The 72,089-nt window shown below is 29.9% G+C and overlaps 4 protein-coding genes across 8 annotated transcripts; 2 read left to right on the top strand and 2 right to left on the bottom strand.

Annotated features, from left to right (window-relative positions):
• Positions 1 to 16,767: 16,767 nt before the first annotated feature.
• LOC133789268 (glucan endo-1,3-beta-glucosidase 14) lies at positions 16,768 to 23,627 on the top strand. Of its 2 annotated transcripts, XM_062227042.1 has the most exons (4): positions 16,768 to 16,961; positions 17,246 to 18,309; positions 19,187 to 19,276; positions 23,323 to 23,627. In XM_062227042.1, the coding sequence occupies exons 1-3, from the start codon at positions 16,901 to 16,903 to the stop codon at positions 19,244 to 19,246; spliced, it is 1,185 nt and encodes a 394-aa protein (XP_062083026.1). In that variant the 5' UTR covers positions 16,768 to 16,900; the 3' UTR covers positions 19,247 to 19,276; positions 23,323 to 23,627. The 2 variants fall into 2 exon arrangements, with proteins under 2 accessions (XP_062083026.1, XP_062083025.1); XM_062227041.1 differs by lacking the exons at positions 19,187 to 19,276; positions 23,323 to 23,627 and having other exon boundaries at positions 17,246 to 18,458.
• An 18,912-nt stretch (positions 23,628 to 42,539) lies between these two features.
• Positions 42,540 to 45,303, bottom strand: LOC133789267 (probable calcium-binding protein CML48). The gene is made up of 5 exons (XM_062227039.1): positions 44,616 to 45,303; positions 44,228 to 44,274; positions 43,433 to 43,608; positions 42,994 to 43,012; positions 42,540 to 42,849 (listed from the first exon to the last, which is right to left on the bottom strand). Exons 1-5 carry the CDS (start codon positions 45,088 to 45,090, stop codon positions 42,742 to 42,744), a joined length of 825 nt encoding a protein of 274 aa, XP_062083023.1. The 5' UTR covers positions 45,091 to 45,303; the 3' UTR covers positions 42,540 to 42,741.
• A 12,795-nt stretch (positions 45,304 to 58,098) lies between these two features.
• Positions 58,099 to 60,889, top strand: LOC133789266 (DNA polymerase II subunit B4-like). The gene is made up of 3 exons (XM_062227038.1): positions 58,099 to 58,323; positions 58,458 to 58,576; positions 60,518 to 60,889. The coding sequence occupies exons 1-3, from the start codon at positions 58,154 to 58,156 to the stop codon at positions 60,673 to 60,675; spliced, it is 447 nt and encodes a 148-aa protein (XP_062083022.1). The 5' UTR covers positions 58,099 to 58,153; the 3' UTR covers positions 60,676 to 60,889.
• A 3,717-nt stretch (positions 60,890 to 64,606) lies between these two features.
• LOC133789264 (heterogeneous nuclear ribonucleoprotein Q-like) lies at positions 64,607 to 69,752 on the bottom strand. Of its 4 annotated transcripts, none has more exons than XM_062227034.1 (9): positions 69,593 to 69,752; positions 67,733 to 68,198; positions 67,532 to 67,648; positions 67,229 to 67,369; positions 66,858 to 67,031; positions 66,263 to 66,470; positions 65,996 to 66,171; positions 65,428 to 65,513; positions 64,607 to 64,976 (listed from the first exon to the last, which is right to left on the bottom strand). In XM_062227034.1, the coding sequence occupies exons 2-9, from the start codon at positions 68,162 to 68,164 to the stop codon at positions 64,784 to 64,786; spliced, it is 1,527 nt and encodes a 508-aa protein (XP_062083018.1). In that variant the 5' UTR covers positions 68,165 to 68,198; positions 69,593 to 69,752; the 3' UTR covers positions 64,607 to 64,783. The 4 variants fall into 4 exon arrangements, with proteins under 4 accessions (XP_062083018.1, XP_062083019.1, XP_062083021.1 ...); XM_062227035.1 differs by having other exon boundaries at positions 67,733 to 68,511; positions 69,593 to 69,745; XM_062227037.1 differs by having other exon boundaries at positions 67,733 to 68,173; positions 69,593 to 69,745.
• Positions 69,753 to 72,089: the final 2,337 nt, after the last annotated feature.

The following is a 72,089-nucleotide window of genomic DNA, read 5'->3' as shown; positions in this document are numbered from 1 at the left end:
TTATATTTAGTAGGGTCAAATTAATGTTTTGAGTGAGAGAGAGCTTATAGGGTTGTTTCATTTCTCACAAGCCAATCTATTTTCAAAAAATTATAGTGTTCAATGCATTGGTTAGGTATGAACTTGGAAGTAAGAAATTTCTCAAAATTTTCACTTTTAATTGTGTAATATGATTTTGGAGGGGTTAGTTTATTGATAACATATCAACTCTAAAACTTATTAATATGTGGTACACTATCCAAATAAGTAGGGCAATATCTAGTCTAATAAAGTTTATGATACAATAAGTAAAAGTACATATACATTTGAAAAATTGTTTTGGATTGGATATGATTGGATTAAAAAATAAAAGAAAAAAATATAGAAGAAAGAGGGGGTTTGATATAATTAAGGGTAAATGTTGTTTTAGACTCTAGGTTATGCAAAAGTTACTGATTGGATCATATATTTTGTTAAATAATAATTCGGCCTCTAAGTTTTGCAAAATTGATCAAAATAGCTCCATGAACCCAATTTTAGTCAAAAAAATTTTAATATGACCAAAATACCATTTGATTTTATTAATTAATTAATTAGACGATTAAAAATATAATTTTAAATAAAAAATAATTAAACTAAAATGGTTATAATTTTTAAATAGTTACAATAAATAAAAACTAAAACTAAACAAAAACTTTAAATCAAACCCAAATATCATCAACAAAATCTTCAAAAACAATAAAACTAAACACAAATCATTAAAAATTAACAATCTCATTGGTAAAAAAAACCAATAGTATTAATCTTTAATATCTTTATCAAACCCAAATAAGTAAATTCTTGAACAATAAGAACATACTTTTTCCTCTTTGCTCCATAACCAAATCTGCAAACAAAAAAGAAAAGAAGAAAACAACACAAACTAGAGACACACATCCACTGCTCGGAGACAATGCTAATGCCTAGATCGAGCCCATTTTCCATGTCACTCAGATCGACGCTCCATCCTTCGTCCCAATCCCATTAAATCTAGCCAGTCGTTCGCCCTTCCTCCCAGCCCCATTAGATTCATCGCCCGTGGTTGCCCCAGTCTCCGTCTCAAGTCCGTCCAGCACCTAGGCAACCAAGTTTGAACAAAAGAAGAAGAAGAAGAAGAAAAAAAGGATTTTGAAAATTTTCAGTATACGTTTCAATTTAATTTAATTCATTTTAGTTGTAGTTAAGTTTTAGTTAAACTTTTTGTTTAAGATTTATTCTAATTTTATTTAAGATTTTAATTATGTTGTGTTTAATTTTTATTTTTATTTCTTTTCACAATAAAATGTTATATTTTTTAATTTTAGTTTAATTTTTTAATAAAATATGAGGGTATTGTAGTCATATTTTAAAAAATGTTTGACCAAAATTGAGATTAGGGTATTCTTTTGTTTCATTTTGCAAAATATATGGTCCAAATTATCATGTAACAAAATAAAGGCTCTGATTGATAACTTTTGCACAACACAATAATTAAAATGGTATTTACCCTATAAAGAATAACAAAAATATATATTTTTATTATTTATGATATATACTTATATTAAAAATTAAGTATATAACTACAACAATTTATATTATTATATTAATTCTATTATTTTGTTTAAATTTTTTATATTGAATTTTAATAAAATATGATATAAGTGAGGTTTTTTTTTCTTAAATAAAGTAGGGTAGGGTAGGGTAGGGTAATATGTATAATTTATGTGAATTTCCATGTTGCACGTGTGCAGTGGCAAAAGAAGGCTTAGGCCCAATACAAGAGCCCATTAACTAAACATGTACAAGTTAGTCTATAAAGTCGAACAAATCAGTTAAGTAAAGCCCATAGAAAGCATTCATAAGCCCATAACCATTATGCTCATTGAATCATGTGAAAATTATATATTATATGGGAATTTTAATAGATTGTGCAAAAATATGGCTTTTTTCAAGAAAAGTTAATCTATGGCTTTTTTGTTTTAATTTCACTTTTATGGGTTTAGTTTCCCATATTTTTGCAATAAAAGTTTGTTTATGCCATATTTTCACTCTTAATCAAGTTTTATGAATTTGGAAGGGTATGTTTGTAATTTGATTATTTTTTTATATTAATTTTATATAACTATTTTTATATTAAATTTTTCCATGGTTGTTTTGCAAATTTTTTTTTTTTTTGTGATATGAATTGTGTTTATTATTATTTTTGTTTATTGTAAATATTTTTTTTCCTTTTTTTTAGGTTGTACATTTTTTTTTTCAAATTCTGGGTAGGGTAACCAGTTACTTGATTAATCTTAAAAAAAAATCTTAGAGCTAGGTTAAATAACATGCACTAGGAGGGGTAACCAGTTATTCTGAGATGGGTAACTTTCTGCCATAAGAGAGGTAACCAGTTACCTAAGAGGGGTGACGAGTTACTTATATTAAATATGAAAAGAAACATCAAATTTGACGGAAAAAAAATGAAAGAACACTTCATTAAAAAATGAAGAATAAATAACTATGATTTTAGTAACATAAGTAACTAGATACTATAAAGAAACCATAAATATACACACACAAGAACGTGAAAGTAACCAGTTACCCTCATAACTATACACACAAAGAATGTGAAGGTAACCAATTACCCATTCACGTTTTCAGATTTTTATTAGTTTTCTTTCCAAATTTTGGTATTCCTATAAGTGTTACAGTAAAAAGAAAATGCTGAAAAAATTGATTTGAATTTTTTTTACATATAGTGGAAAAACTATAAAAAAAAATTACAATAATAAAAGATAATAAATAAAAAAAATAGTAGAATAATTATGTAATGTTAAATAATGTGTGTGAAAAAAAAGAAAAAAAAAAGAAATAGAATGAGAAAAGAATAAGTACACAAATGAAAAAAAAATATGAAAAAAAACAAAAGAAATGATGAATGAAAAAAAATAGATGAATAAATAAGAATGAAAAGAAGAAGAAGAAAAATAATGGAAAAATGAAAAGAAAAAAAATATGAATGAAAAAATTAGTAGAAAAAAATGAAAAAAAAATGGAAGAAGAAAAAAAAGCTCATATGTGTGAAAAAAGAAAAAAAAATTAAAGGAGAAAATAATAAATACAAAAATAAAGAAAAAATAAAATAAAAAAAACTGAAAAAATATGAAAAAAAAACAAAACAATACAAATGAAAGAAAAAAAATAGATAAATGAATAAAAATGAAAAAAAAATAGTACCCCTCCTTTTGCTCATTTGTTTTGATTAATTTTGATTTCTAAGATGGGATTAGTTTTCCCATAAACTAAGTTTTCTTAATTAAATTTTCCCATACAAATTAAAGAAAGTTAAACTCCCATATTTTTGCACATTGATAGCTAAAAAGCCATATTTTTTAAAAATCCCCTTGAATCATGCAACTTGGGTCAAGGACCAAATCCAAAATATAGCATGCAAGTTTTTGGTTTGCCTATAATTTTAGTGTTCTAAAAAGTATATAAATTTAGTACATGTTCGAAATTATGCAAAATTTAACACAAAATATAGCATGAGCTAAATTTGGCATATTAATAAATACTATTTTTTTATTTATTATATTGCTACTAACTATTATAATTGAGTAGTTGACAATTAAAGACCAACCATATATCATTTTTATTTTATTTTTTTAATGAAATTTTTTTGGAGTACATAATTTGGATAATAAAAAATTAAAAAAAAAATTGTATGTTCTCAATAAATATTAAATGAATTATTAACTTTTTTGTGTTAATTTACATCTTGTGTATTGAAGTACAATTGTAAATATTGAGCAAAATATAATATTAACTCATTTTTAGTACTAAATTCGATACAAAATTTACATATTGCATTGAAGATTGTGTTAATCATTAAGATACGAATATTTTACTTATGGTTTATCTCTTCTTTTTTACTTTACAACGCAAGTATATTGACTTGATTGTCGAATTGCCTTTCACCAGCACCACCTCCGTGTCCCAAGATTTCTCGATTACTTTTCTCTTTGTTATATAAATTTTTAATGCCCATGAATGATTATTGTGAGTTATTGTAGATTTAGATAATCCATGGTTACCTTGATTTTATAAGTTCTCTCTCTAATCTCCTTTTTTTTTTCACCTCAATGTAGAAAGTTGAGAAAGAAAAGAAAAATTATTGTTACCATGAGTTGATTTTTTCCAACATTCTTATAAAGTTTGCCAAAACCAGAAGTGGTTGATTGAATAAACATCTCAATAGAAACTAAGCTAAAAAAAAATAGATATGATGCCAAATTTTTTTGCCAATTAACAAAACTGCTTATAATAAAATAATGGGCTCTAATTTTTTACTATTTTGAAAATAATTTTAGGTTAGCCAAACCTTATAATAAATAATTTATATCCACCAACCAATTGGCAATTAATGGTGATGAGGAAACATTAGTACTTTGGTCTAATTTTTTATTTATTTTTTTCTAAGGTTGAGTCACAAATAAGTTTTGGTGCCTATTTTTTTTTTTTTTTTGTGCAACTATATATATAAAATAATTATGACCAACTTATATTATAATTATAGTACTTGATGATGATTCTTCACGCAAAAACCAATGATAGAAAATTGATTAGAATGGAAGGAAATTGAAATATATCATATCAAGGTAAAAGTGATTTGATTCCTTTATATAAATATAATATATAAAAAATATATATTTATAAGATAATGAATTATACTAAAACCAAACAGAGAAATGCTAGTGAGTGTGAGTGCCTTTTCATACTTGATATGAAATTTATCATCAACATATTAATTTATTAGCATTTCGTTTAAGATGCTATAATCAACAAGAAAATTGCTTGTCTAATTTTGATTATCTAATTTTGAATATATATATATATATATATCAGATTATGTAATAAGAATATCATTTGTTTTTAATAATTAACTAAATCATAGTTTTGTTTACGTAATCTATTGATAATCGTTCTTTTATTATAAAGATGGAAAACATATTAGGTTTATCAACTGAGAAATTGGTGAAAATTATATTTTTTTAAGTGATTTTGCATTCTCGCTTACTTTTGATAATTTTTTATAAAATGACATATATTTAAAATTCGACCAGTTGTCTAAATTTTTCAATCGGTTGTCTAATATTTTCGACTGATTGTTTGAATTTTTCAACCACCTGTCTATATTTTCGACTAGCTGTCTAAATTACAGGAGATCATTTTGCAAATAATTATTAAAATGAAACCAGAGTGTAAAATGACTCTAAATTACAGTTATAAAAAAAATTGTGCCGAAAACTATTTATAGGTCGAGAAACACTGAAAGAGCCCCACCAATAAGACTTAAAGTTAAATCCCTATAAAAAAAATTCTCATGTATATATATATTGAGGCCAAAAAATATATAAATAGATAGATTTTGAAAGGGCCAAAATGTACACAGTCAGCACCAAGAAAAAAGAAAGAGAAAACATGTCACCAACGTGGAACATGCATCACTCAAAAATTTATATATACATTAGACAATTTTTGTATTGAGGTTTCACTTTAAGCCTTATTGGTAGGACTTTCAGTGTTTCTCGACCCATAAATAGTTTTTGGCACAATTTTTTATGACCATGTATATTGTAGCTATTTAGAGTATCCTGCAAATTTTCAGAAAATTCTGAATAGTTTACAATACCGAAAACTTGGTTCAAACATGTTGTTTTTCACGCACATAAAAAAAAATTAGTCACGCGTGCAACAACATGTTTGAACTTAGTTTTCGGTACTGTAAACTATTTGAAAGTTTCTGAAAATTTGCAGGATACTCTAAATAGCTACAATATACACGGTCATAAAAAAAAATTGTGCCGAAAACTGTTTATGGGTCGAGAAACACTGAAAGCCATACCGATAAGGCTTAAAGTGAAACTCCTATAGAAGAATTGTCATATATATATATATAACAGAATTGCTAATTATACCATACCACAAGAAAGTGACGTATTGATAGAATATTGTTAACCAATCATAAGGTGTCATGTCAAATAACAACACTCATATGTATAGACTATGTTAATGTCAGGTTTTAGCTCTTGCTGTTTGTTGTCAAAAATTATGCATCTTGTTCTGTCTGGGTTACGATCTGTTTTATCTTAATTTTATAAAGTGTTAACATTGATTTGACAGGCTAGTGGTTAGTTAAACTAACAGTGATCTTTTCCGGCTGACAGTCCACGTGACAGTGTGATATCACATGGTCCTGTCTTTCTTTCTATATATAAATCATTGAGCAAATCAGAATGAACTAACTCTGTGAGAAAAACCCTAGATCTTGGGTCTTGTTCTTGACTTTGTGTTGCAGGGACAAGCAAAAGGTTGAAGAAGAAGCTGGTGATCTGTTCAGGGTTTTTGAAGAGGAGAAGCAAAAGCTTGGATCAGAAAAATAGCTGAAGGGATTTCAGTCAAGAAGGGAGTTCAAAGAATGTGCTCTGCCGAAGTTTTGCTTTTGATATTATTCTTTTACTAATTGTTGTATGTTACTTGATTGGGTTATATAATTAGTTTATATTCTGCACTTCAGATTATATGAAATTTTTGTAAACATTGCTTGAATATTTTAGTTTAATGTTTACTTTCATAGTGTACAAAGTTCTTTGATTTCAACAAGTAATTTGAAATAGTGATTAGAGTAGCAAAATCCACTCTCAGACTATATAGTGTGAAGATATTAAAAGTTAATGTGAGGTGTACTAGAGTAGATTTAGGAGAGACACGTAGGCAAGACGTGGAAAGTTCCATATAAAGTAGCATAAAAGCAATTTTAACATTAAAAAATAAAAATAATAAAACCTCAACTTGGTACTAAGAATAATTAATTAAATAAAATGTGCCTCAAAACTTTTACCTTTGAAGGTTATTTAATTAGTTAATGTGCTCAATGCGTAAGGATATATGTGGATTAAGGTACTATACATGTGGATAATGTGTTTCTTCTTTTTCATTTTTTTTCCTTTTAAATTTTAACTCATTGCATAAAGATTGAATTAAATAAATGATTCTTAAACTTTTTACATATACTTTTGGAGAAGACAAAGAGTAGTTCCACTGGCTGTTTGGAAATATATAAAACAAAATAGCTAACACTAATAAATAAGAAAAGTTGAGAACTATCTATTTTTAGGAGTAGTTAACTAAAATTAGATACTAAATATATTTAATTAAATTTTACTCATTATTATCATGAGACTTCCTAAATTAACCTTATTTCAGCACATGGTTCTAAGTGTTATTGTAGTGTGTATTATATGTATATCATATACATATAATAGTTATATCATATGAAATAGTATATCATATATATGTATATAAGTGTTGAAAAACCTTAATGAGTTCTGTTTTAGAGGGTATAGTAGGTATATCATATGATATAGTGGGCATTGTAATGAAAGTTTAAAGTTGTGGGTATAAAGGAAAATACTTAATTAAAAACGGGTAGTGTATATAATTTTTTCAATAAATAACTATAATACATAGACTCTAACACTAATAAATTTTTCACCAATTGTAGTTAAGCTTTTAGCTTCATTAAATATTTTTTAAATATGTTTTTTTATCTTTTTTTTTCGTTTCTCTCTCCCATTAGTTATTTTTTATTAATATTTTTTTTGTTTTTTTAATTTTTTTCTTTGACTTTAATTAATAAATAATATTTATAAATATAATATTTAAATTATATAAAAAAAATTATAAAGAATATGATGTATGGTATATTGTAAAAGTATGAGAAAAAATAGGATTTTAATTAAGTATTTTGAAAAATAGAGTAGAACACCTATTAGAAGTGTTTTTTATACAATTAACTAATTATTAGTGATTTTGATGAAGTATTATAATTAAGCTTTTTATACAATTAACTAATTATTAGTTGACATAAGTATTTCATGACATAAATCTTATCAATCTTGCACCAACATTTTATCAAATTTAGGTCAAATTTTCGCACATTATAATATTAATATGAACTAGGCTAACATAATGCCTAACACATGGGAATTCAAAATTTACACAAAAAAATTACACATAAAATTGTTTAAAGTTGTTTTGTATTAGTGTTTATAATTTTTTGATATATATCACATGTAATGTATTAAATTGTTTTGTGCTTAATTTTCTCAAGAAAGTAATTTATATATATTTTTTCTTATTTAATGCTTACAGTGTAATAGAGTTGAATGGATTATGAGTGTTTTAAATATATATCCATTTGTTTAGATTCTAAAAAGGGATCATTACGGCATAAGTACTCAATGTTTGAGTTTTGTATGCGGCATAGATCAAATGTTTATTTTTAATAGTAATAGTACTCAAAGTCAGTAAAAATGTAATTCCGTCAGTCTCCTCCGTTAGGTCTGTTAATGAACTGATTAGGCAGACATGTGTCACGTTTTTATTGGTCCAAATCATAATTATTTTTAAATTATTATTAAGTTGGACCAATCACGGAGTGACACGTGTTAGTCCAGTCATCACGAAACGGAGACCTAACGGAAGAGGCTGACGTAATTACACTTTTACTGACTTTGGGTACTATTGCCACTAAAAATAAACATTGGGTTTATGTCGCGTACAAAACTCAAATATTGGGTACTTATGCCGCAAATATCCCTTCTAAAAATAATAATAAAGAAAAACTATGAATCATCAATGCAATTTTGGATATAAAAAATAACAAAAACTTGAAGCAAATATACATAATTTTCAACAAACACATATTTTATAACAAATATTGTGAAAATTTGACAAGAAAAATATGTCCTCTTTCTTAATTTTTTACATTAATTGTAATCATTATTATCCCAAATTAAGGATGGAGAACTATTTATACTTTATAAATATGTGAATACTACACCTTATATATTTCTTATATTAAGCTTGAATTGTACATTTCTTTTATATAAATAAACTAAAACTATGTATCATTTATACAAAAATTTAAAATTAGAATTTTTAATTTATAAATTTATATTTTTCTTAATTAAATAAATTATAAAAAAATATTAATATTTAATATAAACTTTGAAAGATTAATTAAAAAGTACAATAAACTTACTTTTATATTATATAACCTTAGCAAACTGACATATTTTTTAAAGTCATTTTGCACTCTAGCTTAGTATTAATAATTCTTTTGCAAAATGATCTCTCATAATTTAGACAGCTAGTCACAAATTTAGACAGATAGTTGAAAAATTCAAACAGCCGGTCGAAAATTTTAGACAACTAGTCAAAAAATTTAGACAACTGGTCGAATTTTAGACAGAGGTCATTTTGCAAAAAATTATCAAAAGTAGGTCAAAGTGCAAAATCACTCAAAAAAAGAAGTAATTTTCACCAATTTTTTTTTTTCTAATGAGTTTATTATTATTATTTATTTATTTATTTATTAGATATTAGAAATATAAAATATAAATGGAAAAAATAGAGTTTTCATTTTATTAGAAATGCATAGTACTAACTAAACTTAAAATTTTATAAATAGAACTAAAAATGTAAAATTGTAGCTTTTAGTTATTTTACTTGATAATAATTGTTTTTAACAAAAAAAAAATGGGTATATTTATATATTTATACCGTGTGAATATAACTCGAATAATGTTAAGAGGCACAATAATTGTGCTTAACACCATAATAATACAAATGTGTTGCATATAGTGTCTCATAGTATTACTCTAATAAAAATATTAACAAATACATCCATATCTTTTTCATATAATAAAGTTTTAGGGTGCGACCCGAGAATACTCAGAAGGTTGTCTATCTTAGTACTACTCTCGCCCAAATTTGCTTAATTATGATAGAATACCATACATTAGTGTTGGTATATGATCGCACCCTACCAACTAAGAAGGAAAAAAAACTAGTTCGCAATTTCCTTTGCAGAAATCGATTAAATATTAAGATAAACTTAAAAGGGCTCTGTAAGTGCTTTGACTACCAAAAATTTAATAAGATGACACAAAATCAATCATGGAATGAATAATTTTAGTTTGACTAATCAGTCTTTTTATATCTTTTCTATGTTTTGATAATGAATTGTTAAGGCACAACAAAAGGACTTCCTAAATGAGAGGTCACCCAACCTAGTATATTATTGTTGCCCTAATACGCTTAACTACGAAGGAGTATTGATAAGATTTGATGCATTAGTGCTGGTATGATCGCACTCTAACTAGGGTTGTGCAAAAAAAATTGCAACCCGCCCAACCCAAATAACCCTTTCAAACCAACCCGAAAAAACTGACAAAAAATGCAACAAGAAAAATCTGACTTTCATTTCAAACCACCCAATTATTATATTGGGCAGGTTTAAATTTTTTGCAACCCGCCTAATTAAGGATTTGTCTACTTTTTTTAATTTTATATTTATTTAATTATTAATTATACATATATAAAACTATATTAAAAAAAATATTATAAAAATACCCTATATTTTAAAGTAACAATTATTTTAGTTACAAATACAAACTAAAAATAAAGAAAATAATAAAATAAATTAGTGAAAAATGACTTTTTTAGAAATTTTTCTAAAAAAAAAAGTTTTGGCGGTTTGGGCGGGGTTGAACTTCAATTTTTTTTAATTTGGTGTGTTACGGGTTGAAAAGTACCAACCTGATTATAAGTTTGAGTTTGTCTAAAATCCATCAAACCTGCCTAAACCGACCAATGAACACTCCTAACCCTAACAGCTAAAGTAGAAGAAAACTAGATCGGCAATCTCCTTTGCGCAAACTTGATTTTTTTTCAATCTTTTGTTCAATTGAGTGACATGGTGATTGACTAAATTTTATTAAGAGAAATTGAGAAAAGGGTGCTTACGCAAGTGCTTTGGTTACCATAAATATAATGAGATGACACACAAACAATAATCGATGAATAATTTGACTAATCTGTCTTTTTATTTTGTCACTTTGCCTCTTTTTATGTTCATATAGTTTTTAATGGGCCTAAAACCCATGTCGACATGGATTATGACTAGATGCTTCACCAAATTTCCACATAGCTTCAAAAGATTAAAGCTAATAATGACCCAATTTGAAAGTGACCTAATCCATTAATCGTCTAAATTAAAATTACCATTATTTGAAACTTCTTCAAACTGTGTTTTAATCATCAAAGAACTCTCTATATATTAGTTTGTCAAAGAATTTCAATACCTTGAAAAGTTTGGGGAGGGAGAGTCCTTTGCGTAGAATTATGAAACTCTTGAAATATCTAAATAATAAGATTAGTACCCATACTCTTGTATGTGTTCATACTTCATACTCTATGTTCATGCAATGTTAGTGTACATACAAGATCTAGTTTTCTTGAGGGTTCGGTCTTATTCAGGGATGCATACAAGTCAGTTAATTGGATTTCGGGTTTGAATTTTTCGGGTTTAGGTAGGGGTGTGTACGGTGTGGTTTGGGCGGTTTGAACACTTTTTAATACACCACGCTACAAGTGAGATGTAGTAGCTAGAACACACCATGCAGTGTGATTTGGTTGCACCAAACCGACCAAACCAGACCATTTTTTGCGGTGTGGTTTGAGTGGTTTTCCACGGTGTAAGTGTGTTAAAAAATATGTGTGAGATAGAGATGGTAATAGGGAGGAGGCGCAAATGAGATGAGAGTGGAAGAAGTTGTTGTCATGTATGATGTGTTAGAGAATAAGGTTATATCCTAATGTAAGTGAGCTCCTAGTTTCAGATTAGATTACTAAAAAATGGTATATATGTAAAGTTTAAATTTTTTTAATATATTTGTAAGTACGCGGTGCAGTGTGGTGCAAACCAAAATTTCACACCGCCAAACCGCGCACTGTACCGCACCGCACAGTTTAACTAAGATACAAACCATACCGAACTATTATGCTTTTGACACCGTAGTTTGCGGTGTAGTGTGGTGCGGTGCAGTCGGTCGCCGCGATTTGCCGGTTTAGATGCTCACCCCTAGGTTTAGGTATAGGTTTGAGAGAGCTCTTGAAACTCATATGTTTGGAAATGACTCGTATCATCTCGGATTCAAGTTTCGAGTTTTGGGCGGGTTATGTCGAGTTCGAATTTGGATTGGGATACATAAAAGAGGTCAAACAAAGTATGCTTAACTCACAAAATATATCCAAACCTAAAAACAATATACATGAAATACTAAAATATATATATATATATACACATTCAATTCATTTCCATAAATAATTAAATATATATTTGTGAAATTTTGAAGACTCCTTAATTGAAATTTTTTAAGGGGTGAATTGTTAGATTTTGGATTAATAGTTTTTTTTTTTTTACATTAATATTGTAGAATTTGTAATTATTTGACTAAGGGTGACTTATATTTAATATTTTAAAAATATGTATGTATGCATCTTACTTATAATTAATAAACTAAATTACTTATTAATTTAGAAATTCTCTTTATTATTTTTTCTTTCTCAAGTCTTTAAATTCCTCTAAAACAATATTAAATATATAAATTTTATTATTTTTGTCTTCACATTTTTATATACATTATTTTTATCCTTGAAAAAAAAGTATAATTTTAGAATATGAAAGATAAGAAAAGGGTGAATATAAGGTTTTTTTTTTTTCTTTACTAACATTCAATATAAGCAATTTGGAAATTTTTTACGGTAGGGGTTTCAAAAATGGCTTTTTTGTATTCTCAATTCGTGAACAGTTTTCGACGTGATTTTTTTTTATAATCGTGTATATTCTAGTTATTTAGAGCAACCTGTAAATTTTTAGAAAATTTCAAATAATTTGCCGTTCCGAAAATTAGTTTAAAAACAAGTTGTTGTACGTGTGATTAATTATTTTATGCGCGTGGAAAACGACATGTTCGAACCTAATTTTTGGCAATATAAATTATTCAAAATTCTAAAAATTTACAGAATAGTCTAAATAACTACAATATACATAATTATAAAAAATATTGTGCCAATATGAGAAATACGAAAGAAGCCCCTCCAATTTTTTCTTTTTTTAAATTTGTACTTTTAGGAGAATAATTGGGTATTTTTGGTATGTTATTTTACATTAAAAAATGTGATATCACAAAGGGGACAAGACATGACACGTGCGATAGTGAAGTCTGTACTATGTGCAACCGAAGAACCCGCCTTAGGGCGGTGACTAACACGTGCGCTCAGCTAAGATTCCCGTCAGCATTACCTTCCCTCTCTTTTATTTATTATTAATTTATATATATTTTTAAAATTAATAATTAATTATTTTATCATTTTTTCGGTATTTAATTTCAATTTGTCATAATAAATAATTAATATATCTTTTTCCTCATAAATATTTTCAGATCCTCTTGGGACCTTCCAAAAAAGCTAATGAAAACATTTTTTGTTTTAGTTTTTTTTGGCTTTTCAGCCAATGAAAGATTCTCCTGCCGACACCTGTCTATGGAGTTGCCACGTGTAAAATTCATTCATCACTCGTTATATAAAATGACATGAAAAAATATAATCCGTTGCTTTACTTTATTCTTCGACCTTATTATTATTTTTTCAATATTAGTTTTAATTTGTATTTTAAATATTTTATTATGGTAATTTTCTCTTGACTAGATATACAGTCCTTATTCACCAACAAATAACTTTTATATGAGATTTGAACAAGGGATTATATTTTTTTGGATATTATATTTTATCAAATTATTTGGTTGTACTATGTGTATTGAACTCGATTTTGGTCAAAGTTTTCTGAGCTAAGATTACAAATAATTCACCAAACTAAAATTTTTTAAAAAATGTCTAACAATTATACTGTTATATTTAATTTTTTCTTCATCAAAATTGGACTTAAGGGTCTATTTGAATTATTTTACAAAATACAGAGTCTAAAAAGAAATTTGTCAAAATATAGAGTCTAAACAAATAATTGGATAAAACATAGGGTCCCAAAAAATATAAACTCAATCATAATTATACAAAGAATAACGATGATAAAAAAAAAAAAATCAAGGCATGATCTTCTTTCTTACCCTTAAATTTTGTTTTTCTTTTTTTTTAAAAAAAAATTTGAAGAGTTTTTTTTTCAAAAAAATAATAATAAAAATATATTCATTAGCCAAAAATCTCGTTATATCATATTCATTTATATTTATACTTCCAAAAACAAAAATGTAAAATCTATAAACAACTAAATCTAAAATATCGTTGTGATATATATTTTTTTAAAAAATAATAATAATTATTATTGAGGCTCCTCAGTAATTACATAATAAATAGTGGAGGGAAAAAAAAAGTAGATCATGAATAAACGGAGTGATATCTTCCATAATAAAAAGAAAATTTAAAATCCATCTATTTGGATGAGTTTTACATTAGCCACTCAAAATAAATTGAATTCCTTTATAATAAATATGTGAATATTTAGAGTTATCTGTCATATGATAAGCAAGGACAAAGTCACATGTTATATCATAAGGGTCTTGGCCCCCTCATAATTTTAATAATTTTTACATGCATTTTTTAAAAAATTATATATATGGTCCCTCTCAAATATATATATATATATTTTACATTTTACATTTTTAGCCTTCCAAAATAATATTATGAAAGATGCAAATATTTAAGAGATATTATTTTATTTTTAAAATAAGTATAGTTTATGTTGACACAATTTTTCGTCAACTTAAAATAGAATAACACTAAATACAGAATTAGGAAAATCAATAAAAAATACACGATATTTTATGTGGTTCAGCAGTTAAAATGTGCATAGTACACGAGTCAATATTATTGAATGATAAAAATCTCTCAAAGCTTTTAGAAAATAATTTTTAGCAGAGTATTCCTAGTACCAATTTCAGTGTATCTACAAATGAATTTCTCCAATCTATTTATAGATTGGTTTACAAAATATCTTCCTTCTTATTTCTAGAAGTTATAATTCAAATTTCAAATAAATACAAATAAATGCATTCATTACATAATATGTCACCACCATTATCAAATTACAACAAATCTCAAAGAAATAGGGATTTTCAAACAGTAACCGTATTCAAACTAGATTATCAATCTCGCGATTACCGATCTCGAACATATAACGTACATACTTTCGAGGCTGACCAACATCACGAGCTCGTCATTTTAATTAACCTTGCAATGCTTAGGCTCGAACCTTCCCGATTGATACTCAATCATCAATAAGAACAAATCAGAAATTTATACAAGTGTTGAACCCTTTGTGATTGTATCTTCAGGCTTGATATGTAACCTCGAAACATCTTCGAGATTGCACACAGTTCTGAGCTTACCAATTCCATCGTTGTCGTCTTAATACCGAGCGAGACTGTCAAACCTATTCCACACAACGCTGATGACGTGGCGCTTTTGCTTATTTCGAGCTTACATTTTATGAGCCTATCTTTCCAAACCATAATTCCTATTCTAAATTTTGGGTGTAACAATTTACATCAACTTAGACAATGCTATGGTAGTTAAAAAAAATAGTTACAATAATTAAATATGTAATAAGAAGAAAAGAAAAAAAAGTACCAAACTAGTTAAGAGAGAAAATGGCAAGTGAATAAACCAACGAGGACAATTACACTGAGCAATTGTACTGTTCTTGAGATATAAATTACAAAGTAAACGCTCTTAAGGGTGGCAGGATTTCATAACCTTTTACATTGTATACATTTCAATATTTATAGTAGAGGAGATGAGTGGAGCTAACGGTGACACTCTGTTTCCCAAACATGCTAATTCCTGCGATATATAGATTGTTTCAGGCTTCTGTGTCTCTAAAAAATAGTAATGTAGTCGGTTGCTTCAATAAGTTATTCATTGTTGATTTTTGGGCGAGTGTGTTGAAAGTGACGCTGGTATCTCTTTCACGACTTCATCCAACGAACATCTCATCTTAGTGATGCCCTTGCTTGGGGATATTAGGGCGTTCATGAGTGGGTTGGGTGGAGGCTATGAGCAGTGACAGAGCCAGACTTTGGCCAGAAGTGAGACTTTTAATAAATTTAGAGTATTAGTAAGGGCTTTTATTCTTATTTTCTTCAATTATGTTAAAATATTTAATTAAATTTTCAAATAATTTGTTTTTTGAGGTGGGGCTTGAGCCCTCACAATTCAATTTAACATATATTGAATGTGTTTAACCATATCACTAGTTGCATCATCATGCTAAAAATTTAGTACAACAAAAAGATATTATTTTATTTTACATCAACTTAGATAATCCTATGATTGTTAAAAAAATAACAATAATTAAAGAGGTAACAAGAATAAGAGAAGAAAAAAAGTACCAAACTAGTTAAGATAGAAAATGAGTAAGTGAACAATATGAATATGATACAACTTGGGATATCCACATAGGTATTATAAAATAGAAATGGCAACTCAATACGACACAAATAGAATTTTATTTTCACAAATATAAAATGTAAAAAACATGGAAAATTAAAATAGAAAGAAACAGACGAATGGTTTGACTTTGACCCCTCTTTCCCTTTTTCAGGTTTTACTCATAAAATTTCAAGTAAATAAGAAACAATTAAAATAATATTAAAAAAACAAATAATACGTCGGTAAAATAAGCACATGTTGACTAATAATTCAACAAGACACGTGTAAGCAAAGAATTGGCCAATAGAAACAAAGCGAGTGAAGGCCCACCGTAATGTGAAAAAATCCCGAGTACACAAAATCAAAACCCATACGCATACTCGTCGTGAGAATACCCGTTTCGTTTTCGCTTGCGTGTATATAAATATATATATATATAGATTTATATTTTCATAACTTTAAATCGTAACGAGGTAGGTTTAGCTGGCAAGAGTGGAAAAACGTCGTCGTTGGGAGTTGGGTTTGGCTGGCTCCAGTGGCGGTGGTTGTTCTCTCTCTCCGATCAGTAATGGCCAGCTCTTCTTCTATCTTCTTGGGCCCGATTATTCTGCTCCTTCTCACTTTCTCAGGTATGTTATTACCACTTTCTTTCTTATGTTTGGTTTCCGAGAATGTGTAAGAAAAGTTGATTTATGTCTTGTGTGAAGTGTGTGATTGAGTTGATGTCAAAAAGACTCTCTTTTTGGAAAAAGTTTCGAGTTTGTTAAATTGGGTCTTTCGTGTTTTTGAAAAAGAAGAACCGAAAATCACTCAACTAACCGAGTTTCTTACTTTGCTCTGTTTTCTCAGTAACCAAACAGAGCATTGTGTTACGTTTTTTAACCAGAACTTTCTTTTCTGTGTATTTTCTCAGATTCCGCAGTACACGTGGCGAGCATAGGTGTGGGAATAAACTACGGCCAAATCGCGAACAACCTCCCGTCGCCGTCGCGAGTAGCGGTCCTCCTCCAATCTCTGAACATCAGCAGAGTAAAGCTCTACGACGCCGATCCGAACGTGCTCAAAGCCTTCTCAAACACCCAAGTGGACTTCATAATCGGTCTCGGCAACGAGAATCTCCAAAACATGGGTGACCCAATCAAAGCCCAAGCTTGGATCGAATCCCACGTCTCACCTCACCTTCCTCAGACCCAAATCACATCCATCGTCGTCGGAAACGAAGTCTTCAACCTAAACGACACCCAACTAATGTCGTTTCTATTCCCGGCCATGCAAACCGTCTACAACACACTCGTCAATTTGGGTCTCGAAAAGAGAGTCAGCGTAACGACGGCTCATTCCCTCACCATTCTAGCCAGCTCCTACCCACCTTCCGCCGGAACATTCCGGCAAGATCTGGCGGAGTATCTCAACCCGATTCTCAACTTCCACGCCCAAACCAAGACACCATTTTTAATCAACGCCTACCCTTACTTCGCTTACAAAGACAGCCCAAACGAAGTCCCGTTAGACTACGTTCTCTTCCGGCCAAACCAGGGGATGACCGATCCCAACACGAATCTCCACTACGACAACATGTTGTACGCTCAGATTGACGCCGTTTACGCCGCCATTAAAGCTTTGGGCCACTCCGGCGTCGAGGTGAGAATCTCCGAGACTGGTTGGCCCTCTAAGGGGGATGCCAACGAGGCCGGAGCAACGCCGGAAAATGCAGAGGTTTATAATGGAAACCTCTTGAAGAGAATCCAGCAGAACCAGGGTACTCCGGCGAATCCAACGGTGCCGGTGGATATTTACGTTTTTGCCCTTTTCAATGAGAATATGAAGCCTGGTCCGGCGTCGGAAAGGAACTATGGACTGTACTATCCTGATGGGACTCCGGTCTATAATATTGGGTTGCAGGGTTATCTACCGGAGCTGGCTCTGGAAAATTCTTCTTCTTCATTTTTTTCTTCAGCTTCTTCTTCTGTTATTCATGTAAGAAATCTGGTCTTTCTTGGTTTCTCTTCTTTTTTCATTTTTCTATTTTTTATTTATTTAGAATAGTTTAAAATATATTTAAACTCAATTTTTTGGTCGATTTGTTGTATTAATATAATTTAATAATATTTAGTTAGTTTTTGTAATTTACATTTTACTCCCTAAATTATGTATTTATTTATAAAGCTTCAACATTTAATTAAGTTGTTCTAGCTAAATCTATAATAAAATTTTATGTTTTTTTATTGATAGTTTTGGTATTTTTTTTTTTTTTAGGAAATTACATTTTATATAAAATTTGCAAAAATATGCATTTTTTTTCAACAAAAAAAAAAAACTTATTCTATGACTTTTTCTAATAATTTTCACATTTTTATAAAAATTAGTTTATAGCATAATTTTACTCTTAATTAAGTTTTTTCATATTTAGGTAGTTAACAATTGTGTTTCTCATATTTTTTTTCTTTAATAAATTTTCTCATACAAATTAAAAAAATATATAATAATCATATTTTTTTTTTACAGTAATGACATAAAATCCATAATTATAAAAAATACTCATTTTTTTATATACATAAATATATATACCAAAATATTACAACAACTAAACTAACGATAGCACTGTTTTAAAATAATATATCCCACCTAAAATGAATTTATTTTGTTAAATAAAATTATCACGGCAGTTTGGTATAATATTTTAGTACCTACTACATAAATAATAACTCAAACTTAAAATCAAGATCATACTTTTAATATTTATTTAATGAATAGATTTTTGAATGGGAATTATTTAATAAGAGCATGAAACTAAATAGGAAATAATAATAATAATAGTTGAGAAATGATCTGATTTAATTTTTGGTTTTGGCAGGTGTTGTCCATATTTAATTTTCTAATATTTCTTACAACCTACTTAATAACCATTGATTAAAATTGAAGAAGACAGAGAGAGTTTTAACAGGTAACAAACATGATCAACTTTATTTCCTTTTTTTTCCTCACTATTTTTATTATTTAGACACTTTCATTTTCCATTTCTATAACTAGGCAAGCATTAAGAATATTATTACAAATATAGTTTACAAATTTGTATTAATACACCCAATAAAATTTAAATTTTTGGTAGTGTAATATGAATATATATATGAGTGTATTCTTAATGGTTACTACTCATGGATGATTACTTTAATATTAATAATTGGATTAAGATCAATTATCTATATTTATAATTGTTACGTAATATTTCTAAAAATAAATTTTGATTTTTTAAAATTTTTTGATGGGTTACCTGATGAAAAACGTTTATTTATATTTTATTTTTCAAATGCATATCAATTTCTAAATATAACTAGTGCTTCTTATTGGTTGAAAACAACATTAATTATGGCAAAAAGAAAAACTAAATTCGAAATTAATATAAAAATATATATATTTACCTGTTGGTAACTTGTTATATCAAGTCACTATGTTGCCACCTCATCATAATTATTAGTACATATCTATGGGTAGTAATCATCTTCCGTGTGTGTATATATATATTTAGATGTATAGTTCAATTTTTAGATTGATATTTTTCTAACAACATGAATACTAAAAGTTACTAAGATCCTTTTCACCTTGATTTTGATTGCAATTTTTCCCTTTGTTTCATTTTCAAAAAATTCCAAAAGTAGTTTAGAATATTAAGCTTTTTAGATCATAGTGATCATGATATTTGAGAAAGAAAAGCTCAGGAATCACTCGGTGGAAAGTAGTTTCTTATGAAAAAAAATGGTATCTATGACATATATATATATATATATAAATAGGCAGGTAACCATTTGATACCTGTATTTTTGCAAAGTATCATTTTGGTACTCTGTATTTTGAAATCGTACATATTTAGTACCCTGTATTTTAAAATCGTACATAATTAGTACCTGTATTTTGAAATTGTACATATTTGGTACCCTAAATTCAATTTTAATTAATAAAATTGTACCAATTTAATTAAATTACTCTCAATCATACGATCTACAAATTATATATAACTGCTGACAATTTGGTTATTTTGACAAAATTTTATCAATTAGGATACCAAATATCTATGTTTTCAAAATACAGGGTATCATATGAGCATTATTGAAAACAAAATGTGTCAGAATGATACTTTGCAAAAACAAAGGGTACCAAATGAATAAATTTCCATATATATAATTATAGTTATACACACACATGTCATTGTATACAAAATTATAATATAATGTTAGGGTTTACATGTATTTATGTTCTTAAGAGCTGTACCAAGCTCATCATTTTATGAACTTAATCCTACTTTTTTTTTTTTCTCTAATAGTTTTTTCCACTTGCAATCGTGCATGTGAATCTTTTTTTTCTTCTTTTTGTTAACAAAATTCTTGTTGTCTTAAGCCTTACAAAAGTCCAAATTAGGTTCCCATCAAAGAAAGAAAAAAGAAACCTTTTCTTCTCTTATATTCCACTTGGAATGTTTTGAAAAATACCAATTTTTTTTTTGTTCATTCAAAGTTAAATTTATTTTTACAAGAACCCCATTTGTTGTTGTTGTTGTTAAATATACATGTCACTATCTGTCTCAATCCTAGATTCTTTTAAGTTTTTAGGCTTCACTAACTCAATCTTTTATATTGGTGAATTGACATTTATCATAATTTATGATATTAAGGTCAATATGCCACCTTATTAGATTGATATTTTTCAACAATGGCGATTAGCAGCCTAGTTAATTAATTAGGGTAGCACTTCGGTGCAGCTAAGGCATTGATTCGACACTTAATTTTTTTTTTTTTATGACAGTGTACATTGTTGTCATTTAAGACATCCAACAAATTTTTAAAATTTTTTGAATGATTTATGGTGCCGAAAACAAAGTTGTTGCACGCGTGTCTATTTTTTGTATGCGCTTGTAAAATTCAACTGTTTGAACCTTGTTTTCTGCACTGTAAACTATTCATAATTTTTTGAAAATTTGCATGATGTCTTAAATGACAACAATGTACACTCAAAAAGAAATTGAGAAAAAAAAATTATTTGAGTGACGAAATGTAGTTTGGCTGCACCGAAATGCTGCCATATATATATATATAATAATAATAATGACTAGGATTGATTCTTCAAAATTTGTTGGGTGGTCAAAAACAGATAACTAACACTATTTTTATATTATGATATATTGATAGATAATTTTCCCACTCATTTATACACAACTCTTTTTCATATATATATGAGAAAAATCAACATACGAATCATTTTTTTTTTTAATTATTTGAGAAAAAAATAATAATAGGAATACCATTATATAATGTTTGGTGGCTTTCAACATCATGGACCATATAAGTATCAAAAACAAGGGATAAGATTTACAGATGGCCGAATCCACTTCATTATATATTCATGTGTGAATGTTTAGATAATATATATACACATTATTGCTATATATATATATTTAGTTTTGTAAATTAGAAAACATATTAACAAAAAAAATGTTTATATATTATGAGAGAGTGGACTTTTTTTTGTTAGTGAATGCATTATGCTTTTAGAATCGTTAATTAATAATTAAATTGATCAAACGGTTGTTAATCATTATAAACAAATATGTCTGGCATAAAATATGAGTTTTGATTTTTTTTTTAATAGAAAACAAAATTCACTGCCTATATTATTAATGATGCAAATATTCATCTCATTTTACATAATTTATCATTATTTTATTTATATAATCTTATGTTAACTTGTCAATTTTACCCAAACAAGATGATAAAGGAACATTTATAATTGAAAATTACATTGGAAAACACTTGCTCTCTGTTTGGAAGATATTTTTAGATTTAAATAGCAATAATAGTAAAATATTTTTTTCTTGAAAATTTAAGAGTTAAATTCAATATAAGTTAAACACTTATAGATAAATTCAAAAAGAGAATTTATATTTTTTTAAAATCTTTTATTAAATTTAGAAAAATATTTTTCAATGGCAAAATTAATATCTATTGATTTAATATTTATATATGTATTTGTATATATTTGTTTTTTCATTTGTAGCCACATAGATTTTTTCTTCTTTTCTTTTTGGAGGTGATAGCCACATATAGATTCTATTAAAAATATCTAATATAGTAGCCACATTAGATAATTGACAAAAATAGTAAAATTTGATTGGAGGTTAGAAACACCACTTTTATTTTTTTCTTTTGGGTAAGCATGAGTTTCACCTCTAAATAATGAAAAAGATATATAATAAGCTTTTAAAAAGTGTATGAAAATATAATAGTGACACTCTTTGTCTTTGGTCCCATTGTCCCTTTCATTTTCATCACCTAATTTTTCATATAAACATTTTTCTCAAAACTTTGGGACCATTTTTGCTACAATTTATATTTGCATTATACATATATAATATCTGTGTACAGGCTATTTATGTTGAAAAGGTTGGTCTGTGTTGATTTATTGCATATATATATATAAATTTATATATATATATATATATATATATGAGTGTACTTTTTAATGGTTACTAACTATGGATGGTTACTTTAATATTAGTCATTATATTAAGATCAATAATTCATATTTATAGTTGTTAATTAATATTTCTAAAATTAAATTTTGATTTTTTCAAATTTTAGGTTATCTGATGAAAAACGTGTATTTATTATGAAAATATAATATTGTAAAATTTTATTTTTCAAATGCATGTCAATTTCTAAATATAGCTAGTGTTTTTCATTGGTTAGAAACAACATTAATTATGACAAAAAAATAATAACTAAATTCGAAATTAATGTAGAAAAAAAATATTAGGAAGTCTTCCTTATATATATATATATATATATTTTTTAAATAATAATTTTAACATCATTGGCCATTTTTGATAGCACTAAAATTGTCAAGTATGCATGCATTTTATTTTCATATAATAATTAACTTTTTATTTACTAATTTTATTCCTCAAAGAATCCACTGAATTATTCTCTTCATTCTTTGTAGGGAGGTTTCTTGAACAGCTTCAAATTTTGCAGCATCCAATGGCAGAATATGTGGATTTTTTTTTTGCTGACACATTTAGAGACCTTAAGGAGTGAATATATTTTTCATCTCAAAAAAAAAAAAAAAAAAAGTAAAGTGAAGTAATAAGGGTGAGAATATACACTTGTAGTCAATTCTTTGAGAAAATTTAAATAATTGAGGTCACTAGCTTGGTGGGTAATTTCATTAGATTTATAGGAGTTGACATTTAAGTCATATATATTGTATATGGATTGTCACTATTCAATTTAAATATAATTGACCAAGGATTTTTTTTTAAATATATAATTATATATTGCTTAATAGTTACTCCTCTCATTATTGTTACTTTAATATTAATTATTGGATTAAGATCAATGATCTATATTCATAGTTGTTAATTAATATTTCTAAAAATAAATTTTGATTTTTTAAAATTTTTGGAAGGGTTATTTGATGAAAAATGTGTATTTATTATAAAAATATAATATTGTAAACTTTTTATTTTTCAAATGCATGTCAATTTCTAAATATAATTAGTGTTTCTCATTAGTTAGAAACAACATTAATTATTGCAAGAAAATAATAACTAAGTTCAAAATTAATGTAGAAAAAAAAATATTTACTTGTTAGTAACTTGCTATACCATATCACTATATTAGCACATCATCATAATTATTAATGCATTTATGGGTGGTAACATTGAAATTCAACCATATATATACTTTTTTTCTTTTGAAAAATTATATTTATATACTTTTGATCTACTCACAGTCAATGTTGTTCCCAAATTTTCTTTTGAATTTATTAATGAGTGGTCACAATCTATCATATTGTATAAACCATTGATGTTGATCAAGACTATCAGCAATCATTTACTGTTTTTCATTGATGTGATATAAAATATTAGGGGAACAAACCCTTTGGCTTTGCTAAAGAACACTTTTAATGGATAAAGTAAAATATTTTATTAAAAAAAAATATAAAGAAAAAAATGGTAAAAGTAATTTTATAATGAATGAGGTAAGCTTGAATTATTTTAGATTTTTTTTCCTTAATGAATAAATGAATATCCATTCTTCGTATTTATTAAGTTATAAATATTTTATTAATTTTTTATGTGTATAATATTATTATATTTAATTATTTTATAATTTAAAATAAATAAAAATTATGAAAAAATATAGTATTTAAATGATGAACAAACTTAGCTTTGCTAACTAAAGATATGTATATGCAAATAGTAAAATAATTAATTAAAAAATAAGTTTGGTATAGCATTACACGTATTGAAAGTAAGTTTGTTGTCTAAAAGCAAAAAGTAATTTTTTTTAAAAATCTTTTGACTATTTGGATTCACCTAATATTTGAACTCATTAGTTTACCGCCATCTATTTGAATGATTGGTCTTAACTCGGGAAGAAGAACTGGTAATAGACATAAAATCATCCGTTCTAGTTCTATATTTGTTCGAATAAAATGTTTAGCTAATTCTATGCGTCTAACCAAAAAATCATTTCTTCTTCCAACTTTTCGATCTTCCCATTCATTACCCGTGGGCCCTTCTTCTCCTAATTATTTCCATTCTGCTAACGAAGAATCTATAATAATCCCAAAATCCAGATCGGCTAATTGTTCTCGGATAGCACCTGCTCCAGTAGAAATTTTTTGATTTCGAAATGCATCGAAGCCGTGAGTAGTAAAAAAAAAGGGATGCTATATTTCCAGGATTGGATTTCATATTCGAATGAAACTCGTAATCGTAAGAAAATAGGTTTTTTAACTATGGGCCTAGCAAAAGAAAATTTTGGATGGAAAAGATCATAAAAAATTATTTTCAAAATTTTAACTATATCAATCTTCTTATTATAATTTCAACTCCTCCAAATGTATATTAAAATTTTGTTCTAGGTTACCTAATTTTTTAAATCTCTTTTAGAGGGCATGCAACTGGTCATTAATGGAGGGAGTCATCAACTTGGGAGGGTAATAAGCAATAACACGCCCTTTGATATTTTTATATAATTCATTTTTTTTAAATAATATTAAAGACTAAAATATTGAAGAAAATTATAATAAAACCCCTAAAGAATTTAAAAAACTATTCATCCCCAAATGTTAAATCTTGGCTCCTAACTAACATTATTTTTTATTATTAAAATAATTTTTGATTGGAGTGATTCCATTCAAATTAACCAGATATACTCATTGTCTATTACAATTCAGGTGAAAAGTGAACTGCCAAGTACCTTTAAATTTGTATTTTTTTTAAATGAAAAATAATTTTAATAATAAAAAATAATGTCAAATAATATTTAGTACTCATAATTAAAAATAAATTATATAAATATTTAATAACACATATTTTATTTATTAAAAATTAAATTAAATAATTTTTAGTAATAATACATTTAAAAATAATATAGTATTTAATAAAAAAATGATAACATAAATTTATTATTTAAAAAATTAAAAAATTATTATATTTAAAATTTAATGTGATTAATATATATACATAAAAAAAATAATAATAGAAAAAGAGAAAAATACAAAACATTGTGATATACATAAATTAATATATTTAAAATATTTATATGTTATATACTATAAAAAAAAAAGATAAGGACTATATTAACCCATCTTCTTGGTGGGTTAAAATAGTTCACATTCTATAGAACAAAATTAGTGAATGGTAAAGGAATAATGATATGTGCATCCAAAATATGTACCAAAACATTACACACAGTGATGTGTCACTGCTATTTAAAATAGTGGGTCCCTATTTTTATAAACGTGATTAATTAGGCTAAACTGTCATATCACTGTGTGTAATGTTTGAGTGTATATTTTGGGTGCACAGATCATTACTCTTAATTTATACCCGGTTTAATAGTGATATTTCCTACACTACCCTTACTCAAATACACCTAATTAGCTATTCTCAACATAAGTTTTCTCCCTCTCTCATCGATTTTCCACCACCACCACCATCTCCACTGCACAACCACCTCTATCTTTGCCATTATCACTGATCCTTCACTATTGCACTTCTGTTCCTCCGCCACTGCCACCCTTATTATTTGTTTGGTGAGTTCTTCATTCTTTTGAGACTGAATTTCTCTCTTCCTCGCTCCTCAATTTTATTTTTATTTTTTTTATTTTTTGAAGTGTATGTGTTTGTTGCGATCATACATATAAATGAACATACATGTGTGTATAAAAATTTAGTGTAGTTATATGAAATTGAATATTCCATACTATACATAATTTAAAATGCCTTCTAAGTGTTTGTTAAAATTACTCAAAAAATCTGTGAAGATGTTATTACAAAACTCATGCATCATTTAATCATTGTTTGGTGTATGATTTTATTTCTGGTTAATGGATTGGTGGACTCCTTGTTTAAGGAGTTGCATGTTAAAAAAAATTAAGATTTAAATAGTATTTGGATCGTGAAAGAGGAATAGAAGAGAAAAATAAATAGAATAACATTAATTAATTATTTCACCATGATCAACTCCATTCCCTATGTCATTGACACCCCAACTTTGTCATCCAATTGGTGAGTTCTTCAAATTTCTAAATTGTTGTCTATGCTATTGTCACTACACCTCCCTACACAGAACATTCATCCGTCAGCCACTGCCACTGGGATCATTATCATTATCATGGAGAGTTTTTCTTCATTTTCATAAATTTATAGTGCTAGGTGTTTCATAAATTGCCTCTATGTAAATTAATAATTTCTGGTATAGCTAAGTGTTGGGCACTATGTTTGTTGACCTTTGTTTATATGACTTTTGGATTTATATGTTTTGATTTTAATGCTATATTTGGCTCTTTGATTTGGAATTAGATATACTGTAATGAATTCTTAAACCTCTATGATGTCTGACATGTGTGCTGGCCATTTCTGGGATCATTATTCTTGTACCTTTTTGTCCAAAATTGTTGGTTTAATTGATTTTATATTTTCGGTAGGTTTGTGCATGTGAGTTTTGCAGGAATTACTCAACCTGACAGACCAGGTCTTGATCTAAGTAAACAACCTCCTGCCGTCCGCTTGAACAAGGAATTAGATTTAAGTTGAAGGTCTGTAGCTTGAACTCAATGAAAGCTTTCGTTGTTTGGGGTGATTGTGTTAGGTATTATACTTAGGTTTTGTTAAATTAATTTAGAGTTTGTTTCTATGTAACTGTTTAGCTAAATGAACAACTGTGTTTGGTTACAACTGTTAAATATTGTTTTGGTGTATTAGTGAAACTCTATAAATACAAAGCTCAGTAGCTCAATCCATTACTTGATCAGAGCTTTTATCAAACACTTTCTATTCTTTACATGGTATCAGCCAAAACATCGATCCTCTTCTTCAACTTTCCCTTGTTTCTTTTACTTTCTTGATTCTTCAATGGCTTCCGACACATCTCACAGTAATGCTCCAGTGGTACAATCTCCCGCTCCTCCAATGAAAACTCCTTTGTCTGGCTTCTCTGCCCTCACTGCTCAGCTATTGTAGAATACAGTAGGTTTTGCTTCTCTTGACTAGCTTTGGCATATGTGATTGCACATTGTAGCGGAAGATCGGACTCTCTTAACTGCCTCTCAAGGGAATCAACCTTGTTAGAGGCACCAGCACCACTCTTAAGAAGGCCCAGCTCTTCATTAAGCTCCATATTGGTCACTTGGTTTCAGCATTTTCAGCCCTACTTTCTGCTTTACATATCCTCACTTCAGAATATGCAATAAAATTTTCCATTTCATTGATTCTACAACATAGAGCATTAAGCTCTTCCTGACTACAATCTGCAGAAGACTTTGCATTCAACAGCAGAAACTCAGATTCTTTCAGCTCTTTCTCAAGCAAGCTGACCTTTTCACCCAAAGTAAAAGGCTTCTGAATTGGCAAGAATTAATTTATCTTCAGCATCTCTCAAGTTAGATTTTAGTTCGTTTGTCTGTGCAACAAGCAAGTCATTAAATTTTGCATTGCTGCTTTCCAGCTTGCTCAAAGAATTTTCTTTAGCCTTCAGCTCTTCCTCAAAACCTTCAAGCTTTGATCTTAGCTGAGTCTCTTGTTGAGCTGAACTATTCAAACTTAGCTGGAGTATCTGCAATTGACCCAATAGCTCTTTTGAAATTCTCATAGAAACCACAGCCATATTATCCGCCTCAAACAATCTTTCCCAAACATCTTCTGTTTCATCTCCCATGCAGTATACTTCTTGTTCTGAGGAGACCAACCTTTGATTTAGCTCGTCTTCAACTTGTCTTAATTCTGTCATTTTCTTTTCGAGATCCATTTCTCTTGCCAAAGATTTCTCCAGCATCCTCAAAACATGTCTTTGTTGTTCAACAGATTGCATCCTAATTTTAAGACCAATGGTGTAAATTATGAAAGTATTAGTTTAACTTTTTAGCCATTAAATTTAAACCCCTAAGCTTTAAATTTGAACAACTTGCCTAAAAATTTAAACCACAAACCAAATGGCATCAAATTTTGAACCATAATTTATAAATTTTTATCCATTATGCTCTAGTTAATAATCCAAGTCTCTTTAAACCACAATGTTTTAAATTTAAACCCCTAAGCTGTAAATTTAAACCATGTGCAAGCATGAGTTTTTCTTTGCCCTTACATCTCCATGTGTAAGGAAGTAAGTGAATCCTGAATCTATTGCTTCTCTGACGGCTGAGAGTTCATACTCTATGTAACGCCCTGGTTACCCCAGAACAGTTACGGTGAACGGTGAACCGGAAATTTGACCTGCTACCCGAGTCCTTTGGTTAAAAACGTGATCTAAGTGTCATTAACAGGTTAAGGTATAAAACCAGTAAAAAGGAAAGGGCACTTTTCATTAAGTAAATACACTGCTCATGAGCCTTTTTAAAACGTTTACAAGTAGTTCATGTTACAAAAGAGTTGCTACAGTTCATATATACAATCCCCGCCGGCCTAAGCGGCAAAAATAGGGTAAACCCCTAGTCCCTCTGAGAACTCCTTGACCGTGGCGATCAAGCGGCCCTGTATGTACATTACATCGCCCAAGCTCTCCACTCAAGGCTGGCCAAGCTTTTCCTTTCCTTTACGTGCACCACATAGCACCCATGAGCCAAGGCCCAGCAAGAAAACACAATAAAGCATGATATAATATCAACAACGATCATAATAACCATTCAGGACTGTCAGTCCAACAAATAGGTGACAATAGCCAAAAGTCACAATGATGAGCATCGCTCCCTCTAGCCATGTGACGATAGGGTCACCAGGGTTTAACTAATAGGTGATTTCTTTCATAAGCTTGATCAGGACAAGTGCATGGTGATTGGTCACCAACATAACCTTCCTCACGACTCTAGAGTCGAAACTATGGACAACGTCCCTTAGCCTTGTGACAGGCAGTCACCGGGGTCATATACCTTGGCTATAATCATCTGGTCGTAGACCAGGCAAGCGCTTGTAAGTTTCTCGACCCTAGGGTCGGTCTGGCATTAATGCTATAGAGCCATTCAATGTATGATTCTCGACTTTAGAGTCGGTCCCTGACTAGTCAGTGTCTCAAGCAGGTACTCAGCATTCAATAGCATTTAATATGCAATCCATGTCCACATATATCAACCAACATGCCTTAATATCAAACCATGCATGTCATATACCTATACAGGGTGCAACTGTATTCATACACTGTTTTCTTACCTCTGGTTCGAGTGAGGATTATAATATGAACGACCCCTGAGAACGATCAACCTTTAAAAACCTTGACGGTCACCTGGTCATAACCAAATTATAGCATTTATTAATAAAAAATGATAACTGAGGGTTCCCAAACCAAATCCCAGCCCCCGAGACCTCAAATACTACCCAACCGGGTACTAGGTCCAACCCCGAGGCCTATGGTTTGAATCCCTAAGCTAAAAACCACTTTTTAGCAAAATTGGCCTTAAGGGCCGCGACCCTCCCCTAATGCGCCGCGACGCGCCCTTCAGACAGAAGGGCTCCCTCCTGACAGACTCCAAGGGCCGCGGCGCTCCCCTGCTGCGCCGCGGCGCTCAGCCCAGAATGGCTAAGTCGGCCACACGAACCAGTTTTTCTCCCTGTGCAATTCCCTCTCAAACCAGACCTTTAAACCCTCATAGAACCTCTTCCTAACACATAATTGAACCCCCAAACAACACCCTTAGCTTACTTACATCAAACCCCAATCAAACTAACACTAAAACTCCCTTTAATCCTCACTTCCCACATCAAAAACCATGAACTAAATACCAAAGATAAAACAGAGCACCAGCTGTGTTAATGGCCAAAACTCACCTTGAAACTTGTCTTGAACCTTCCACACAAGCTAACACAAGTCTCCAATCCAGCCCTTAAGTTTTTCCCTAGCTTGAACTATCACCAAGAACACAAAACCATCAAAGGAGCAATGGAAAAGATGAAGAAGGTGATGTACGGGTATGGAGGAAGCAAACCCCTATTTTGCTCTGTTTATTCTACAGCTTTCTAAGTCACTTAAGTCATATATATCCACCCCTAAAATGACCAAAATGCCCCTATGTCATCTCAAGCCTCCAAAGCCACCCCAAGGGCAAAATTGGTACATTCCGCTAAACCCGTTAATTATAATTAACGCTTCTCAATTCCCGCTAATCTCAATATCCTCAAACACCAATATTTCATAACCCGTTACCCTAAAATCCCCGGTAATGCTATAACCACCAATATCACCCCGAGACTCACCCCGAGCCCCGAGCTCAAACCTGTTATGACCAAACCGATAAATCATGTTTAAAGATCGTCTCATGTCGAAATACTCGAACCAATCCACATTATAATGTGGTCTCACCATATATCATTATCGCACATACAAATATTCAAATATACCCTCAACGGGCCAAATTACCATAACACCCCTGTAAGCAAATGTGGACTCACATGCGTGCATTTAACATCATATTATAATATAATTCTCATAAACATGCATAAACACATTTAATGACATAATTAAACAGTTATGGCCCTCCCGGCCTACTAAACCAGCCATTAACCATAATAGGGAATCCGGGGCATTACACTCTAAACTTGGGTCTTCACCTGATGACGTGACAATAGAAGGAATTAATGTGGCATTGTCTTCTGTAAAAGAAGTTCTTGCTTCAACTGATTTTCTGTCCTGCATCAAGGGGATCCTAAGCACCTCATACCCTTCTCTGGTTGGGATTCTAGAATCCCTTGATGTAATAGAAATGCTATCATAATCAAATTCATTTAAGGAACTCTCCAAGGCAAGATCTTGAGCTTTCCTTCTTGGAAACATTTCTAGGCTTTCGACCAAGAGTTGCTTAAATGCATGGCGGTCTTCCTTCCGGACATCTTTGTTACCATACCCAATAAAAAGCAGTAAATTGAATTTGGCATCTCATATTTCTCATCAGTTACATTGGCTATGAATTGAACTTTGCGATAATAGAGTATGATATGCAAGAAGGGCTTCAATGCTACCAAATCATTACTTAGTAGTACAACATGAAGCCTTATATATGGTGTATGTGCATAACAAACACTGTACCAATAAAAGAGAACTAGTTCTGTATCCAGAGGAAAACACACATCAAAACATATAGATCAAAGGTCTATACTAGCAATAAAACTTGCATCAGCCCTAGACAATAAAGCAGCAACCCGTCTCTCTATTGTCATACTTTAATCACTGTAAAAAGAATAAGTAGAAGCGATCCTACTAAAGATGATTTTAAAGTTGCACCAGTATTACATGCAATCTTTAAATGTCATGTCATCAAATGAAACACAAAATTACCTTCCAAGAAGCATCATGGAGAGCCTGGTATTTTTGCCTAACTTTATTATGAAATTCCAGCTGCTCATACCGAAATAGATTGAACACCGAAATAGACTGGATCTCAACAAGGTATAAGAAGCTCAACGCTATAATATATGAACTTTAAATAGACTGGACACCAAAAGTAAAAAAGGGAATCAAAATGCGAGACCCATTAAGCTAAGTTGAAGTGAGATCCATTTTCGCATCAAATTTCAACAAAATTGAGACTTACCGCACCCAATTAGAAGCGGCACAATCAGATTCACCAACATAATCACATCCGTTCGTTCCGCCGCAAACATTCACCTCCGTTCCAACGTTATCTTAGTGATGAGAATCGTTATTCCCCTAAGAAATGCAAAACTGGTCAGCTTCTTTTATTTATTTCATTTTTGCCTGAGAAAAAAAAAATCTTTTACAGAGAATAAATATAAGCCAGAGGTGGAAAAACATAAATAGGAAACTATTTGTTTACTATTGTATGTCTTTTTACTCGCATTAACAGTTTCTATAAATATAATACTCTGTCATTTCTGATCAAATACCTCTTAATATATCGTCCATCCTCTCTCTCTTCTCATCATCCCTTTCTCCTCTGCCACCCTCACTCTCTCATCAGCGTCTCAAACTATCTACTCCACCATTACCTCATCTAAAGTTATGATCAGACACTTCTTCGTATATCGTCCTTATTCTGCTCATGGACATTAAGTCATTTGTACGATCAAACATCACTACTACAAATATAGGCTTTCTCTGCGCTTTTTTTCTAGTATTAAATTAAAAACGCAGAGAAAATGTTCAAATGAGTCTGAAACACGAAGTGAAAAAAAAAATAGACTTTTCTCCGTGGTTCCATAAAGAAAACCGCAGAGAAAAGTGGAGTGGAACACTTTTCTCTGGGGTTTTCTATACAAAATCGCAGAGAAAAGGGTACATTTTCTCTGCGATTTTCTTTATGGAACCGCGGAGAAAGTCCTTTCCCTACATAAAACCCTTGACTCACAGCTTTTACTCATTCTTCTAATTTCTTCTACTTTGGTAGACCCGAGAGGAACGACGCAACCCTTCTTCCCCAGCCACGGTTAGTGCTCTTTTCATTTTTTTCTAGCATTAAATTAAAAACGCAGAGAAAATGTTCAAATGAGTTTGAAACACGAAGTGGGAAAAAAAATAGACTTTTATCAGCGGTTCCATATAGAAAACCACTTTTCTCCGCGATTTTCTATACAAAACCGCAGAGAAAAGGGTACCTTTCTTTGCGGTTCTGTTTATGTAACCGCGGAGAAAGCCCTTACCCTACATTCACCTCCGTTCGTACCCCTGCAAACATTCACCTCCATTCCGACGATCAGCTTCTTTATTCCCCTTAGAAATGCCCAATTGGTCAACTTCTTTTATTTATTTCATTTTTTCCTGAGAAAAAAAAAAATCTTTTACACAGAATAAAAATAAGCCAGAGGCGCGGAAACATAAATAGGAAACTATTTGTTTACTATTGTATGCCTTTTTACTCGCATTAACAGTTTCTATAAATATAATACTCTGTCAGTTCTGATCAAATACCTCTTAATATATCATCCATCCTCTCTCTGCCACCCTCACTTTCTCATCAGCGTCTCGGACTCTCTACTCCACCATTACCTGATCTAAAGTTCTGATCAAACACTTCTTCGTATATCGTCCTTGTTCTGATCATGGAGATTAAGTCATTTGTACAATCAAACATCACTACTACAAATATAGGTTTCATCTGCGCTTTTTTTCTAGCATTAAATTAAAAACGCAGAGAAAAGGTTCAAATGAGTCTGAAACACGAAGTGAGAAAAAAATAGACTTTTCCCACTTTTCTCCGCGGTTTTCTATACAAAACCGCGGAGAAAAAGGTACCTTTCTCTGCGGTTTTGTTTATAGAACCGTGGAGAAAGCCCTTACCCTACATAAAACCCTCGACTCGCAGCTTTTTCTAATTCTTCTAATTTCTTCTACTTTGGGAGACCAGAGAGGAACGGCGCAAACCTTTTTCCCCAGCCACGATTAGTGCGCTTTTCATTTTTTTCTAGCATTAAATTAAAAACGTAGAGAAAATGTTCAAATGAGTTTGAAACACGAAGTGGGAAAAAAAATAGACTTTTCTCCGCGGTTTTCTATACAAAACCGCAGAGAAAAGGGTTTACTTTTCTCTGCGGTTTTGTATAGAAAAACCGCGGAGAAAGCCCTTACCCTACATTCACATCCGTTCCGACAATCAGCTTCTTTATTCCCCTTAGAAATGCCCAACTGGTCAGCTTCTTTTATTTATTTTGTTTTTTCCTGAGAAAAATAAAATAAAAAATATTTTACAGAGAATAAAAATAAGCCAGAGGCGGGAAAACATAAATAGGAAACTATTTGTTTACTATTGTATGTCTTTTTACTCGCATTAACAATTTCTATAAATATAATACTCTGTCAGTTCTAATCAAATAACTCTTAATATATCTCTCTCATCTGATCATCATTTTCTCCTCTGCCACCCTCACTTTCTCATCAGCGTCTCAGACTCTCTACTCCACCATTAACTGATCTAAAGTTATGATCAAACACTTCTTCGTATATCGCCTTGTTCAGATCATGGAGATTAAGTCATTCGTACAATCAAACATCATTACTGCAAATATAGGCTTTCTCTGCGCTTTTTTTCTAGCATTAAATTAAAAACGCAGAGAAAATGTTCAAATGAGTCTGAAACACGAAGTGGGAAAAAAATAGATTTTTCCCACTTTTCTCCGCGATTTTCTATACAAAACCGCGGAGAAAAGGGTACCTTTCTCTGCGGTTTTTTTATGGAACCGTGGAGAAAGCCCTTACCCTACATAAAACCCTCGACTCACAGCTTTTTCTCATTCTTCTAATTTCTTCTACTTTGGGAGACCAGAGAGGAACGGCGCAAACCTTTTTCCCCAGCCACGATTAGTGCGCTTTTCATTTTTTTCTAGCATTAAATTAAAAACGCAGAGAAAATGTTCAAATGGGTTTGAAACACGAAGTGGGAAAAAAATATACTTTTCTCCGTGGTTTTCTATACAAAACCGCAGAGAAAAGGGTACCTTTCTCTGCGGTTTTGTTTATGGAACCGCGGAGAAAGCCCTTACCCTACATTCACCTCCGTTCGTTCCACCGCAAACATTAACCTCTGTTCTGACAATCAGCTTCTTTATTCTCCTTAGAAATGCCCAACTGGTCAGCTTCTTTTATTTATTTCGTTTTTGCGTGAGGAAAAGAAAATCTTTTACAGAGAATAAAAATAAGCGAGAGGTGGGAAAACATAAATAGGAAACTATTTGTTTACTATTGTATGTCTTTTTACACACATTAACATTTTCTTTAAATATAATACTTTGTCAGTTCTGATCAAATACCTCTTAATATATCGTCCATCCTCTCTCTCTCTTCTGATCATCCCTTTCTCCGTCACCCGCACTCTCTCATCAGCGTCTCGAACTCTCTACTCCACCATTACCTGATCTAAATTTCTGATCAAACACTTCTTCGTATATCGTCCCTGTTCTGATCATGGAGATTAAGTCATTCGTACAATCAAACATCACTACTACAAATATAGGCTTTCTCTGCGCTTTTTTTCACGCATTAAATTAAAAACGCAGAGAAAATGTTCAAATGAGTCTGAAACACGAAGTGGGAAAAAAAATAAACTTTTCCCACTTTTCTCCGCGGTTTTCTATACAAAACGGCAAAGAAAAGGGTACATTTCTTTGCGGTTTATTTTATGGTACCGCGGAGAAAGCCCTTACCCTACATAAAACCCTCGACTCACAGCATTTTCTCCACCCACGACTATTGCGCTTATCATTTTTTTCTAGCATTAAATTAAAAACGCAGAGAAAAGGTTCAAATGAGTTTGAAACACGAAGTGGGAAAAAAAATAGACTTTTATCCGCAGTTCCATATAGAAAACCACTTTTCTCCGCGGTTTTCTATACAAAACCGCAGAGAAATTTCTCCGGGGTTTTGTTTATGGAACAGTGGAGAAAACCCTTACCCTACATTCACCTCTGTTCGTTCCCCCGCAAACATTCACCTACGTTCCGACGATCAACTTCTTTATTCCCCTTAGAAATACCCAACTAGAGGGCTTCTTCTATTTATTTCGTTTTTTCTTGAAAAAAAAAATAAAAAATATTTTACAGAGAATAAAAATAAGCCAGAGGTGCGAAAACATAACTAGGAAACTATTTGTTTACTATTGTATGTCTTTTTACTCGCATTAACATTTTCTTTAAATATAATACTCTGACAGTTCTGATCAAATACCTCTTAATATATCGTCCATCCTCTCTCTCTCTCTTCTAATCATCCCTTTCTCCTCTGCCACCCTCACTCTCTCATCAGCGTCTCGAACTCTCTACTCCACCATTACCTGATCTAAAGTTCAAATCAAACACTTCTTCGTATATCGTCCTTGTTCTGATCATGGAGATTAAGTCATTCGTACAATCAAACATCACTACTACAAATATAGGCTTTCTCTGCGCTTTTTTTCTAGCATTAAATTAAAAACACAGAGAAAATGTTCAAATGAGTTTGAAACACGAAGTGGGAAAAAAAATAGACTTTTCCCACTTTTCTCTGCGGTTTTCTATACAAAACCGCATAGAAAATGGTACCTTTCTTTGCGGTTTTTTTTATGGAACCGCAGAGAAAGCCCTTACCCTACATAAAACCCTCGACTCACAGCCTTTTCTCATTCTTCTAATTTTTTCTACTTTGGCAGACTCGAGAGGAACGATGCAACCCTTTTCCCCACCCACGATTAGTGCGCTTTTCATTTTTTTCTAGCATTAATTAAAAACGCAGAGAAAAGGTTCAAATGAGTTTGAAACAGGAAGTGAAAAAAAAAATAGACTTTTATCCGCAGTTCCATATAGAAAACCACTTTTCTCTGCGGTTTTCTATACAAAACCGCAGAGAAAAGGGTACCTTTCTCTGCGGTTTTGTTTATGGAACCGCGGAGAAAGCCCTTACCCTACATTCACCTCCGTTCGTTCCCCCACAAACATTCACCTCCGTTCCGACGATCAGCTTCTTTATTCCCCTTAGAAATGCCCAACTGGTCAGCTTTTTTTATTTATTTCGTTTTTTCCTGAGAAAAAAAAATAAAAAATCTTTTACACAGAATAAAAATAAGCCAGAGGCGCGGAAACATAAATAGGAAACTATTTGTTTACTATTGTATGCCTTTTTACTCGCATTAACAGTTTCTATAAATATAATACTCTGTCAGTTCTGATCAAATACCTCTTAATATATCATCCATCCTCTCTCTCTCTCTTCTGATCATCATTTTCTCCTCTGCCACCCTCACTTTCTCATCAGCGTCTCGGACTCTCTACTCCACCATTACCTGATCTAAAGTTCTGATCAAACACTTCTTCGTATATCGTCCTTGTTCTGATCATGGAGATTAAGTCATTCGTACAATCAAACATCACTACTACAAATATAGGCTTTCTCTGCGCTTTTTTTCTAGCATTAAATTAAAAACGCATAGAAAATGTTCAAATGAGTCTGAAACACGAAGTGGGAAAAAAATAGACTTTTCCCACTTTTCTCCGCGGTTTTCTATACAAAACCGCAGAGAAAAGGGTACCTTTCTCTGCGGTTTTGTTTATGGAATCGTGGAGAAAGCCCTTACCCTACATAAAATCCTCGACTCACAGCTTTTTCTCATTCTTCAATTTCTTCTACTTTGGGAGACCAAAGAGGAACGGCGCAACCCTTTTTCCCCAGCCACGAATAGTGCGCATTTCATTTTTTTCTAGCATTAAATTAAAAACGCAAAGAAAAAGTTCAAAACAGATTGAAACACGAAGTGGGAAAAAAATAGACTTTTCTCCGCGGTTTTCTATACAAAACCGCAGAGAAAAAGGTACCTTTCTTTGCGGTTTTGTTTATGGAACCGCGGATAAAGTCCTTACCCTACATTCACCTCCGTTCGTTCTGCCGCAAACATTAACCTCTGTTCTGACAATCAGCTTCTTTATTCCCCTTAAAAATGCCCAACTGGTCAGCTTCTTTTATTTATTTCGTTTTTGCGTGAGGAAAAAAAAATCTTTTACAGAGAATAAAAATAAGCGAGAGGTGGGAAAACATAAATAGAAAACTATTTGTTTACTATTGTATGTCTTTTTACTCACATTAACATTTTCTTTAAATATATTACTTTGTCAGTTCTGATCAAATACCTCTTAATATATCGTCCATCCTCTCTCTCTCTTATGATCAACCCTTTCTCCGTCACCCTCACTCTCTCATCAGCGTCTCGAACTCTCTACTCCACCATTACCTGATCTAAATTTCTGATCAAACACTTCTTCGTATATCGTCCTTGTTCTGATCATGGAGATTAAGTCATTCGTACAATCAAACATCACTACTACAAATATAGGCTTTCTCTGCGCTTTTTTTCTTGCATTAAATTAAAAACGCAGAGAAAATGTTCAAATGAGTCTGAAACACGAAGTGGGAAAAAAAATAAACTTTTCCCACTTTTCTCCGCGGTTTTCTATACAAAACCGCAGAGAAAAGGGTACCTTTCTCTGCGGTTTTTTTTATGGAACCGCGGAGAAAGCTCTTATCCTACATAAAACCCTCGACTCATAACCTTCACTCATTCTTCTAATTTCTTCTACTTTGGCAGACTCGAGAGGAACGGCGCAACCCTTTTTACCCAGCCACAATTAGTGCGCTTTTCATTTTTTACTAGCATTAAATTAAAAACGCAGAGAAAATGTTCAAATGAGTTTGAAACACGAAGTGGGAAAAAAAATAGACTTTTCTCCACGGTTTTCTATACAAAACTGCAGAGAAAGGTACCCTTTCTCTGTGGTTTTGTTTATGTAACCGCGGAGAAAGCCCTTACCCTACATTCACCTCCGTTCGTTCCCCCGCAAACATTCACCTCCGTTCCGATGATTAGCTTCTTTATTCCCCCTAGAAATGCCCAACTGGTCAGCTTCTTTTATTTATTTCGTTTTTTCCTGAGAAAAAAAAAATCTTTTACAGTGAATAAAAATAAGTCAGAGGTGAGAAAACATAAATAGGAAACTATTTGTTTACTATTGTATGTCTTTTTACTCACATTAACAGTTTCTATAAATATAATACTCTATCAGTTCTGATCAAATTCCTCTTAATATATCGTCCATCCTCTCTCTCTCTTCTGATCATCCCTTTCTCCTCTGCCACCCTCACTCTCTCATCAGCGTCTCGAACTCTCTACTCCACCATTACTTGATCTAAAGTTCTGATCAAACACTTCTTCGTATATCGTCCTTGTTCTGATCATGGAGATTAAGTCATTCGTACAATCAAACATCACTACTACAAATATAGGCTTTCTCTGCGCTTTTTTTGTAGCATTAAATTAAAAACGCAAAGAAAATGTTCAAATGAGTCTGAAACACAAAGTGGGAAAAAAAATAGACTTTTTTTCCGTAGTTCCATAAAGAAAACCGCAGAGACCTTTCTCTGCGGTTTTCTTTATGGAACCGCGGAGAAATCCCTTACCCTACATAAAACCCTCGTCTCACAGCCTTTACTCATTCTTCTACTTTGGCAGACTCGAGAGGAACGACGCAACCCTTCTTCCTCAGCCACGGTTAGTGCTCTTTTCATCGTTTTTTTAGTTTTTTTAGTTTTTTTTTTTCATTTTCTTCCATATTTAGGCTACAACTCATGTAAATATACATATATATTGATTTGTTTTGAAGTTTTAGGGCAAAAATGAAGATATATTGATTGAGTATAAAGTGTTTTGAATGTATGTTTATAGGGTGATTTTCAAGCTTTTTTTCTACGTTTTTGAACGTTTGTGAATGATTAAAAGACATTTTTATTGTTCAAATCAGGTATTGATCACTAAAACTTGACTTTTTTTGTTTTTTGTTTTAATTATTTCATTTTTTTGTTTTTTTTATAAACCGCAGAGAAAAGGGTACGTTTCTCCGCAGTTTTTTCAACACAACCGCAGAGAAAAGTGTGGCTTTTCTCCGCGGTTTTCATACCACTTTTCTCTGCGGTCGAATACACTGCACTTTTCAATACTCTAAAAAACCGCAGTATATTAAGTAAAAAAACCGCAGAGAAAGACCTTTTTTGTAGCAGTGCATCTTCCATATCTTTGTCGTGGTTGTTTGTGTGGATCTCGTGGTTCATCATGTTGCTGTGGATGGTTTTATGGATAGTTTGGAAGAAGAGGGAATGAAATTGTGTTTGTCCTGGTTCATCAAGACTATCAGCGAGTATATACTCAAATTTCTCATTTCTTTTGCAACCGTTCGATGCACCTCTGAGATCTGCCCGGGCCTTGATGTCGACACACTCCATCTTATTAAGAAGATGATTCCATGGTGCAACTTGGATCAGGTATTGAAATTTCTCGTGGTTACTATTTTTTTCGAAATCAATCTTAGATGTGTGCTGACATGGTCAAAACTGCTTAAGTTTTACACAATTACTCGAACGAGTCTCCTTTTTGCGGTTGTAGTATGTTCCTATTACATTGCTAAGTACAAACTTAGTCTCATTTTCTCCAAATTGGAAGGGAAGAATTTTGAGGAAAGTTTTGTAGAGTCGGAGAAAACTATGATTGGGAGCACCACACGAGCGTTGAATTTGGTGGATATTCTTGCCCCAATCATTCGATATTTGATGATAAATGTACTCAAAACCTTGTTTCCTGCTATAGATTTTAGTGGTCTTGATATTTGCTTGACTAGGCTGGGATATGTTATGAGTTGCATTGTGTATATCATTTACTACTATGATTACAAGAACAGTGAGTGAAGGAAGACATGGTGTTAAGGAAGTCTTGGAATAGCTCATTACATTGTGTATACCATTTATTATTAGGATATGAGTGATTGAAAGAAGACAGGTTGGCTAGGTTAAGGAAGACCTGATTACATTGTGTATATCATTTACAATTACATTTACAACAACATTGATAGCATAAGGAAGACATGATTGCATTGTGTATACCAGATGTTTGAATATTTCTAATAACATTTTACTGATTTTTTTAATAAATTCTTTATTTAAAAAAATATATTATTATTATTTATACCTATAGTTGAAAGTAATTTTATAATGAACGAGGTATGCTTGAATTATTTTAGAATTTTTTCCTTAATGAATATCAATTCTTCATATTTATTGAGTTATAAATATTTTATTAATTTTTTTATGTGTATAATATTATTATAGTTAATTATTTTATGATTTAAAATAAATAAAAATTATGAAAAAATATAATATTTAAATGATGAACAAACCTGGTTTTGCTAACTAAAGATATGTATATGCAAATAGTAAAATAATTAATTAAAAAATAAGTTTGGTATAACATTACATGTATTGAAAGTAAGTTTGTGGTCTAAAAGCAAAAAGGAATTTTTTTAAAAATCTTTTGACTGTTTGGATTCACCTTGCTAAGGAAAAGATCATAAAAAGATATTTTCAAAATTTTAACTATATCAATCTTCTTATTATAATTTCAACTCCTCCAAATGTATATTAAAATTTTGTTCTAGGTTACCTAATTTTTTTTTAAATCTCTTTTAGAGGGCATGCAACTGGTCATTAATGGAGTCATCAACTTGGGAGGGTAATAAGCAGTAACACCCCCTTTGATATTTTTATATAATTCATTTTTTTAAAATAATATTAGAGACTAAAATTTTGGATAAAATTATAATAAAACCCCTAAAGAATTTAAAAAACTATTCATCCCCCAAATGTTAAATCTTGGCTCCTAACTGACTGTCATACCAACAAGATCTAGCCAATTATGAAGAAAAAGATAGATTTATATCTTTTTAGACTCTGAGTTTTGTTCAATACTTACTTTGTATTTTGTCCAATTAACTATTTGGACCCTATATTTTAACAAATAACTTTTTAGATCCTGTGTGTTTGTAAAATGATTCAAATAAAACCTTAACTCGATTTTGGTTAAAGTTTTATGAGCTAAAATTACAAATTATTCACCAAATTAACAATTTAAAACAAAAATAAAATTATTTTGCCTAACAACTGTGTTGTTATATTCAATTTTTTCTTCAACAAAATTGAATTTAAAGGTCTATTTGAGCCATTTTACAAAATACACAATCCAAAAAAGAATTAGTCAAAACACAAAGTCCAAAACAAAATACAGAGCCCAAAAAAATATAAATCCGAAAAAGAAAGTTATGTGATTATAATTATTACAGTGCACAAAACATTAGAGAAATCATATCAATGTCCAATTGTGTGTACTGCTTTGTACTTTTTAAAGCAATTGGTAAACAATGAAAAATATAATACCAACATTTTCTGGTTCTGAGTTTCAATTTTCATTTCTAGAACAAAATAATACAATACCAAAAGCAAATGCTAAATAACAAGAGGAGAGAAACCTAACAAATGTACATACAACTTACAAGGCCAAAACTGATTCAAAGAATTTCATGAGAGTATTTTACAGGGTGGAAAAAGATGCCTATGTGAAGAACACACAGATTCAATAGGACACAAGAAATGGGATGATCATGCACATGAATTCGTCGTAATTAAGAGTTGCAGATCCAGAATACCGCGTATCCTTTTCTTTAAATTTTTCGGTCAAACCCTGAAATCACAAGAACATGAAATTACAAAGCTATGACATTGTAGAATAAGCTCAGATATCAAATTTTATGCCATCTAACACCTGTGAAAACTTAGAACTTGGTATAAATGAATCAAACTTCTTAACAGTAATTAGAGGTCTTACCTTGACAATCATCCCACATCTGCAAAATCAACAAAACAAAATATTAGAAACATAACCAAAAATTTGTTCCTTCCCACACAGTAGTAAACTTACATTTGGAGAGTAGAATGAGATTGGCTAAGATTAAATAATTTTTATCATATTTTGTTATCAAATTAGAAAGAATATTAAAAAATTTAATCCAACAATCTAAATAATCACCTAAATACGAATAACTTACTCCCATTTTATCTGATCAAATCCATATCCTTGTGTATTTCGATGATAAGAAAAAGAAAAAAAGAATTATAACTTCGCATGCAACCTATTTTCTCTTAATTTATTGTTGACAAATAATCAACTCGTACATTCTTCTATATTTATTAGTCCAATCTTATCCAATCCAATTCTACTTTCCAAACGTACCCTAAAGCTTATATGTCGATCTAAGAGTACTTACTCAACGAAACTGTCGAAATCAAGTTCAACTCTTTGTCCACTTCCATTGTCATACTTGGAAATCAGAAGTTGAAGAACGGAAGCTGGGACTGCATAGCCTAGACCGAAAAGAGCATCTCTTAGCTCCATCAGATCAATTTTCCCACTTCTATCTCTATCATATCGCTGAAATATGCCCTGTGAGTTGTAGCATAACAATTTTAGAGTTGTGTTGGCAAAGACAATAAGAGGTCCAGTTCATAAAAAGTGAAAAAGTTATGAGCAATTTAGACATGGCATTGCTAATTTGTGGTGTAAAATCACGACTGAATTTCCTTAGACAATACAAGAGTGTTCCTAGCAAAGATTATGAGATGTGTCCTAATGAAAAACTACACAAAAACACAATCATAAAATGACCATATCTGAGCAAAGTTGATTATGGTAAAGTGACAAATAATCTTCCTAGCTAGTTAAGTTTACCAAGACATTATGCCATTACAGGTCAATCAACTAGAGCAATGCTGCTCATTCCGAGGACAAGCAGCAACACAAGGTAGTTCTTTTTTTGGGCACCAAATCAGCTTGTGATGTTGTTTCAAGCATGATGAGAATCATTTTTCTTTCAAGTAAGTTATTTGTTTGTTTGCTTTCTTAATTAGGAAACTTTAAACTCATACAAAAGCTATGACTAATATCAATTCATTGGTCCCCAACTGACTTGGTTAAAAGGGTAACCTGCATTTAAAGCCTCACACTTTTTCTTTCTTTATACACAAACAAAACAGAGAAAAAGAGCGTTAAGTTAGGTACTTACGCGCCATTGACCAAGGCAAGCCCACAGTGCTGAAAACTCTTTTGGACCTGAAACAGCAGACAGACAAAATACCCCACAACTCATTAGTACTCATCAATATTACCATAATAGTCAGAGGCTGCTTTATGATAAAGCAATGAAAACAGCTCAACAATGGGTCATCATCATCATCATCACCATCACCAACATTATCATTATCATAAAAAACAGAACCCCAAAAGATTCAATAAAGGAGACCCTCTTTACACAATAATTCAAAGACCAAAATACACACAATTTAACCTGGAAAGTTAATAAGATAATACCCAAATTGGTTTTGTCATTTTATCAAGCAGTACAAGAAGAAAAGCCCACAAAAGTAATAAAATAATAAGAAAAAAAACCTTACCAATTCTGAGAGGGTCTTGGGGATTCTTGAAGAGAAACATGAGCAAGCGAATAGTTCTAAGGCTAAACCTTTGGTACCCAGAAGAAAGTGCTTGCTGTAACTCATTTTCATCGATGAACCCACTTCGATCTCTATCGACCAACTCAAAGCTCCGAATCACATCAGGACTCGTCCCTTGTGGGAAACCCGAGTAACCCGTTTGTCCGTACAAAGAACCACCCGATTGCCCGTATGGATAACCCGGTTGACCTCCGTGTGAAAAAGAAGAACCGGGTTGGGCATACGAGGGAGTCCCGTGATGGCCATGAATTTGGGTCGGATTATAGCCGAAGTTATTCCCAGGACGAGACGAAGAAGAAGAAGAAGAAGAAGGGTGAGGAGGATGAGGGGTAGAAGTGTAATTGTAGGCGTCGTCGGGGAGAGAAGGAGCAGAGGGAGCGTATGATTGAGAATCGAATCTTTGAAAGGAAGACATTGATGGAGTTTGAAGATCAGAACAAGAACAATGACAATAACTATGCCAACCCAAATAGTATAAAAAGTATATAATGGAATCTGAATGTTAAAAATCAAAACTTGAAGGTGATATATAATATATATATATAATATGTACGTATAGGTATAGATGATGATTATATATATATATATATATATGAGCTTGCTTAGATGGGTGGAAGAAGACAAAGTGTTTGTGTTTATTTATTTACGCGGCGCCGTTGTGGATTAGGTTGGCCATTTCGATCATCATTTATGAATGTTCTTCCCACCTTCAATTTTATTTAATAAATATTATAAATGGGACCATTCTCGTTTCCGAGATGAACTTTAAACCCTACCGGTAAAGTTAATATTTTTGGTAAGATTTTTTGTTATGATCGTGTATATTGTAATTATTTAGAGCATTCTGTAAATTTTTAAAAAATTCCGAATAGTTTACATACAGTACTGAAAATTAGGTTCAAACATGTTGTTTTCCATGCCCATAAAAAAAAAGAGTAATGATATGTGTACCTAAAATATACACCAAAATATTACACATAGTGATGTGGCAGTTTGGTCTAGCCAATCACATTTATTAAAACTGGGACCCACTGTTATAAAAAACAGTGACGCGTTACTGTGTGTAATATTTGTGTGCATATTTTGGGTGCACATATCATTACTCTAAAAAAAAATTAGTCACACGTACAACAACATATTTGAACCTAATTTTCGATACTGTAAATATTCAGAATTTTTGGTCAAGAACACTGAGAGTCTAACCGGTAAGGCTCCCCTATACAAAAGTTGTCATATATATATATATAATAATGAAAAAAAATAGTTTTATATTATTGATGTTTTATAAAGAAAAGAAAAAGGTTAAATTTTTTTAAAATGTTATTTATAAAGTTAACATTTTTTTATATTAAAGAGGAGACTTTACTAAATTTATGATCATTTTTGTGTTTATCTAAAGAAAAAGGTTTATATTTTGTGTCTGGTATTCTATTTTGTCTTATTTTCTGTTTAAATTCTGTGTTTTGACAAATTATATTTTAAAAATTTTGTTTTATAAAATTATTCAAATAGACACTTAAATAATTTAGAAAAAAAATGAATATGACAACTCAACTATTGGGGAGAATTATTATATTTTATTCTCAGTTAATATTTTTATGAATTATTTGTGATTTTAGTTCAAAAAAATTTGACTAAAATATAAATCATAAAAATGATAGTTATTGTGCTTTATTTTATTTTACCTTATTCTTCACGAGTATTTTTCAATATAAAATCAAAGTTCCAAATAAATTATAGAGAAAAAAGAGAAGTTTGTTTTGACAATTAGAAAAAATAGAAGTTCACATCTACTACGTTTTGTTTTAAAAAATATATATATTTTATAGTTTTCGTTTTTATGATTTTACATTATATATGTTTTGATGTATATGATAAATTATTACATGGTATATGGTCGGTTTATATTTAATATCAAATTAAAAAATTATAATTTCACTATAGTTTTTTTAAGTTGATAAATTATGATAAAAAAAACTTAAAAATTAATTTTATTAAAAAAATAGCAAAAAACTTGTGATTATAAGGGATGGGATCTCTATTCAAAGGTCAATGAGTTTGAATACTAGAAAGACTATTATTAATTTGGAAGCTATTTGGAAAGTGAGGAAAAATGTGATATTCAAATTCAAATGATTTAATGTCAATATGCATATTTAAAACACTAACTTCAAATTTGTCAAATTTTGGAAGCCTGCCACAATTTCTTTTTTTATTTTTTATTAGTGAAATACAACAAAACAAAACACAATCTAACTAAAGAAGCAAATACTCGTAGCACTCCCAATCGACGATCTACTCTATATTACAAAATACATCACCAAAATATATATTTTTTTTATAATTTACCTCAAACTTTTACATTATACTATACATAAGCTTTTTTATTTTTTCTCTACATCATTTAAATATAATAGTATCACACTCATATATATACAAAAATTTATAAAAAAAATAATAAAATATTTATAACTTGATGAATAATATTTCACTATATATAGAAAAATACTATTCATTTAGATAAAAAAAATATAAATTTACATCATCTATTAGAATACTATTTAATTGTTTTTTTTCTATATATTGTAAAGAATAAGATATTTTACCCAATTTATTGGGAGTGCTCTAACACCACATAGGAGGCCATTAATGGCTCGTTTGTTTCAAAGGACAAGCACATGAGATTGGCTAATTGTGTCCAATCTTATGTTTGGGCCGAAACTAGACTTGATGGGGGATTGCATATACTTGACCCTTCACTAATTTTGTTCTATAGAATGAGGACTATTTTAAGTTGGGTTAATATAGTCTTTGTATTATTTCTATATTATATAATATATAAATATTTTAAATATATTAATTTATGTATATTACAATGTTTTGTATTTTTCTCTTTTTCTATTATTAATTTTGTTTATGGTATATATTAATTGCATTAAATTTCAAATATAATAATTTTTTAATTTTCAAAATAATAAATTTATGCTATCATTTTTTATTAAATATTATATTATTTTTAAATTTATTATTACTAAAAATATTTAATTTAATTTTTAAAATATGTGATATTAAATATTTATATGATTTATTTTTCATTATGAATACTAAATATTATTTGACATTATTTTTTATAATTAAAATAATTTTTCATATAAAAAAAATTACAAATTTATTAAAAATATATTTTACACTTGATTTAGTCTGTTACTGCACCAAACATGGTATAGTACAAATAAAATGGTTTATTTTGTACTGTGTTTTTAGCCAACGAAGTGAGAACGTCAATAACGACAAACCTTCAAGAGAATTTGAACGACACAGACAGTTTAATCAAGAAAAGTAAATAACACACAAGATTTTATAGTGGTTCAGCCCCGTTCAGTCGGTAATAGCCTAATCCACTTAGAGATTTTATTACTTTATCTACACTCAATATCAGATGAACCAGTGTCAACTGAGTTTCTTCAGTGTAAATTTTCAGGAATACAAAAAGGGTTCTCTCTCAAGGAAAACACACTTTCTCTCTCTAGAACTCAGACCAAATCTCAAATTGCCAAAAGTCCTCTTCTGATCCCATCAACCCTCTATTTATAGGCTTGGGATCCTAAACTGATATCCCCTGGTTTCGGGATATTCTATTACTCATACTATATTTAAATTACACAAAATATTCAAAAATACAACAGAATCCTCAATTTGAGTGAGGAATGAGAGATTCCTGCGATGCTCAGACCGATTCTTGCTGAAGCCGTTTATGGGAATTTGACGTAGTTTGATCCATTTGTTTGATGAATATCTTCTTCTAGTCGAACATATGCATGCTAGACACACACAAGTGCTGATCGGACATATGCATGTTGGACACATGCATATGAACCATACCCCTTACTCTCCTCGGACCAAGGTCCGACCACCCCTTATGGGTACTCCTCGAACCAAGGTCCGAGCCACACCTTGGCTCTCCTCGGACCAAGGTCCGAGCCACACTTCCCTTGGCCTCCTCGGATCAAGGTCCGAGCCACACCTTCCTTGGCTTTCCTCGGATCAAGGTCCGAGCCCCACCTTCCTTGGCTCTCCTCGGATCAAGGTCCAAGGCACACCTCATGGGGCTTCTCCTCGGATCATGGTCCGATCGGACCTCTTGGAGTCCCTTCCTCGGACCAAGGTCTGACCCCATCTCTTAGGGCTCCTCGGACTAAGGTCCGAGCATCACTTGGACTCCTCGGACTATGGTTCGAGCACACCACTTGGACTCCTCGGACTAAGGTCCGACCGGACCTCTTAGGGCTCCTCAGACCAAGGTCTGATCACATGCTTTCCTTGGACCAAGGTCCGACCAGGCACACCCTAGCCCAAGTACTCTCCTCGGGTGCACTTGGCTTGGTTATGACATTTCTCAAGCAGTCCAAACTCTTCACTGATATATTGGGCTACTGCTAAGCCTGATCACCCAACTATTCCATGCCACTTGTCAATTCTATTGCCACATCATCATTTTCAAATTTTGGGATAACAAGTAGTTTAATAAAAAAATATTTTTGTTTAATTATGTTGTAAACACAACAACCAAAAATATATTAATAGTGTTTATGTTTACATTTTTTTAAAAATTAAAAATAAACACATTAGTTACATTGACATCATCAACCAAAAAGATGTTAAAGAGTTTATAAGATTATGGTTTTAAACAATTTTGTTACTTAGAGGTTTAGTTTTAATTGTTAAAAAAAACTAATTGGTTTCTAAAACTGCTTAGAACAGTAATTATGTTAAGTTTTTTGATTGTTAGAACAGTAATATAAACTTTTTTGTATATGTTATTACTATTTGGTTTGCAATGATGGATATTATGATTTTATATTATTGATTTTTGCTATTTTTGAATGTCACGTCACTGTGTATTATGTTTAGGTGCATATTTTGGGTGCAAATATCATTACTCATGAGCAAAATACTCATTGTTGTAGTTAAGAAATATCATATAAGTTAATACAATCCCACATCTAAAGTTAAATATTTCATCCAACTTATAGCATTATAAATGCCAATGGCAAACCCACATATTTTCTAAGGGTGAAAATTAAGTAACTCATTAATACTATTACATTCAAAATTATACATATGAAAAAAACCATAATTTATATAATAGACAAATCCTCATTGAAAGTGTTGCGAAGAAATTAGCAACAGAAAGATGGACAATTAAATTGTCTGCAAATGAAGAAAAAATGAAGAATATTAAATACAAGCATTTCATTATTTTATCCATTGAAGACATACAAGATGACAACAACAATGAATCATCATCCTAAATTACAAACACAAATTAACCCCATTCTTCATTTATTTATTCAGACAAAATCTCATTCTTTATTAAACTATAGACAATTTTATTTTTATTTTTTTATTTATGAAGGTCCAACATTTAAAACTGTTCACTAGCAAAATCACTCGTTCGGAAACAAAACTACCAAATACTTATCAACAATGTTATTGTTTGAATTCCAACAATATTTTTAGTAATATCTTTATGTCATACTATTAAATATTGTCTTTTAAAATATGTCATTGATTATAGGAAATTTACTTATTTGGTACCCGTGTTTTTGCAAAGTGTCGTTTTGGTACATTTTTTTTCAATAATCAATCATATGGTACCATGTATTTTAAAATCATACATATTTAGTACCCTAGACTCAAATTTAATAAATAAAATTTTATCAATATGATCAAATTGTCATTAGCTATATGTAATTAAGTAATTAAATTTAAATTTAGAACTCATATAATTGAGAGAATTTTGATTAAATTGGTAAAATTCTATCAATTAAATTTTAGTTTAGGGTATCAAATTCAAATGTACTAATGTCAATATGCATATTTAAAACACTAACTTCAAATTTGTCAAATTTTGGAAGGCTGTCACAATTTTTTAAAAAAAATTTATTAGGGAAATACAACAAAACAAAACACATTCTAACTAGAGAGGCAAATCCTCTAACACCACATAGGAAGCCATTAATGGCTCGTTTGTTTCAAGGGACAAACACATGAGATTGAATAATTGTGACCAATTTTATGTTTAGACCAAAACTATACTTCGGGATTGGATATATTTTACCATGAGTAATGATATGTGCACCCAAAATATACACTCAAAGATTATACACAGTGATATGACAGTTTAGCCTAACTAATTACATTTATAAAAACAGGGACCCACTATTTTAAATAGCAGTGTAATATTTTTGTACATATTTTAGATGCACATATCATTATTCCATGACCAATCACTAATTTTTTTTCTATAGAATGTGAACTATTTAACCCACCAAGAAGATGGGTTAATATAGTCCTTAACTTTTTTTTTCTATAGTATATAATATATAATTATTTTAAATATATTAATTTATGTATATCATATGTTTTGTATTTTTGTATTTTTCTATTATTAGTTTTGTTTATGGTATATATTAATTGCATTAAATTTTAAATATAATAATTTTTTAATTTTCAAAATAATAAATTTATGTTATCATTTATTTATTAAATATTATATTATTTTTAAATTTATTATTATTAAAAATTATTTAATTTAATTGTTAAAATATTTAACAAATAAAATATGTGATATTAAATATTTATATAATTCATTTTTAATTATGAGTACTAAATATTATTTGACATTATTCTTTATTATTAAAATAATTTTTCATTTAAAAAAATTACAAATTTATTAAAATATATTTTACACTTGATTTATTCTGTTACTACACCAAACATGGTACATTACAATTCTAATTCATAGTCAAATACAATACAATTCAATCTCGCATGTCAAACGGGCCCTAAGGAAACACTCCATCCCAAAATTCAGAAGTTTTACATCAAAGACCATTACCTCAAGTTGAAAAAGAAACCAACAAGACCAAATTCCCTAGCCTCATTGTAGATCTAAGTTACCACTTTATTAGTGTTTATGAAAGAAAGAGAGAAAGTGCATAAACAATCTAAGTCTTTTGTATTATGTTTATTAACAAAGTTTACAAAGGGTCTTTATACGAGAGACCCAAGGAACACTGAACTAACAGAATTAGCTAGTGTTTAACATAATGAAAAATATAACAAACTAATAGAGTTACAAGAGCCTTAATATGTCTCCTCAAGATGGATTATACAAGTTTATTAACCCCATCTTGGATATTAAGTCTTTAAAAGAAGATGGAAACAAGGATTTTGTAAAAATATCAGCTAGGTTGCTGGCTGATGGAACATGATTCAGCTTGAGCAAACTAGCTTGAGCTTTTTATCTCATAATGTGGCAGTCGATTTCAACATTTTAGTTCGTTCAGGGAAGACCGAGTTTTCAGAGATGAGAATTGATGCATTATTGTCACAGAAAAGAGTAGCTAGTGTTGATGAAACAATACCAAAATCTTTGAGAAGCGCTGAAAGCCAAGTAACTCGCAAGTGACATTAGCCATAACCCTATATTCAGCTTCAGTTGAAGATCTTGATACCGTAGGCTGCTTTTCGGACTTCCATGATACATGATTACATATTATTTGATATGTATGTTATTTGAACGATATGCATGTAATCAATTATTAATAAACACATAATCATATATTTGTTTTGGTGATATCTAAAAACTAGCAATTTAATTGTAAAATGCTATAATAAATAAAAGGATTTATTCTATTAAGCAATTTTATGATAAATAAACTTTATTTTATTTTTGATTTTTTGAAAACACATCAAAAGAACATATATCTATAATGTTTACGTTTACATTTTTTATATAACAAATAAATATAAAAATTATTATTTACATTGGCACCATCTAACTATTGTATGCTCATCTAATATAAACTATTTTATTTATTTTGATATAACATAAGCAAAATATATTTTTTGTTTATTATTTACGTATAAGTTTAATATCTTTCATCATTGTGTTAATATTAATATATTTTGTGTTCAAATTATTAAAAATAAACAACTGAGTATACTTACATGGAACAGTATAAAAAATATTCACAGTTATAATAAATAAATAAAATGGTTTATTTTGTTAAGTAGTTTAATAAAAAAAAAATTTGTTTAATTATGTTGTAAACACAACAACCAAAAATACATTAATAGTGTTTATGTTTACATTTTTTTAAAATAAAAAATAAACATATTAGTTACATTGACATCATCAACCAAAAAGATGTTAAAGAGTTTATAAGATTATGGTTTTAAACAATTTTGTTTCTTAGAGCGCTCTCAATTGATGTTCTACTCCATCCTTTAAAATACCCCCTAAAACACACATTTTTCTATTTTACCTCTAAGTTTTACATTATACCATACATCAGGTTCTCTATATATTTCTCTACATCTTTTAAATATTATATATTTAAACATATTTTATTAATTAAAGTAAAATAAAATAATTGAAAAAAAAGAAATAATAAATATATATACTAAATGGGAAAGCTTATAAAGAAAAATAATAACATTAAAATATTATATAAATGATATAGAAATATTATGTAAATATAGATATTAATTAATTGAAGTTTGTGCATAACTATTATAAATATATGTATAAAGGAGCTGATGGAAGATATTTTTGTAAGTTTTAGCTAAATATTATAGAAAAAGTGTATTACAAAATACACCACAAAAACATATTTTTTTATAATTTACCTCAAACTTTTACATTATACCATACATCAGCTTTTCTATTTTTTTTCTACATCATTTAGATATTATATTTTCTAAAAATATTTTATTCATTTTAAGAAATAAAATAATTAAATATAATAATATCACACTCATATATATACAAAAATTTATAAAAAAAATAATAAAATATTTATAGCTTGATGAATAGTATTTCATTACATATAGGGAAATACTATTAAAAAAATATAACTTTACATCACCCATTGGAAAACTATCTAACAATTTTTTCTTTATATTATAAAAAATTAGATATTTTACTTTCTTTATTGGGAGTGCTCTTAGAGGTTTAGTTAAATTGTTGAGTGGATTATTATTGTCAGAATTGTTTCAATAAAAAAAACTAATTGATTTCTAAAACTGCTTAGAACAGTAATTATGTTAAGTTTTTAGGATTGTTAGAACAGTAATATACTTTTTTGTATATGTTATTACTATTTGGTTTGTAATGATGGATATTATGATTTTATATTATTGATTTTTGCTATTTTTGAATGTCAGTTTCATTCATTATAATAGTAATAATATTTTTTGACTTTATTATTATAATAATTATCTTTTTTTTTTATTTAAAATCAGGTTTGGGTCTAAAACGTGTTCAATTGCACATTAAAGTAAGAAATTCCCAACTACTTAGTTACCCAATACATCCCACTTTTTACAAAATTAAATAAAATTTTTATTTAAATAAACAAAAGACAAAAACAATATGAAAAAGGGATTTCTTCAATTAAAATTAAAATAGGGGTTAAGATATGTATATAAAAAATGAGAAATATGTGAAAATAACGTCTTTTTATAATTTATTTTGCACTCTTACTTTTGATAATTTTTTATAAAATAACATCTGTTTAAAATTCGACTAGTTTCGACTGGTTGTTATAATTTTTTGATTATCTGTCTAAATTACGAGAGTTAATTTTGCAAAGTATTATTAAAGCTAGGTTAGAATACAAAATGACTTTAAAAAATATATCATTTTGCCAAAAAAAACTCATAAAAATATAATAATATTAATTAACATTAATATAGTAATATTACATATTAATGTAAATTTATTTATTTATTTTTACAAGTACAATAAACATAAAAAAAAAAAAAAACATTCCTTATTACTTTTTTAAGCATTTTTCTTCGACTTTTGAATTTTTTTCCAAACACTTTCGAAACTTACATCAGAAATAACTTTCAAAATCTTTCTTCCCAAAAACTTGAGAAGATCTCTATAGAGTGTATTGTCATGAAATTCATCACTGGATTGATCATCATCGAGTAAGCTCCTTATTGCTGCTAATAATAGTTGATGACAAAATGTGTTCTCTATACAAAAAGCTTCACTATCCTACATGAAGGAAATGAAAAAAAAAATGCTATTATTATAAATCATAAAGTTTACATGATTTTTTTTGAATTCTAGAAAAAAAAACATGTATTTATTATTTCAAAATTATTTAGGGTTTTTTTAGCTTTTGCACTTTAGTCTAGTTTTAATATTTTAGAGAGCTAGTCGAAAAGGTCGAAAAATTCAAACAGCCGGTTGAACGAAAAATTTAGACAACTAATCGAATTTTAGACAGAGACCATTTTGTAAAAAATTATCAAAAGTAGGCCAGAGTACAGAATCACTTAAAAAAGATAGACAATTTTCACAAATTTCTCAATTATTTATTACCTTCTCAGCATCCATCACTTCAATTGTTATGGACCTACCATCTTGAGTCTTACAAAAAATATGCATTTTCTATCCCTACAACACACAAAAATTAATATATAAAGGAAAGAAAAATAGGAGACAAGATAACGTTTGGTTTGAGTGAATGAAAATAGAAGAATAATAATAAGAAAAAGAATATGAATGGAATAAAAATTAATATGAATTAGAAAATTGATAAAAAATTATTGAAATTTTTTCAATCTTACATTGGAATATTATTTCCTCAAATTTTCAAATAGATTAGTCATTTCGTCAAAATAGTAGAAAAACCATTTTCAATACAAAATATAACAAAAGAAATAAATGGAATAAAAATTAATTTATTTCCATTTCATTCCATTACACTTAACCAAACATCTACAAAAGAAATAAAATCGCTTGTTTGTTATTGTAATTTTTTTTTTACATTTTTTTTTAATCTCATATATTTTCTTTCCTCTTACTTTGCCAAACATAGGGTTAGAGAATATTTCAAGTATTTGTTTGGATGTTTTAAGTAAAATATTCAAAATAGGAATCTTTTTATTGATTTTTAATATATTTTGAAATATAAAAATTGAAAAAAAATAAAAAATAAAATAAAGGCCATATATTTATACATATATTCAATGGACCATTTTCTAAAAACCCTACTTCTCTTTAACGATATTCTTCAAGAAATCTAAAACCCTTATACTTGAACTAATATAAAATTCACAGAACCAAAGACAGATTCCAAAACACTTCTTTAGGGATTTGCATCGATATACATACATATATATATATATTTATATACACACATATACATATTTGTGTCTATATATAAATATTTTTTTTAAAAAAAAAAAAAAGAGAAAGAAGGAGCTTGTTCATGAAGTTACTTACAGCTTAGTGATGAGACGAAGAGAGGAGTAAGGAAGACGAGAGGCACAGGTCTAGGGTTTGTTAAAATTAAAACTCTCATGACCCATATAATATATATATATATATATAACTAGGGTTCAAATTTCCCTTTTTTTTTACACTAATTATAGTAATTTTTTTACATAACTATTACACCATATATGGTTATATGAAAAGTTGTAATGGGAACGTATTAATGATAATAAAGTAAATAAGAAAGATATTATTACACCAAATCATATATATTTTTATACTAGATACAAGCAACGTGCAATATGCACGCTTGCTTAGTTTTATTTATAGAATTTATTAATTATTTTTATTAAATTTATATTAATGTCATATAAATTTTGAAATAAATATTTTATTTTAATTAAATAATTTATTTATTTTTGTTTAAGTTTATGTTTGTTCTAATTTTTAAATTTAGGAGTGACAACAAGAGATTATATATTATATGTTTAATGTAATATTAAATATTATACGTGTATTTTAAATTTAAGTTTCTGGCTAGTTTTAAAAAAAAAGCAATTTGTTACTAATTCACATTAGATTATATTATATATTTAATATGATATTATTCTAATAAGTGAGTTTAAGTTTAATTAAATTTTATTTAAGTTATAAAATGTATGATTTTATTATTTTTAAATAATTATCGTTGTAGAATATATAAACAATATTACATTTTAATTTATTTAATCATTTATTATTTTTAAATAATTATCATTGTAAAATATCTCAAAAATATCATATTTTAATTTATTTAATTATTTATTATTTTTAAATAATTATCACTGTAAAATATCTAAAAAAATATCTTATCTTAAAATTTTTAATTATTTTATTTTATTTTATTTAAGTTTAAGAGATATTTACAAACTACGAATATTCCGTTAAAGTTAATATTAAAAAAATAAAAAACCGTTAAAACCAAGAATTTCCGTTATCTACACACTTTTTATATATAATAGATATGCTAATTGAATTGAATAAAAATGGTAATATGAATAATATTCTATTATTTGATTTTTTTTTATAAATTATTTATTTGATTTGGTGTAGGAATGAAGTAGAATAAGTATTAGTTGCCTATTAAAATAAGAATTGTAAAAGGAAAGCTTACTTAAATAGAATTGTAATTCCTTAATAATAATAATAATTCTCTTTTTGTATGACCAAGGCGAAATAAAAAATATAAAATAGGCATAAAAATTATTTACTAAAAAAAATCTTTATATAATAATTATGTTGTGCAAAAATAAAAACCAAGAACCGAACAATTACCAACTCAGAAAAATATAAAACAGAAACAACGCACACCAAATTTACTTGGTTCAACTGACAAAACAAAGTGTTTTGCTATCTACATCCAAGGATCTAAAACCAACCAATCAATGACTTTAATGAATTTATTACTTCAACCAAATCTGTACACAAACAAGTGAATCTTGTTCCTCAAAATACAAAGAAATCTCGCTACAAACTCTCTGTTTTCAGGAATTGAACTCTCTTTCTGATTTTTCACACAAATAGAAATCAGAGAATGAGAGTATATATAGTGTACACTGACCAACAAACTTAACTATAAAAATCAGTCCAACAACTTAGTTATAAAGCCACGTGTGCCCGCTCTTAGGCGGCTTAATCAAACACCACAAATTATTTAAAAAAAAAAAACCACCACAGCTTTAATTTATCTTATGCTATTAGCTATAAGCAAAATCATAAGGTTAGCCAAATAAGGCTAGAGAAAACCAAGAGAAATTAGTTACTTGTCAATTAAAATATTGTAATCCAAATAAAATCCTTAATATAAATTCTTAACAATTACTAATTTAATTATTATGGCACCAATGATTTTGTCATCTAGTTATTTGATTATTTTTCCGAAAAATGGCAAATGATTCCATAATAGTTACTCATAGTTGAAAATACCAACATATTTTAACATACACTTAACCAAAGCTTAGAAAAATGCCTTTAGTTAATATATTGGGCCTAGAAGCGCGGCCCAATCCTTAGAAATTGGGCCTAAAAGCGAGGCCCAATCGTTAGAAATGGCGGGAAGTTAAACCAGAGAAGAGAGAGATCGTTCAGAATTGGTTTTCATTCGTCGGAATCTAGAGAGAGAGAGAGAGAGAGAGAGATGGAGAAAGCAGTGGCGGAGGCGGAGGAGCTGCCGAAGGCTATCGTGCGCAGAGTGGTGAAGGATAAGCTGTCTCACTGCGCCGAAGACACCGACTTCAACGTCCACAAGGATGCTCTCCTTGCTTTCTCCGAAAGCGCTCGCATCTTCATCCACTACCTTTCCGCTACGTACTCTTCTTCTTCTTCTTCTTCTAATCTCTCTTTCATTTTTATTTTATGGAAAAAAAATCAATCTTTTTGTACTTAATTACTTTCGGGAATGAAAATTTATCAATGAATCTGTACTTTTTGTTCTGATTTAGGGCAAATGATATATGCAAGGAGTCAAAGAGGCAGACTATAAGCGGGGACGATGTATTGAAAGCTTTGGAAGAGATTGAATTCTCTGAGTTTCTCAACCCTCTCAATGCCTCTCTTGTTGGTTAGTCCTTTTCAATGTATTATATTACATTACATATAATGAAGTTGAAATGATTATGACAAATGTTTATGTAGTGTTGGAACAATCAATATTCTTTATATTATTAAATATCAGAATTTGGAAACGGTTTAAGGCCATGTAGTTAGTTGTGGTGGAAGGAGTGTGAGTATTTGAAGAATTTTGGAATGATCCCTTTTAATAATAAAGTTGTAAAGTTCATTTTTTTGGGCTAATTCCTGGTATAGCTGAGAATTATGAGGTAGCTATAGGATAAGAAATGGAGATATTTGTTGTTTATGGCATGGTTAGAAGATAAGATGGTTTGGTTATAGTAAAAGGGTTAGGTGAGACCTCCAAAGCAATTTGCTAGAATTACTTGCTTCTCAGATAGGTAGTAAACAATGGGGACAATGAACGCATTTTCGAGCAAAACCAATTGTTATGTTTTAGTCTCCTTCATTGTTCGTAGGCTTTTTGATTATGCAAAACATTTTTTTCTTCTTCATTATGCTGTGTGGTATAACAACTACTATTTGAAAATGTCTATCCTTTGTTTTTTCCTTGGAGAAAGAAGATTTTATATAATTCTTAGATAAGTATATGTTTTTGCTGAACTAGTTAGTTCTTTTAGGAAGTGGGATACTGCGCAAACAAAGATGGACATAGTGTTAAGTGATCATCCTGTGATATCTATATGCACAGAAATGTATATGTAGGATATAGATTAATTTTTTCAGAAGAGATAAGAAAAATTCATTGATCCATTTGTTTATTTGTCTTTGGTTCAAATTTTCTAAAGGAGACTAGTAAGGCTATAACTTCTCTTCAGTCTCCCTCTGTTGGTTTGTAAATCTGGTTCCCATCTCAGTTTTAGAATCTTTTCCTTCGTTGTTCTTTTAATTTTGTTGCAATCTCAGGTTTACATTCTCCTGTTTGATTCAAGCTATGATAAAGGGAAGTTAAAATGATTCTCACAATCATATTTTACTGTAATTTTTTTAACAAATGAACAAGAGGAGAAGGGAATTAGTACTAATAATTATATTGATGAAGCACCATTGCATAATATAACATAATCTCTACCTGCCATAGTAACTGCCTTTGTTTACCTCCCATAACCTCAAAAACCAGCAACTCTGCACAATGGTGTGGCACTCACCATTTCCACTTAAGCTCTCCAAGTAACTTAAACTTGTAGAGAAAACTGTAATTTACAGTGTATACAGAGGTGATCTATGGTCTATCAGCCTTTACATTTTGTTTGCACAATGCATACCAACCTGAATGTGAGTTTAAGCATTTCAAAGCTGCCAACCAACCAAAGACGAACTTATGATGGAGCTGGGCCCTGTCATAAGATGTTTGTTAATGGTAGAACCTGAATATAATCAGGAAAAACATTTCAGAATTATCACCCATTCATACCCTTCTATCTTTTATTATGCTGCAAAATGATCTGTTTTCCACTCTGGCCAATAATTCTATCAAACTTGGAACTTCCTGATCATTTAAATGCCTAATGAAATGAATTATACCACCCCCCATATCTTCATCTTCTTCCAAAAAAAATTGGATTCACCTGTTTGACATAGAAGAAAGTCTGCTAGAAAATCATTATATAATGACCGTTTCCTATCCATATATATTGGCCTGCACACCACTTTCCAACAAACCCGTGTCTTGGCCACTTTTGCAACTACCAATTCCCAAAAACTGATTTTCCAAGGATTATCACACACACTATTGCTAAGGCTTTATCCCTTAGCGAGTTATGTTCCACAATTGACTTTTGCTCATGTTTATATGAACACCAGAAGAGAAGAAAGCCAGAAAAATCTTGAAAAGAAGCTAAGCAATGTTTTAAGTTCTATTTTTGATTGATTATAACATGTTTTGCAAAGTGTTTGATATACCAATCTTGTTTCTCTTGGCTCTTTCCAGAGTTTAGAAAGAAGAAAGCCGAGAAAAAGAAAGGAGCATCACAAACTAAGGATGTGAAAAAGAAAAGGAAATTGGAAGAGCCGTCGACGGATAAAAATGAAGGTAGTGAAAGCAAACAAGATGAAAATGATGAAGAGAATGGAATTGGTGGTGACTGAACTCATCTGCATCATAGGATTTTAACATAGGTAGAATGTGTTTAAATTGGCTATTTATGTTGATGCAATTGTAGTCTAGTCTATTGCTTTGTGGGTAATGTAAGGAAGTGTCTTCTTTTATGCTCATGCAATTGTAGTCTATTCTATTGCTTTGTTGGTAACGTTTGAAATATATTTATATTAATTATATATTTGTAACCATCCTTGTGCTCTATTTGGAGCTTGGAATTTGGTCCAAAAGTGAGTAAAGAAAAGTAGGGCTAATCATTAGGTGGGTTGGTCGGGTTATATGACATTTTTACCTGTCCAATGTCATAGTCGAGTTAGGAAAAATGAATCCGTAACTTGCCAAATTAAGATGGTCGGGTCAACTCGCCCAAACCGAAGTGAGAAGATTTTTTTTTTTAAGATTACATTTTAATGATTTTTTCCAATAAATACTAGTACTAATAGTGTGAATTTATCTTTTTAAGCTTAAAACAATATTTTGAATTTATAGTAAAAACATAAAATAAAATATAATTAATTTATATATTTATTTGAATTAATTGTCAATATATTAAACAATATATTAATAATTGCATCAACATTAAAAGTATTAAACAACGTAACAAATATATATCCTTAAAATAAAAAAGAAAATTAATATAGTCTAAAGTCAAATTACAAATCAAAATCCAAATACAATTAAAAAAATATAAATTTAATTATGTAGATAATATATTAATATATTTAAATCTATTAAAAAATAGTAAGTTCTTAATTGGACGGGTTGGGTTATATTGGGTGGGTTGATAATTATTTTCAACCCGCTCAATGTAACAATTGGGCGGTTAAAATTTTTGTCAGTTTATTCGGGTTGTGTTTTTTGTCAATTTTTTCGAGTTGGTTTAGGTGAATTGTAAAAATTTCTCCACAACCCTAAAGAAAAGTGTAGAAAATAAAAAATATATACACATATATATTTTCTTATGCTTAAAAATATAAATAGATATTTTTTTTAGAGAGAATGACCAAATTATAATTTGATGCAGTACGAAATATTATTACTAATTTCTTTTCTTTTTGCTAATTTGTTGCTGCTTAACACACTATATATGAAAAAATAGGTTGTTTTAGCATTTCAGTCTTGTCTTGTAAGCAAATGTTGTTTCAGCAACAGTACATGTTAAATTTTGTAAATTAAAAAGATTGTCAATGATATTTTTGAAAAGAAAAAAAATATTAGCTTTGGTATTCAAAGATTGAGCTCGAGTGCTTATACGATTTCCAATCATATAAACTAATGAGCAAAATATTCATTGTTGCAGTTAAGAAAGATCATATAAGTTAATACAATCCCACATCTAAATATAAATATTTCATCCAACCTATAGCATTATAAATGCCAATGGCAAACCCACATATTTTTTTAAGGGTGAAAATTAAGTAACTCATTAAGACTATTACATTAACACAAGTAATGTGAGTATTTAGATTAGGTTGAATCACATTTAGTAATACATACTACAAGAAAAAAAGAGCAGATTAAGAAAGCATATAAAGGGCATACTATAAGAAAAAAAACCATAACCATAATTTATATTTCAAAATAATACATAAGAAAAAAAACCATAATTTATATAAAGTAAATTTAAATTGTTCTTGCATGAAAATCTTCAATACACAATACAATGAAGAAATTAACAACAAAAAAATGGACAATCAAATTGTCTACAGATGAAGAAAAAATTGAAGAATGTCAAATACAAGCATTTCACTATTCTGTTCATTGAAGCTACACAAGATGACAACAACGATGAATCATCATCCTAAATTACAAACACAAATTAATCTCCTTCTTCATTTATTTATTTATTCAGACAAAATCCACATTCTTTATTAAACTAGCATTCAACAACGACAAAATGTTGGGAATCTAAATAATATAGATATTGTTCCGTTATGCATCTCGTAAGTACTCTAATAATTTTATTGTTGTATTTACGAATCTCTGTATGAAAATCATTTCTATGCATGTATTTTGTGCAGTTTAGTAGTCAAATTTAGAAAGAAAAACAAAAAATTGTTATCAGCTATCAAATTGAATTTGAATATTCAGATAATTAATTTTACAAAAAATAATAATAATGTAAGCATTATTAAATTTGAATTTGATTATATAAACGAGTTAGTTTGAATGTGTTCAAACACAAATTCATAATTGATATTATAAATTCAAAATGATAATATATCAATATGCATATTTTTAATAATATCTATATATTATTGATTTTAATTGAATCAATAGGTATGTTCTTTTGGTCTTTTACAAATCTTTTATTTATGATTTTTTTTTAAAACTTTCTAATTATGATTATGTGAAAGACTTCTTTTTTTCATTTTTGGAATTGAAGAGATATATGATCAGTTTGTTCGTTTGTGTTAATTTATTGATTATTACTACTTCAAATCGGTGATTAACTCATACTTTATATTTGACCTATCAAAAGACTTGAAATAAATATCTTTAAAAACTCTAGTTTGACATAAATATTTTTTTATTCTTTTGTTTAAATAATTTTATTAATAGATATTTTAAGTATTTTGTTATAAGAAAATATGTACTTGTGAATTTCTTAATTGTGCAATTGGAGATTAATCTTCTTCTTTGCAATGTTTTTAATTAGGAGGAATGATATATGCACTCAAAATATGCACGCAAACATTACACACGGTGTTTTTTAAAACAGTAGGTCTCAATTTTAATAAATGTGATTGGCTAGGCTACATTGCTGCATCACTGTGTGTAATATTCGAGTGTATATTTTAGGTGCACATATCATTACTCGGTGATAAATAGTCCAAATTTTAGCCATTTACATTTTGCATATCAAAAACCATGTGGTATTTTATTCCACCAAAGGGGTTATTATGAGGATGTTAATTTGGAAAGCATTCATTTGAAAAGTCATAGTTTGAGTGACTTGAAAAATTATGAGTAAATTAATGCCAAAGAATCATAATTTTCCTGAGGATGAATGGACTGATCAAAATCTTTTTCTGACAGATTCATTTTCTTCATAAAGAATAGCAGCATTTTATATTTTATGGAATCCTGCCATGAATGAATTGAAGAATATTTCTCATCATCCAGTTATGATTTTAAGAAAGTACAATTGAGCAGTAAGAGTAGCAAGTTTGAGGAGATCTATATCTTTGAAGCATTAGTTTATAGTTTGAAAAATAATAATGAGAAATTTGTGAAAATAATTTTTTTTTTTTTAGTGATTTTGCATTTTTGATAATTTTTTACAAAATGGTCTTTGTCTAAAATTCGACCAGTTATCTAAATTTTTCGACGAGCTATCTAAAATTTTCGACCGTGTTTAAATTTTTCGATCACTCTAAATTTTCGACTAGCTCTCTAAATCATAAGATGTCATTTTGCAAATAATTATTAAAACTAAACTAGGGTGCAAAATAACTTTGAAAAATAAATCATTTTGCCAAGAGGTCCAATAATAATGGGAAAACCATATCAAAGTTAAGGTAGGGTGTTCTTCAACCTAAGTTTATTTATTTATTTTATTATTATTATTATTATTATTACTTCTTCAGTAAGATGGATCAAACAGATCATTTTTTTTTTCTAGAATTATATAATAGTGTTAATGTGTTCATATGCTTAAATACGCTATCAAGAAGGTTTATCCTGGTATATTTTTATATCATGAATCCCATTATGAGGTAAATATAATTTGTAATTTTGACAAGAATGTTGAATTAGATTTTAAGAAGAAAAAGAAAAATTATTAATCAAATTGCCAAAACAAATAAAATAAGTGATTGAAGGTGCAAGATTTTCAAAACTGAATCACATGAACATGTTTGATTTTGCCCTATGAGAAAACACCAAATCAGGCAGATGATATTCATGCCCAACCAAACCTTCAAAAAGTGCATTGATTGAATAGAATATCAATTTTGACTGCTACAAGATTTTCATGAACAAACATGTCATTCTACACTTCTACTAACATCATCCTATAAATCAGATGAAACTGTTAATTAATAGTTACAATTAAAGTTGGAACAACTCAGACATTTATCTCAAGGACATAATTAGTTAATATGGCCGATACCGGCGCCCGCTCCCACCACCACCACCACCACCACCACCACCGTCATTATTATGCCTTCCCTTTGAACCACTGCTGCCACTGCTTCTTCCGCCACTTCCACTACCACCACCACCCCTACCGCCGCCCCCTCTATGATGCGATGGAGGAGGGTGTTGAGGCTGCTGTCCTGGTTGTTGCCTGAGAAGAATTGAGAGAAATAACACATCACAAATAGCTACATTTGCTATTAACACTTTAATCTTTGCAATATAGAATTTGGGTTTTAAGCATAAGTTCTTCTAGTTAATTTATAACAAAATTCCATGTTTTTTATGAATAATTTGGTACTACTCTACACACATCCAAAAAAAATCACACATTATATTGTATAAAAAGTCTCGAAAAAATTCATTCCAAAACTAAACATTCTGTGAAAATAAACTGAAATGACTTGATTACCAGTTCTTTTCTGTTTTTTTTTTTACTATTTGAATTGTCAAATAACAAAAAAACTCAGTAGTATTTATGCTAAAACCCCATAAAACTTCTCCAGCCTCATAATTAAGAAGTTGAGGGGTAATTTTTTTATAAAAAGGACTACATGGAACAAATCTGACATCAACAACCATAAAATGAGAATTTTACTTACAAAACATATCCTATCCGTCCATCGGGTAGAAGCATTGGCATCATTGCCATCCCAGAAGGTGTTGGTCCCCGGCCATAGATCAAGGGCTGCAAAAGATAAGTCACTCTTTGACGAATATACTAGTTTCATTTCTTATTCAAAATAAATGAACTAATGAGAAACAAAACAAAAATTTACTTGGAAAGCCCTGATATTCATTTATGAGAAATTTAAACAAAGATAGTTCATTATAGATCCATACCATGCATTCATGCTATTGTCTATCTATATAAATTGTGTAATCATTCTTCGACAGGCCTTCTTCCCTAAATCTTTGTAGAGATAGGGGAAACTTTCTGTATCAATTGTGTCTTAGTTTGCAGTTTGTACCTTGTTATTGTATTATTAGAGTATGGATTTCTTTATTTTTCTGCTTTCCCAGGATTCATGTTCGTTACCAAGGTTTTCCTCCGCCGCAAGTGAGGTTTCTTTAAACTTGGGCAGTCGCTCATGAAAATGTGACCTTTGTCTCTTTTTCAAAAAAACAAAAGAAGAAAGAAATTGTAGTTCGTATTTCCAAATGTCTGACCTGTGCAAAACCCGGAGTAGTGCCATACCCTGCACCTAGAGCACCATAGGGACCCCCTACCATACCAAAACCAGCTCGTGGTGGATAGGCCGGAAGCAGCCCTGACTTCTGAACATTTGGTCCAGCAGACTTTTGATCTGTCTGCGGCTTTGCTAGGGAACACTCTAGTACTTGACCTGATAATCAATAAAAACTTTTTTGTTATTAAAATTTAAAGTATAACCAAGAGAGAATGCACTTAAGAATAAGACTCAAAACAATAATTACCATCAAGCTCATATTTTTCTGTGTTCTTTAGCGCTTTCATAGCACTTGATCTCTCTGCAAAATGCACAAAACCAATTCTACTCTTTTCCTGTCCAGCCTTTGCAGGTGGAAGCACCACCTTAGTAATTTTCCCATGGTGTTCAAATAGCTTTTTTAACTGGTCTTGTGTTACATTTTTTGGTAGATTCTTCACATATACAGCCTTCACCTGAATGAGAAATGCTCAATTTAGTGTTGTCAACTTTATCATCAGGGTAGCAAGTAAACATGAAAGATTAACTAACAACAAAATACAGTAGCTGCCGTGTCTGTGAAATTAGCTTACAAAATCTTAGTCAACAGCTATTGATTTCTACCACAATAACAAGATAATAATATGGCTAACAAAGAATGACAGTTTACAGAGGAACTGGAAATAGTTTGTTGTTCAAAGTTTATAAATACACAATTCAGGCAATGCTACAAATCCAAATTCAGTCACCAAACAAGATCATTTAATCACAAGAAATATTAAGACAGGAAAGGATAAAGTATTTCTCTTCATTCCAACTCACCAAATTACAACTTTTATTTTAACATAGAGTTTAGCATGAACCTGAGAAGCTGCAGAAGATTCGGCGTTTTTAGGGTCAGCCCAGCTCACTGTCGGGGCATTATCACCTAGCTTAAATTGTGGGTTCATCATTTTTTGTCGTGAATACTCAGCACATGCATGGTTATAGTAGTCAATGAAAGCAAAGCCTCGGTTATTGCTTGTGTTTTTCATGTCCTGTGATAGCATGGAATGAAATTGAGGAAAAACTTTAGCCAAAATAAGGAGGGCAAACAGACCAAATGAAAATAAAAAAGATTAAACATAACATGTAACATACTGTCAGAAAGATATTTAGAAACAAATGTAAGATAAAATAACAAATTATTTCAACCCTTTAAGAAAAAGACAACATATAACTGTAGTGCACTAACCTTGACCAGTTCCACACCAGTAACTCCAGGCCCTATATTTTTCACAACCTTTCTCAAATCATCCTCTCCCCAGCTCCTTGGAACATTACCAATGAACAAGCGGTGCTTTGCTTGAGATGTTGAACACTTTATTTTTTTACCCTGGTAGAGAAAGGGCTTTAATACAAAATACAAAATCATAGAAGTAGCAAGCATAAGAAAATTAAAATTGCATAACTGATCATGTCATCTAGAAATTAGTAAGCTACATATTCAGTAATTACTATTTTGAAAAGAGTGAACGTAATTAAACAATTTACCAACCTTAAATTCAGTATTGTTCAAGTCATTGATGGCTTTAGAAGCCACTTCAACATTTCTAAAAGTGACAAATGCAAAGCCCTTGTTCTCACTTGAATCTTTGCCTTTCATAATTCGAACCTGTTGTCAATAAACAATACAGAATTACTACTAATGTTTACTGAGTAAATTATGCGATACTGTGCTAATAACTATACAACGTACCTCTACAACTTCTCCTACAGACTCACAGAAATGTTTTAAATCCTCTTCAGAAGCATCATGAGGAATGCCGCCAACATAAACTTCAGAACCATGTGGAGGAAGGGAGAGAAGTTCGGCGTGTTTTTTCTTTTCATCCTCATCTTCAACTTTGGCACCATCACTGCTATCAGCATTATCAATATCTTCATCCTCCTCCTCTTCTTCCACCTCCTCCTCTTCCTCCTCCTCCTCCTCCTCAGGGTCCTCTTCTTCTACTTCTTCTTCATCCTCTTCCACCTCTATTTCCTCTACCTCTTCCTCTTCTTCTACTTCTTCATACTCAATCTCTTCTTTCATTGCCTCTTCAGGGTCGTTGTCTCCATCAAGGTCAACCTTCTCATCTGATTCAGCAGGCTTAGCAGCCGATGATGCATGTGCATTTTCCCTTGGCATGATATGTACCTAATAGTAAATGCTTGCAAGGCAACTGTGAAGAAGGCACAGAGGCCAGAAGAATTCAAGGGACGAAGTATACACATATCGAAAGGAGGAAACAAAAAAGAAAGGCCAAAAGGAGAATCTCAATTGAACCCGTTTTATGAGATAAGACTCAGGGGGTTGCAATTTGGAAGAGTTCTATTAAGGACCATTGATAATTATAAGTAGCAGTCAATAGAGATAGGTGATTGAATTATTATTATGAAGATTATGAAGGCGGTTGTGAAAAAGAAAGAAATCAATTTGTTGAATAAGACTGATGTCCAGAAAAAACATATTGGAAAGTTTAAGCCTTTAACTATCTTCATTTGAGCGGGTGCATTTAATCCCCCATTAGAAAGTAAGAAAAACAAAAAATCAGCATATAAGAATTATGATAACGAACTACATATAGCATATCAAAAGAAACTACAGAGACATAGCAGCATGATGAAAACTTGGAGACAGAACAATGCTTCCTTCATTTACATGAATGACACAAAAAATATGTATATAGCTCTAGCTAAATTCACGCATACATAAAAGAAGAATCAAACCACAAAAGTTGCTTTAATGCATCAAAAACCAAATATCCAAAATAAACACACCAATCAGGTTAGGATTTTAGGGTACAATTTAAAAACAGTATACTGAATCACTAGCCTTACCAAGCCATACACACAAATTCTTTAACAGCTCCACCCAATGAAAGGATCCAAATAAATTTACAAACCCAGATAAAATGGTCCAGGACCCATTTCAGACCCTAAAAATCCCTACACAATTAACCCCAACAGAAACCTCATCTCTCATAAAACCAATTCCACCACCCAGTACATATGAACAAATCATATAACCCAGTTTACAGTAATAACCTTTCAGCTAATAGAAAACGATATGTAAAGAGACGAAGCAGCATAATGCAAACTATGGAGATACAAAGATGCTTCCTTCATGAACAAAAAAAAGTAACTACAAAGAACAGTACAATGCTCTACCTAGATTCGAGCATACATAAACTTTGATCTATCCAAAAGCACACATTCAAAGTAAACATACCAATTAGAAAGGTTGGGATTTAAGGTTACAATGCAAAAACAGTCAACTGAACCACACTGTCAAACAGTCAACAACAGATGCATTAACAGCTCCATCCAATGCAAAAGCAACAAATCTAGAAACCCAAATAGAATGGTCCATAACCCAGTTCAGACTTTAAGAAACCATACACAATTAACCCCACCAAACTCCTCATCTCTCATAAAACCAGTTCCACCTCTCAATACATATAATCCAATTTACTGTAAAAACACTTCAGCTAATATAACGAAAAATATATGTATAAAGAGAATACACACAGATAGAAGGAAGGGAGAGAGAGAGAGAGAGTAGCAAAGACGGTACCTTTGTTGGTGTAAAAAGGTGGAAAGGAAAGGAGGTTCGGAAAGGTTATCAAAATTTGGTCAGCGAAAACCCTAACAGACCAATTTGGGATTTAACGAATGTAAGTTTGGGGAAGAAAGACCAGACGCCGTACCGAACCATCATTATTCATTACTAACTGCTATTACCAAAAGAGGCTTCTGTGGTTCGTTATTTTAAATGCATCTGATAAGGGTATTTTGGGAATAATATATATAATACATATTTTAAATGTTTAGATTGAAAAAAAATATATAAAAACTTGTTAAAAAAATTCTAATAAAATTATATATTATTTAAAATAAAAAATAATGAAAACAAGATAAAATTAAGTGGAGTTTACATATCTATACTAATATGTATAAATAATCACATACCCAAATTGATTATAATAATATTATATTTAACGAATTCTATATTTAAAGTAAATGTCTCATATAACTAATTGTATATCCTAAATGACTCAGTATTAATAATAACTTTTCTAAAATATCGAACCTTCAATAAAATAATTATTAATATAATAAAAATTTCCTTTTATTTTGTTTCAATTAATCAGTGCGAAGAAAAAAAAAATAGCTGAAAGTAAAAGTTAAACCATACATGTGTTATGTGTTGTACAATACATACTACTTAGTAACTAATTATAGTATCAAATTGCATAGTCTACAATATGTTATTTTGGATATGCATTAGGATCAGTATAGGAATGTATACTAGCTCATATAGGTTACTATTAAGTAGTTAAGTTTAAATATATGGTAGAATACATTATTAGATAATATATTATATAATAACAGATTCTATAGAATACCAACAAGTATCAAACTATATGAATTATTATATAGTATCATTTTATTAATTATGTCATTATGTTCTCAAGAATTGAGCACATAGATTATCAACTATAATGATTATGAAATGAGTAGTGTATTTTGATGTCATTTGGTAGCTCATTTGATTTTTTAAAAGCTCAATTAACTATGCTTTGGAATTGATTCTAGATCATATAAATTGTAAATATAATTTCATATTCAAATTAGATTGAAACTGTAATATTTATATCTAATTAAAATCTAGTGATGATTATCTTGAAATATGTGTAGATACAACTTACAATAATGCATATATATCCAACACTAAAAATAATAAATAGTAACAACATGAAAAATAGGATACCAAGTAGTATCCAAATAAATAATTTTGAAAATCGAAGTAAATAATATGGTTAAATAGTTCTAAATAAAAATAAACTATTTAGTTGTATCCAATATAAATATATATATTATAACAATTAGAGAAGGATACAAAATAGTATCCAATTTGCATCTATTTTGAGTTTTTTACAAGTAGCTATCTATGTTTCTTTCCATGCAACTTATTCTACTTCTAGACCTCTTTTTATATTCTAACAACCCTAAACATAAAGTAGATATTCACCATCGATGTAAGTGCTGATACACCAGTCCAAGCACCCATTGAACTTAAAATTTGAGCTCCCCGTACTCCTCTAACTTGAAAAATAAAACTAAACAAAAGAGTATAATTTTTTTTGTTATTAAAAAATTGATTGATTTTGAATATTGAAGAGTCAACATACATACAACATTAGTGACTACAAAATAGTGTCCAATAACAAACATAACAAAAAAAACTATATATAAAAAAATATACCAAATAGTATCCAAAATTTAAATTATAATTAATGTGTAAGAATGAACTACTTAATAGTATCCAATAATCATAAACAAATGAAAACTAAGATATATAAAAAGATATACCAAATATTATTAGTATCCAATATTTTTAATTTAAAACTGATTAATTGGTGACATATCAAACTAATAACTTTAAAAAATAAAAGAGAGTTAATAAATTTATTGTTCAAATTTGCTAACCAGAAAATATATAATTATTCGAATATACAAAGATGAAAACACAACTCCTCAACATGGTGCAAAATTAAATTACTCCTAATGATGGACTCAAAATTGTCCATTTATATGAATCAACTAGCAACAGAATAAACAAAGTGATGCTATAATCATATAGAGGTGCACAAAATTAGTAATCACATTGAAATATCTTCAATTCCAAAAAATGAAAAGATATAATATTTAACTACTAAATTGATAGTAAATTTTAGCTACTACAAAGAATTTCAAACTGAAATTTTTAAAAGCCAAAGATGTCACATTTAGCTACTAGATTGATACATTTAAGTATCCAAAATAACTCATAAATTTAGCTACTACTACTAAGAATATACACCTTGTATTGTATATGATCATGATCATACATATCAATTTTCAAGGCAGCTTCTGGATACTATACAAATAAATATTATCAAATTTATATATTTAAATGAAAACAATGGTATACATAATATCAAATACAAGTCATGGCTACAAAAAAAAAACATTAAAATAAAACTCTACTAAAAGGAAACTAAAAAAACTAACATTTTAATTTCAACCAT

The sequence above is a fragment of the Humulus lupulus genome, chromosome 7, assembly GCF_963169125.1.
Source record: "Humulus lupulus chromosome 7, drHumLupu1.1, whole genome shotgun sequence".
Lineage (NCBI taxonomy): Eukaryota > Viridiplantae > Streptophyta > Magnoliopsida > Rosales > Cannabaceae > Humulus > Humulus lupulus.
Note: the sequence above shows the minus strand (reverse complement) of the source record. Positions and strands in the feature narration are given on the sequence as shown.

Coding starts and splice junctions, on each gene's coding strand:
- LOC133789264 (XM_062227034.1), bottom strand. CDS start 68,164: ATGCCAAGGGAAAATGCACATGCATCATCGGCTGCTAAGCCTGCTGAA. Junction 67,649..67,732: donor CTGTAGGAGAAGTTGTAGAG/GTACGTTGTATA, acceptor TATTGACAACAG/GTTCGAATTATGAAAGGCAA. Junction 64,977..65,427: donor GGACGGATAGGATATGTTTT/GTAAGTAAAATT, acceptor AATTCTTCTCAG/GCAACAACCAGGACAGCAGC.
- LOC133789268 (XM_062227041.1), top strand. CDS start 16,901: ATGGCCAGCTCTTCTTCTATCTTCTTGGGCCCGATTATTCTGCTCCTT. Junction 16,962..17,245: donor GCTCCTTCTCACTTTCTCAG/GTATGTTATTAC, acceptor GTATTTTCTCAG/ATTCCGCAGTACACGTGGCG.
- LOC133789266 (XM_062227038.1), top strand. CDS start 58,154: ATGGAGAAAGCAGTGGCGGAGGCGGAGGAGCTGCCGAAGGCTATCGTG. Junction 58,324..58,457: donor ATCCACTACCTTTCCGCTAC/GTACTCTTCTTC, acceptor GTTCTGATTTAG/GGCAAATGATATATGCAAGG. Junction 58,577..60,517: donor TCTCAATGCCTCTCTTGTTG/GTTAGTCCTTTT, acceptor GGCTCTTTCCAG/AGTTTAGAAAGAAGAAAGCC.
- LOC133789267 (XM_062227039.1), bottom strand. CDS start 45,090: ATGTCTTCCTTTCAAAGATTCGATTCTCAATCATACGCTCCCTCTGCT. Junction 44,275..44,615: donor CCAAGACCCTCTCAGAATTG/GTAAGGTTTTTT, acceptor CTGCTGTTTCAG/GTCCAAAAGAGTTTTCAGCA. Junction 43,609..44,227: donor CTTGCCTTGGTCAATGGCGC/GTAAGTACCTAA, acceptor TACAACTCACAG/GGCATATTTCAGCGATATGA.